At 38.7% G+C, this 61182-nt stretch overlaps 1 protein-coding gene across 1 annotated transcript; it reads right to left on the bottom strand.

Annotated features, from left to right (window-relative positions):
• Positions 1-24348: 24348 nt before the first annotated feature.
• Positions 24349-25242, bottom strand: LOC121452905 (stathmin-like). The gene has a single exon (XM_041659285.1). It carries the CDS (start codon positions 25227-25229, stop codon positions 24780-24782), a length of 450 nt encoding a protein of 149 aa, XP_041515219.1. The 5' UTR covers positions 25230-25242; the 3' UTR covers positions 24349-24779.
• Positions 25243-61182: the final 35940 nt, after the last annotated feature.

Raw genomic sequence — 61182 nt, 5'->3', positions numbered from 1 at the left:
TTAGCTAGCCGTTTTCTTCACAGATTTCTTGACAAGGCATGCCATACTGTATTTCTGAAGACTTTAACATTTCCACATTCACTTTCAGAAGGTTCATCTTCACTTTTCATTTGGTTTTGTCAGACTCCAAGAGAAAACATTCACATAGAAACTGTGTGGGTGAAAATGCTGACATGCCTATAAATCATAGTGTGCTAATTACATTCTGTGTTATTGGAATCTTTTAGTCTCTTTTTATACAGGAAGATATCTAAAGATAATTGAAGGAAATGCTACACTCAAAGAAACGTTCATGCCTGTATGCATTATCAAAGCCATCTGTGGCTCCAATACCTCGTCTGTAAGGGAGTAGTTATCACTGATCCTTGAGAGTTTAGCATGTTAAGCAAAAACATGTTGTTTCAATAAAACTGTTGATATCATGAACTGACATTGATGAACTTTCACATTATATGCAAGCTTATTTCAGATGCTAGTATTTTACAGGCTATTGAGTATTCAGAACAGTGGATGCCATCGTGTGTGGTGACAAGAAAACAAAGCGTCAGATTCACTGGATAACCCCGACTCTTGGACCTCTGTTTCATCATCTTTCAAATGGAAAATAAAATGACACTTACCTTACGTTATTTTTTATTTAGAAGCCAACAAACAACAACAATAACAAAAAACATGTAATCAGGTCATAGGTGGTGGCTCACTCCTTTGATCCTGAACTCTGAGTCAGAGGCAGTCAGATCTCTGAATTCCAGGCTAGCCTGGTCTACATAGGGGGTTCCAACTCAGCTAAGAATACAGAGTGCAGCCCTGTCTAACAACAACAACAGCAAACCAAGAAAGAACGGAAAAAAGAAAAGAAAGAAAGAAAAGTAAATAAATAAAAAAAGAAAAAACAGAAAGATGTAATTATCTACACTGAGTACCAGGAGTATAAGTGCTCAAAGTTAACTTTTATTCCATTATTATAATTTATAGTTCCATTGTCACAGGGAGTTTCTCTAATGCCAACCTATCGATTTTCTAAATGCTCCCTAATGGCATTTCTTTCCCAAATACTGATGATATTAAGGTGTGAAACTGAGCTCTGGCTGCCAGCCTCCATCCATGGCGTTTCAGTGGTTTGCTTCCAGCCTCGCAGTGGGGGAACTTGGGGAGTTGACATCCCCGTACAAGAAAATGGTTTAGAGGTTTTTCCCTTTTAAATACTACAACTCTAAACCTTCCCCCAAATAATCCATAAAAAGTATTTTTTAGGAAAAATCATAAATATGAACTACACAGCCTATATAACTTTACTTGTATGTGTTTGATTCCAGAGTTGCTGACTGCTCTCTCTCTCTCTCTCTCTCTCTCTCTCTCTCACACACACACACACACACACACACACACACACAAAACAACATACACCACACACTACCACACACATGACAGAAATGGGGACGTATGTGTGGTGTGTGTGTATGTGTGCCTGTAACAATAGTTAAAGAAATGGAGGGCATGAGATTAATGAGGGTAATTGAGAAGGGTTGGAGAGAGAAAAGGGAATAATTATACTTTTATTTCAATAGATAGATAGATAAATGATAACATTAACCATGAAACTTAAACAATGTGATATCATCATATCCTTTACATACAGGAAACCACATGCAAAAAAGTTTAACATTTGTCCCCTATTCTGTCAAACTTGCTGGTAAAACTGCGTGAGAATTACATTCAACTTGGAGGAAGCTCTTATCGTTTTCCTATGTTGAATGTTTGGAGCAGACTTTCCCTGCAGGGAAGGTCTTGGCCACCCAGCAAAGCTGAATATCCATCCTCAGGCATCACTCCTGGCCCTGCTTTCCAGCTTCCTCTGGTTTGTGCTCACTCTGCATTCCTAGTTCCAGCTCTCCCATTCTTCCGTCACGTCGCAGATGATGTTCACTGGTCATGTCCAACATGACTCTGGCTGTAGTTTAAGGACATTTCTCTTTCAGTTCTTTCTTCCTTAGTTTTATGTTCTATAGCCAACAGTGGCTCTGGGAATTCCTCTGAAACTCTTTTCTGTCCCAAGACGAGGAGTCACCTTGAGTGTTCAGAGTCTGTATGTTTCCCAAGTGAGTCAGCAGCTCATGTCCATTCTTAGCTGAAGGGAGACAAAGTTCTGTGAGTGAGTCCTGTGGGATTGAAATAGGTTCTTGTGTTACTCAGTTTTCTGTTACTTTAACCAGTATATGAGACAATAAATTTAATAAATGGAAATATTCATTTTGGCTCACACTTTGAAAGTTTTATTGATGATTAGTTTGACCACATGCTTGGGGTCTACACTGGCATATTGTGGAAGATGTGTAGTTGAGGAAAATCACTCACTCTACCTACAGTTAGGAAGTGAGAGAGTATCCAACTGAGATACTCCATTGAGAGCATGTTACCAGTGACCTAAAAACCCTCTCATTATACCACCATCTCCCACATGTTAATTCTTCAACTACATAGGCATAAGGCTAAGGACTAAGCCTGTATCAATAAACCTTTGAGGGAACACTTAAATTCCAGGCTAGAGTGACTTGAGCCAGAAGAAAATGGGAGCTGATCCTTGGATAATGGATATTATATTTAGTAGGTATTAATAAGAGCATGACAAATTTCACAAATGTACCTCGTATCTCTGGTTTTTATTTTGAAAGTGTATAATCTCTTTTGATGCATATTTATGAATATTGTAATTTCAGGTACTAGAGGATATATTCAAAGATGATGTCACAAACAATAGATGAGTTTTTTTCTGGACCATTAAGTTCGCTGGACCAGTCTTCTTACAGCCCAGAGAATCCATGGCTTAGAAAAATCTCTGTCTTAACATTAATTGGTTTCCATGGGACATGATTATGCCCTTTTAAGACAATATCAGTATCACATATTCGAGCTCTGTTGTCCCAGGCTGAATTGCTGAAGTCAGTGATAATGGGCAAATAATTTAGGAAGATGCTGTATACCTCAAATATTGCATTCTTAGGTTTTATGAGAAAAAAATTAACAAGTATCACTAGTTCATGTCCTTGACATGAGATGTCAGAGAAACTCATGACAGACATGTTTTTGTGTGTAATATCCCAGTGGTTCCTTTTTTCTGAACTTGCTGTTACGGACAGAAATTTAATTTCACAAAGCCTGAGAAACACACAGGTGCTTTACTGCATAATGCTACAGAGTATGCTTAAAATATCAGCTTTAGTGTGAAGTTGGAAAACATTTTATCCCATACTTTCAAAATATTGTGTTTCAATGCCCTTTATAAATACAGCTCACATAGTTGTGATGGCAAGTAGTTGAATGTATTAGTGTGGTTTTCTAAGACCCACAAGACAAAGAAATAATTTCTCATTTGGTAAAGGATGACAAGATTATTTCTTAAAATTTCTTCCCAGAAATAAGTCATTTTAAATGATAAAGGAACCCTCATTTAAATAGTCAATGTTTTTAAAATGTAAGGGAATAAAAGAAGCCTTGGAAAACATAACCTCTGTATTATTGGCCTTTAACAATTGAAAAAACAAAACAAAACAAAAACTTTGAATGGCGCCTGATATCAATGTCGGGTGACAGTTAAGTGTTGTGGTCACGCCTGTGAACCCAGCTACTCAGGAGGCTTAGATGGGGTCACCAAGCTTAGGAAGTCAAGGTCAACATAAACACATAGCAAGATCCCTATCTCAAAGAAAGAAAAGATAGAAGCAATTTCATCTCATCAGGTACATTTTCACTGTAGGTAATCCAAGATTTAGGAGCTGTCTATATTTATTTTAAAAATCCAAGCATATGGGAAATATATAAGCCTAAACTATAGTGGAAATTTCTATAGGCTATATTTCTTTTTTAAAAGTTTTTCCAGGGAAGGGGATATAGCTCAGTGTTAAACTGCTTCCTTAGCATATGTGAAGTTATAGATTTGATCCCAAACACACACACACACACACACACACACACTCACACACAGTGTGGGAGAACAATTCTATATCTGTCAATTATGTTTTAAATAAATGCTGATTGGTCAGTAGCAAGGCAGGAAGTATAGGCGGGACAACCAGTGGAGGCAGGGCATAAGAACAGGAGAATTCTGGAAAGAAAGAAACTCTTTCAGCAGTCCTGTCCAGACATCGAAGAAGCAGGATGTGACCTACTGCGCTGAAAAAGGTATTGAGCTATGTGGTTAACATAGATAAGAATAATAGGTTAATATAAGTTATAAGAGCTAATACAAAGCCTGAGATAATGGGCCAATCAGTTTATGGTTAATGTAACTTCTGTGTGATTCTTTGAGACCTAATGGCTGTGGGAATTGGGTAGGACAGAAACCCCAACAAGCAGGCCTTCCTGTTACACACACACACATATATACGTACACCACAAATGAAAACAAAACCAAATCCACAAAGGCTCAGCCCATTAAATCCTTTGATAGTCATTAAATATTTAAAGATTTACTATAATTATTTAAATTAGAAGGAAGTATAAATCAATAATTACTGTAAAAAAGCAATAAAGGTACATCTTCCCACAAAGGTGGTTCATACTAGGAATTTTAATTGAAAGAAAACACAAAACAAGAATAGTTAAAAACATAATTTAAAAATAAAAGGTGAATTAATTATCTTTAAGTAACCGAGATCTATTTTTTTCTTGTTTAAATCCTTTATGTGACATTGACGTTTCTTGACTTGAGAATATTAATTTTTTTTTGAAATCATAGTAACCAAAAGGTCAGTCAATATGGAATATCTGTCCAGGGATCCTATTCCTGCAAATCCTGTGTTTGGCCAGCCTTAAAATCTCCTTGACACCCAGTTTCTCTAATATCTCCTGTATGCTTTCCACAGCACTATTATGAAGGTATTATGAAGGTTTTAAAAAGTCAACCTTCATGAACTAGAAGTGAAAAAGCACAGGTCACAATGAAAATCTCGAGTTATTGTGGATCATAAATTATTTGTTTATTTTATTTTCTAAATTCCACATGTTGCAAGGCTGGTATCCTCTCATCATTTAGGTTTTAACTTACTGTGTCTCCTTCTTAGGAAGAGATTCTCTGACCAACGAACTGAATATGAAAGAGGCATACCTATTGCCATGGACTCTCTGTCTTGCTGTCATTTCTATACCACTCACAGCTATTGGAAACCAACCCTCACTGTGCTGCTTGAGCTGTCCTGTAATTTCAGCCCCTAGGAAGGACATGTTGTTATCATTCTGACTCCCTGTTCCAATGAATGCTTATGCTCTTAGGATCACTCCTGCCTTCCAACACGAATACTGGATGAACTTGGGTCCCAGTGCTGTGTCAAGATGAACATTTTCATGTAGTTTTCTTGTAAAGAGAAATCTCCATACTGCATCTTGTAAGACTTCAGAGCTCAGTGATAAATTAGAATGCCTGAGTTGTGCTACCAAGTCGGCCATCAATTAGCCTAGAGATGCTGAGAAGATTCTTTTTCTCTAAATCCCCGATAAAGTGAGGCATTTTGACAAAATGAACTGTGTATTACTTTTACCATGGTATGATAGAATTTATATAATTTGTTGATTTGTGTGCATAAGTGAATGACTAGGTCTGTCTCCATTTCTGAGTTGCAATGGTTCAACTTATAAAAGTTGACCCTTTTATTCTGAGTTCATCAAGACTCTAATGACAGAACCAACTCACTGGTTTGAACTCTGTTCCTGCCATTCCTGGCCATAGTACTTCGTGTAAGACTATAATAGAACTATCCTTCGAACTTTGTTGGATTAAATGAATTATTTCATGCAAATGTATCTCTAATCATTGGGAAGGAAATGGGTTGATGAATGTGTAAAATATGCTTAGCACATAGAAGACTCTATAAGTGAAGTTAAGATTTATTTTCATGTGAATATTTTTATCAGGGCTGCATTTTGTCTGCTTTATTGCATATTACTGTGCGCATAGGATTTATACTTAAAATTGGGGTTAGAATATGAGGTCACCAGAAATTCTTATGATAAATTACTGTTGTAATGAGTTTTTGAAATATTTTAGAAACACCATTATTCTTTTATGAGATGTGTCTAGAAACAAAGAGGTACATGACATTCTTTAGAAGACAAAATTAGGATATAGAAAGGTGTGAAAAGAATGACCAAAAACAAGTACAGTGAAAATTCAAGGGATGAGAATAATGTTCTATAGCTTGCAAATGTTTCTGCTGACATTTTTGAGCCAGGTCATTCCATTTTCTGGTACCTAGTCACCCCTGACTTTTAAGAAGATGATAGCATATAGCACTCTAACAAGAATAGTCTATTCTCGTGTTATAGAACATGGTGGCCCTCTAGGAGAAACCTCCTTTCCTCCACCTGAGTTGAAGATGTATAGTCACAGATTGAGCTTTGCCCTAGTTCCCCTTCCTCACAGGCCAGAAAAAGACACGTTTTATAGTCACAGACTTGCTTGATACAGTCACGATGATATTTTTAATATCAGTGAAGAAGATGACCCTTCTAAGGTCATGGACGATGCTATTGATGAAAATGCCACTGACAGACGAGATAAAGCAAGTGAGTGGGATAGATTGATGCATTAGGATGACAATGAGCCAGACAGCCTTGAAGATGAAAGGCAGGTCTGAGTGAGTGATCTGGTATACCTGTAAAAATCAGGACAACAAAGAATGTGAAGGAATTGATTCATCTTCAAGACATGACACTTTGAATGACAGGTCAGCGCATACCCCCAGGAAGGTTAGGAAGGAGAGGGCTTTTCAGAGGATGGGGACAATGATGCCTGTGATGAATGCAATGTAGCAAAGCTGTCAACGAAGCTGCATAAGGAAGATTCTCATTCCGATGGGGCTCTTCCTCTCCCTCACAGCAGCAGCTGGATTGTTACCGCAGTTGGTTTCTCCTTCCAAGATGCAAGTACCTCATCCTCACCCTGCCAGGACCACAGGGTGCTAAATTATTGTCTGTAGAACTTGTACAGCTTTCTGAACTGCCAAGGGAACTCTCTCCTTGATTACCATGCTTACATCCCAGAAACCATTGGGATGTCAGCAAACAGAGAAACCTTTTTCTTTTCTTTTTATTTATTAAAAAATCATTTTTTCATTATACATACCAATGCAAGTTCCTGCTCCTTCCCCCCTCTCATCCCCTTTACATACCCTCCCACCCCACCCTTATCCAATTCTCAGAGAGGGTAAGGCATATTACTTTGTGGAAGGGTCAAGGCTCTCCCTACTATACTTAGATGCAATTATTTCCTTTGCATTCTTAGACATTTTGCCTTAGGCATTAAGAACAGTATTCTTGAGAAGAATCATAGATCCACAGACTCCTGACACATAGGGTCAGAAATATGCACTGGATAGGAAAGAAGCAGAATCTGCAGGCACAGGAGGAGTTTGGCAGATCTGGTGTTTGAAGTTGGAAAGGGTTTTTGTGTGTGGGCTTCGCCACTCCCCATCCCATCTCTTTTTGCTCATGTTTCTCAGCGAAATGTGAGGTGAGGTAATTAGAACAAAGTGAGAAAGGGGCAAGGAGATAATGGAAATTTGAGCATAAGAGAGGAGGTGTGAATTAGTTTTCTACATGAGGGAGAAAGCTGATTTTGTAGGAGAATGCAGCAGGATTGCTGAACAGTGTGGTGACTGCCCACTTGTCCTTTCAGGTTTGAGAAGGCTGTAGTGTGTGCCTTTCGCCTGTTCTGTTCAGCTGATTGAAGACGTGAGTTAGGGGCTATTAGAAAAGAGGATGAAGGGAGAATGAAGCAAGCAACTCCGCGGCTTGACAAGGAGAATGGTGCTAGAGGGAGGTTTCCAAAGCTCAGTCAGATGAAGATGGAAGGAAAAACCTGAGGGGTGCTCTGCCTAGTGGTGGAGTAAGACCGTATGATTTCCAGAAGGTTCAGAGATAGCAAAGTATTACAAGAAACTAGATAGAGAGGGAATCAGAAAGAAAGAGTGAGAAAAAAAATCTTTTATGACAAATCACTTAAATTATGGTTTAAGGATGATAGGAGTGAAGGAGCATGGGAACAAACTAGTCCCTCTGAATGTGGTTGACAGCTGGGGTAGACTGAGGGGCCACTGACAGTGACACTGAGATTTGTCTCTACTGTATGTACTGGCTTTTGGGATCCTATTCTCTCTGGATGTATACCTTGCTCAACCTCGATGTAGTAGGGAGGGCCTTGGACTTTCCACAGGGTGGGGTGCCTTGCTCTTAGGATTGGAGGGATTGGAGTGGTTGGGTGTGTGGAGGGAGCGGAAGGAGGGAAGGGAGTGGGAATTTGGATTAGTATTTTTTTTAAGTAATAAAATAAAAAAAAACATGGTTTAAGGGAATGAGCATCATATGATCATTTTAGGAAGATTAATGATCTTAAATTTTGAAAATTTGTCATATGGTTTCTTCTCATGATCAGCATCTTAAAAGAATAGAATCAAGGAGCCATGGTCTACTGTGACAGAAATCAGCCTCCTCCTCTGCTATCACCTCCTCCACCACCATCACATCCTCCTCCACCATCACCTCCTCTTCCCTCTACTCTTTTATTTTCTATTTTCTTCTTTTTATATTTCCCAACTTAACAAACTGCAGGCTCTTGTTCCTCTGCCTCTGCTTCCTCCTAAAAGATAAAGTTTCCTTCTTCTCACATTTGGAAGACTAAATGCCCAAGTACTGGTTTGTAATACAAACCAAACTAATTAGGACAGTCGACAGGGAATAACATAGCCTTTGTTTGCTGTGGGGTCAACCCTAGGCACTAGCTGCATGCCTTTCATGCACAGAAAGTATACACAAATAAACTCATTTTGAAAGAAGAAATTAGTAAGATTAGTGAAATATAGGTGGTACTGGCTAAAGTCAGGAAAATTTAAAGGTCTGGTTGTAAATGATTGGTTTTTCTTGTGTTTCTATTTTGGCCATGTCTTATTTTTCCACCATAAAAAGGCTATGTTCATATACAAGCTACATTATTGTCATTATTGCTTGCTACTAGGAACAATCCTCTTCCGCTATTAAATAACATCAAATATAAATCTAATTTAATTGTTTTGTAACTTAGTAAATAAACTGACACCACATTTTTTTCTTCCCCTCTTTCTTTGTTGCTGTTTCTGAAGTAGAATCTTGGGAATTTTAGCGAATTTGAGAATGTTTAAACAAAATGTTCCTCAAATGCTCCTCATCTTAAAGTATTTTGGAAGTTATTTTCATTCCCTATTGCACATTGATCTTGGTGTTACAGTTTCTATATATCACAGTGTAATGTGTTCCTTCACAATTCCAAAACTGCCCATTTATTTTGAAATCCATGGAGGGAGAATCAAATTATTTCTTTCATGATATCGCTATTTCAATATTTAAGGTGGGGTTGATTTGTGTTGTATGAGTTTAACCTATGTATTATAAGGATAATTCAATTTAACAAAGCTTCTGGTTCATCTACATATAATCATCAATTCATTCATTGATTTATTCATTCATTCATTCACGCTGTGTCCACACATCAACTTATCATACTGACATTCCTTCGGAAAGATTTACTGAATCCATGCTATCATCTGTGTTTGACATTTTTTAGCATTGGGGCACAATGCAGGTGAAGACCCAATTTTGTCTTCCGGGAGTTCACTTCAGAAGAGACAGAAAAGGACAGCCAAAGTGGCAGGATCCTCAGAATAACAGTGGAGAGTGCTTGCAAGTAAATTATCTTGGATTATAAACATCCTTCACAGCCTAAATTAAAATTTCATGGGTTGATAAAATGCTAGACAAGAAATCGTGCAGTAGAGCAACCACAGGGAGATATTAGGAAATGCCAGGGACTTCATACAAAATGATGGATCACACTGGTATGTATTTTTATTCAATAGTTCTAGGGTGGGGTGAGGTAAGTCTATTTATGGTCTACTCAGGGCCTCTCTGAGATAGAAAGCAGATATTGTCTGATGGGTGCAGCCCTATGAAGGAGCCCTTAGGCTGCTAGCTGGCATGCTAGGGTAGGCTGTCCCATGCCAGGGTTTAGTTTTGGTAAACAGGGAGGATTTAATTCTCTCCTCCCTTCAGGGTCCAGTGTTCATAAGGTATATGTAGGCATCTGGAAACAGTTTCTTCTTGTTATGTCTGTCAGTGTTTTAAATGCTCTTCTTAGCAGACATTACTCCCAGCAACCCGTTTCCCTGATCATTGCCTGTATTTGTGTTGGCCGACCAGACCCTCTGATTTCCAACTGAATGTTGTCTTTGTCTGTTTTCCGTGGTAATTATCCAGTGCTAGGTTAGCTATGTTTTGAAGAAGAGAGGCTTATTTTATTTCATGGTTCTGTTCTGTAGTTGACTACCAACAACTAGTGATGAACTGTGGCAGGCAGAGACCCTAGGAAGCACAAGGTATCACATGGATACAGGAAGCGCGGGGACAGCGTCACCATCAGTTTTCATAGCAGATCCGCCATGGGATAATTTATTAACTCAGTATTCCTGGGAGTGATTAGTACATTTGTGATGAAAGTAAAAGCCATGGTTACCTCCTAGAGGCCCACCTCTTAATAATAGTATTATGTGGATTAAATTTCAACATGATTCTCAAAGGAGATGAACAATATCTAAATCATAACAGATGTTATTATCTACCTATGTAGAAAATTGGGTCACTTATCATCTTATGCCGTGATGCCATGTATTAAAATAAGTATATTTTTCATATGCATGTCGTTCTTGTACTTACAAACTTCACACATCTCTCAAGTTGTCGTCACAGGATAAATTAGGAGCTTCTAGGCTACTAAAGACAAATTTAATAAATGTGTTGCCTGTACCGAACAGATGCCTACTTATGGGGTTCTGTAGCACACTGTGGTATTAGACATCAGGGTAAAAAAAAAACCCACAATATTCCTGGCAAAATTAGCACTCAGGAATAGCAACAAATAGGATTATAAAATTCAAAATACATTTGTAGTTTTGAGATTTGCCAAGCTGTTTCTAGGGGGAAAAAAAAAGGTATATGTTTTACAGGTTTAGTAACACTCTGTACCCGAAGAGCAAATTGATCAGAGGGACATTACCTAGATTTATCCAGGGCAAGTAACAAAATGGTCTTGAATTCCCAGAAGAAAAAACTCAAGGCTAAGTAACTTTTAGACAGTTGGGTTACTCTGGAGTTCTTTGTGTAAGATAAAGATAATGGATTTAGAAAGTAAACAATGTAAGAGCCCAAAACAACCTTTCTTTAAAACAGATCCAAATGGAGTTTTGAACTTTGGGAAATGAAGCCTGAACAAAAGAGAGACAAAGATGCTGAAGACGGCTAATAACCTTAGAGGAAGTTACTGTATAGTTTTCAGATCATTATTAAAAATGAATCCATAACTAAAATTGGTCCTAAGACTTGAACATCTGATGAAGTAACCTTAGTATTACAGTATTTTCCAAAAAACCTTGATGTTGTTTGGTCCTACTTTACAGAATCCTTAAAGGTCTTTCCTTGTAATTATGACTGTTATAGCCCAGAACCTCAAGATCAGTTATCAACAGATGATTGGTGGGATTTCATGATGTGTTTCCTCATACTCCAGTGGTCTTTCCGTTTGAATGGTGGAGAATGAACAATTGTCTGCTTCAGAAGGGTAGTTTAAGATGCAAGACCAAATGAGGAGTCAGAAAAGCAGCCATGGCAAGTCTTGCTAACAGTCTCTGATTATCACGACGAAGCAGCTCTCACCACCAGAGCAAATCCGTCCTTCGCTGAAGTGCATGGATGTTAGAGAATGGATCACCTCAAAGCTAGAGTCAAGAAATGCCAAGCATCATACGTATCGTGGTTTCATTATAAAATTATTTACATAACCCTAATAAAATAATTTTATAACTTAGATTAATTAGGTTGTAGTGAAAAACTTTAAAGCATTTAAAAAAATTAAATTAAAAAAATTTAAAAACAAATATAGACATAGGAGACTTCACAAATAGATGGCTAGCTTTTGAAATATTAAAGGTGAACTCCTTTGCAATTACTAGCAGGTCAAAGTCAGCATTTTATCACCTTGCTGAAGTCCCTTGTTGTATCTAGTGTCTCCAGAGCCATCATTATCCCTGCATTATCCCGTTCTTCAAGTAATAATTGTGCTTTGTGTATAGTCCTATTTCCCTGCTGTAAATGCTTAGAAATTCAGGTTTGTCCTACTTAAGAAAGTGAAATTCTTTAAGATAAAAAACTTTTCCCTCCAGTTCATGGCATTCGTGAAAGAACATAGTTTGTTATTTTACAGACAAAATTTATCGTTATTTCATAATGATTTTATCATTCATGATACTGACCACAGTTTGCCCATATGACCTCATCTGTATTATTTCTATTTCTCAGTTCTCAAAGACACAGTGGACAATGAAGTCTGAGAATAATTTATGATACACGACCCTCCCCCACACGCGTTTTGTCCTAGAACAACAATACTATCATTGTCAGTATTACTAATGAAAACAGTCACACTGCTTCCTGCAGGGGCTCTCCCCACTTTACCCCCCTATAGTTATGTGACATTCACATTACCTGAACTTTGTACCACTATATTATATATTCTCTCTTCTGGCAGTCATAGCTAGCTTGTCTTTACCTGGTTGAGCTTCAAGGCTCATAAGCATGCTACATCATTTGACAAATTAAAGCTCATTCTAGGTTGGCATTATTATGTTTCATGTTGAGATCTACCTGTCTTTGCAGCATCTCCTACCCTAGATTCTGAAGTAGATTTTAACTCAACATACATTTCTAATAATAATACACAGAAGAAAATGGATATGGGGAAGATTAAATCTATTAGTCATTATTATTTTTCAAATGGAGAAAAGGAGATTTCAGGTGATTTCTGTGTGCACAGCAGAGTTTGATAGTACTCTCAGAAAGCCCACAGTGCTAGGACAGTAATACAGGAAAATGAGTTCAGGAGATTAGTAGTGCATTAGACCTGCCCATGGCAAACGATTTACCAATATTTAGAAAACAGACTTTATGACAATCTTGTCATGAACATAGCACAAGAATAAAATAATTTAGTTATCTGAAGAGGGCTTGCTTCTGAATGCTTATATGATTCCTTTTGAAATACATTTATGTTTCCAACTTGTGGAATATTTTGAAAGGAGAGATATGAGAGCTATTTCGAGGTTCTTTTAGAAATAGCAGTGTCAGTGAAGACAGCAAGCTCTAGGGGATTGAAATTACCCTGCTGGTTGTCAGAGCACCATTCAAGAAATCACTGACATTACTGTTAGATTACCTCTCCTAACAGGTAATGCGGCTTCTAGGAAAGAGGGGCAGAGAGCAAGAGAAAAGGTGTGAGAGACGTCCGCTGTGCCTCAGATCCCGGTGTCATCATTTGTTGTCATCTGTACTCTTTGGTGTATCTTTTAATTTCTTTGAGCCTTTAATTTTTCCCTACAAATAGTGTATGAAATTTGTGACAACAAAGGATGTCGAGATAATATAAATGCCATTATTATATGAATACTAATTCTACTTCCTGGGAGCAATTTATATATACAGACCCTATATCTCACATCTCAAATTCTACTTTTTTTGAGGAGGGGGCTGATGTATGGAAAGACCTTCTTGTGTGAACCAGCCTTGTATAGGGCACATAGTCTTTATGCTCATAGATAAACATAGATAAATACTAGGAAAACCAGGGTTTGTCTCGTCAAAGGAAAATATGTATAACTCTTAAGTTTATCCCAGACTCTTCCTCCCTAGACCTTTACCATGATCACTGTTTCTTAGTCAATAAAACCCATTCTTATGGGAGATGTCACATGTTTTTTACTCATGGAGCAGAGGTGGTAGCTAGCCTGGTCACTGTGCGCTGTCTATATGGCCAGGTCACCCCTGGCTCTCCCAGAATCTTATGTTTATCTCAGTCATTTTCCCTAGACCCTTGAGCATTGCTTCTCAGTCAATAGAACCCATCTTTATGGAAGAGATCATCAGTACTCTGTGTACTTCGAAACAAGTTTCAATGGAATTGTGTCTTAAGCTTTATTGTACACACAGCACTGAGCTAACTATCATCAAGAAACTTTTTTTCCCCCAAAATCGTGGCTGTACTTAAGTACACATAAAATCAACTCTCCATTGTCAGACTCTTGAATTTGAACTGAAACCAGCTACTGAGTCGTGTTGAATCGGATTTCCTTCTTGCCTCACATGGATCACCACTTTGCTGGCCCTGGTGTTTGCAGAGATCACCCCCTCACCCAACCCACGCCCAAGCCTGGTTATGGACACTTGATATTTCTGTCTGAGCTATTCAAACAGCTAGAGTTAAACATGTGTGCCATCAATCATTAGTAAATGGCATAACACTTGTCTGGTTTTCGAGGGGCTGGAGTCCTGGATATCTTTTCCTTCCTCCTGCTATCTAGTCAGTCACCAGGGATAGTAAGGTCTGCTTTGGGACTATTTCTCAAATATACCAGCATCCATAACGACTACACTATCGGCCCCCTATTTGTCTTTTATTTGAATTATTACCCAAATATTCATTTTTCATTTTTTACTTTTATTGAAAGTGTGATTTTTCTCATATAGTTTGTCCTGATTACAGTTTTCTCCCCTGCTCTCCTCTCAGTCCCTCCTCACTTCCCCTCCCATTCAGGTCCACCCTCTTCATATTGCTCACTAGAAACCAAATAGAATTCTGAGGTATAATTATAATATAATAAAACAAAAATAACCCATTAGGACTGGACAAAACAAACAAACAAACAAACAAACAAACGGAAAGGAGAATGACATACTCATTCATACACTAAGGAATGACATAAAAATACTAAAACAGAAGCCATAATATTACAAAGAACCTGTAGAGTAAAAAGAGAGGGATAGGGATAGAGGCATGTGTCTTTGTCTCTTTCAGTTCTAGAATCCCATCTGGGGCAGAGCCATTCAGGCCTTTGCGTGCTGCTTAAGTCTCTGTGATGTTATATATGGCTTGATCCTGCTGGTTTAGAGGTGTGTGTGTGTGTGTGTGTGTGTGTGTGTGTGTGTGTGTGTTCTCCAGCCCCTTTAGCCACCTTTTAAACATTGTGCCACCATTGCACTGGTATATCTTGCAGGCAAGGAACTATGGTAGATCAGAGATTTTTGTGGTGGGGTTAGTGATGAGTTAGGGGAAGGAAGGTTGCTGTGGAAGATGTGTGTGGTCCACTGGAGATGGGGGTAGGGCGGGAGGAGGTCACACAGCAGGAGGTTTGTAACAAAACTGAGGATGCAACTGGGGGATTGGATTCTGAGATTAGGAGAGAAACGTGAAGATCTGCAGTCAGCCTATTTCCCTGACTGTTGAAGTTGCCCTGGTCCTAAAGAATGCCTGCTGGTGTTGGTGGCTGGGATAATGGGAAGAGTTTGGGTAAGGAAGCTTGGAGAAGATCTATGTAATCTGTTGGAAATGGGCGGCGGGGGGGGGGGGGGGAGTCATAGAGGAAGGTGAAATGGCCGCAGGTATTCTGCTACAGAGTGAGGGATGAGACTGAGGATTGGATTTTTTTGGAATGGAGGGAAGGGTGAAGATTTGCAGTTAGCATACCTGCTTCCCTGCTCCAAGTGGCCTGTGGATTCCCAGTGAATGCCTGGTGGCGTTGGGGGCTGGGATAAAGCCACGAGTTGCTGGGGAGAGAGTGTGAAGGGGAAAATCCACTGGAGAAGGGGAGGAGGGTGAAGAGGCTCCAGCAGGGTGGACTGTGGCGTTGGATTTGGAGGAGAGGAGAAAGAAGGACGTTCTGGTTAGTCCACCTGCTTCTCTGGCAGGGGTCAGTGTTCAGATGTTCGTGTGGATTTTTCAAGCTTTACATTTTTCCAAGAATGGTTGCCAGAGTACAATCAGAGTGAACATATGAAAATGGCTTAAAATGTGCCGTTTTCTTCTCTAATTCCCGACAGTGAATTTAAAGATTGTCCTATTCTTAAACATGACCTACAAGGCATTTGCCTTGCTGGCCCCTTCTGTTGTAACTGTTTGTACTCCTTGTTTACCATGCCATAATCACCAGTGCCATTTCCAATAACCTTAAGGTTATTCTTATTTCCTCTTTCCCTAGTGCCTTTGACTAGAATATACTTTTGCCTCCTTCACATCTCAGGGATAACGTTTAGCCTTCCCAGCATCACAACTGTGAGGTATGTTCACTATCAGGACTCAGAGTAGAAAATGGCACATTCTGACTCACCTGAAAGGAGTCTCATGAAGACTCAGGAAGCAAACTTACAAAGCATTGGAAGTTGGTAATTTATTGAAATTTAGAAAATTTGTGAGACCTGTCCTTAAAGTTATGTGAACAATACGAGGGAGAGGAGACTTCCTGAATGGGTGGACCTGAAAGTCATGCAGTGAATTCCAATAGCAGAATTTTTATGAATTGTCATCCATGATCACACGAATTTTGGAGCGATACAGCTGCCTTTGAGGCATCCATTCTTCTGTGAGTATTCCCTTACCCTGTGCTGATGCCTGTAAGAAACTCCAATAAATAATTGGTTTACTAAGTTGGACTTTGATGGAAACTTTAAGTGCCCTGTGAGAGGTGAATAGGCATTTGTTCACATTACCCCAGGAAAGATAACATACAACATAGAGGGACCAGGAAAACCACATCCAACAACTATATAGATGCAGCTGGAAGACCTATAAGTCAGGAAGTGTTCCCTAATTGAAGACCCGACACTGCCGCCTTTATCCTAGACTCGCTAGCTTCTAGGACTGGTAGGGACAATTTGACACTCTTTAAACCTTTCTTTGAGATGATTACATTCTGTAATGGTAGTTAACATTGATAATACACCTAACAAGCCGGGCGGTGGTGGCGCACGCCTTTAATCCCAGCACTCGGGAGGCAGAGGCAGGCAGATCTCTGTGAGTTCGAGACCAGCCTGGTCTACAAGAGCTAGTTCCAGGACAGGCTCCAAAGCCACAGAGAAACCCTGTCTCGAAAAACCACAAAAAAAAAAATACACCTAACAAATAACTGCCAATTTTTAGTGAATTAGTCAAAATGGGGTATAAAAGCAAACAGAATACCTATGAATAGAATGTGAACTTGTTACCTTTAAGAAGCATTTTTTTTAACAAAAAGTCAAATAATAAAAGCATTTTGACATCAGAAAGGTCAACAATCAAAGTAACCATTCATCCAAAATCAATTTGTCAGCTCTGTATAAAGAACAAAGTAGTCCAACTTCCTGGTGAGATTTCTATTGACTCACAGAATCCTGTGCTGAGACTTCACTCCATTGTTCATTTAACCCGACCCCCCTGCAATAAACACCACGTCTTCTTAGGTAAAAATCTATCTTGTATGTATTGTGTAGCTTGAACCATACATTTTGGAGTATCTACAAAGAAAGGAAGTAAAAACTTTCTTTTTTAGGTCAAAGACTCCTCTCAAATTAACTCTGAAAATGCACCGTCTTGTATCTTTTGGGAATACATATTTTGAGTAAATCTAGGAAATTGCACTAGCTGCCAATCCTTCGAAAATTCATGAATACATGATTCAATTTCCACTCTTTAAAATGTCCTTCCATGTGTAGAGATTGTCAAGTGAGAGATGTTAGAAGACACCAAGAAATTGAAAGCTTTAGTTTGATACAATCAAGCTACTTCCCAGATATAGGAGATTTAAAGTTCCCCATTCCAAACTAGGAGTATCTTTATTGGAAGCATCTGGTGAGGTAATGATGTTGCTACACTATTTATTGAATTTTATGTGATTGATAAGGGTATTGAGAGTGTAACAGTAAACCTCCACCTCAATATACAGAAGACTCAAAGAATCCCCTTGAAAGAGTTTGGAAGGCCATCAAGACCTAGAGTTTCTGAACCTGGAGAGAAAACAGAACTGTATCTTCCATCAGCTATATTTGAAAATTGCCAAAGTAAGTCACAACAGAAAGACTGCCGAACTCCTATCCAGTTTCTGAAATGGATCTCTGCGATAAGGCCTTCCAAGGTGATTATTGAGAAGCAAAGTTAGAATTTAGAAGTGTTAGAAAGTTAGGGAATATAAGAGATGAAGAGAATTTAGCCAAATACCTGAAGTAGTACACCTGGACTGCTACAACTTGGGGCTGTCATGTTTTGGGAAACGATGTGTTATCTTGAGGACTCTAAATGAGGAGATTCCTCTGTTGTTCCTATCAAACTTTTATCTGGGGTTTACTTTAGAAAAGCATATCTCACAGTACTAAGAAAGTGCTGACCTACATGATTCCAAATCAATCTCTTCCCTGAAGGAGTCGTCGAGCTGCCAAGACCCCCTTGCTCCTTCAGTGATGAATTTTACTTGAGCTCCTCATTTCAGAGCATCTGATGCTGTGGGATAGAGTTGTGTGGCTGATTACTGAGGAGAGACACCTGTCACACCATCTTCACAGGCCTATGGTATTGAGTTTTCCCATTTATGCTAGAATGCTTGGGACACTAAGTCTGTAGGTGAGGTGCAGAACATTCCCTCTTCCATAGCCTGCTTTGTGCTTGGTCATGGCTGGGATAAAGTGTGCTTTGAAAATTCCATGAACAGAGGTAATATTACCTGTGCCCATGATGTTGAGAAAGAATGGCAAACAAGCAGGAATAGACACTTTTGTGATAAAGAATGTTCAGTATAGAATTTGCCTGCATCCTATATGATTTTGGAAGCAGACGAACCATAGTCTATTCCAAATAAGTGTGAGAAGAAGTATATGCTTTCCTGATGATAAACGCCAGCTTGCCATAAATGTTAATTAGGTGGAAAGTTACATTCAGGCTACAAATGTGAGGAGCTCAAAGTAGCACAAATTAGCAGGCATAGTTGTTAGTGGGTTTTTTGTTGCTGTTTTGTTTGGCTTTGCTTTTCAATTTGACATAAGCTAGAGTCATCTGTGAACAGAGAATCTTAACTGAGGGATTGCCTCCATCAGACTACCCATAGGCAAGTCTGTGGGACATTTTATTGATTAATGATTGATGTAAGAATGTGCACTCCCAGAATAAGTGGTCCTGGGTTGCATAAGAAAGCAGGATGAAGAAGCTATAGGAACCAAGTCAATAAGCAGCATCCATCTCCTTCAGGTTCTTACTACATGTTCCATCTCCAGTTTCTGTCCTGAATTTTCTCAGTGATAGACTGTGACCTGGGAGTATGTCACATTCTATACTAATATAGATATTTAGTATTATAATAATACTAAAGACGAAGTATTAAACACCCGCCTCTCTAAGCTGCTTTTGATCTTGGTGTTTGTTGTTTACCACAGGAGCAGAAAGCAAACCAGGAAAGTGGGCTGTAGCCAAAATCCAGGTAACTGGGTAATTCAGTGAGCAAAGACCTTCTTCACAAAGGGGTAGTGACTAGCTAGTGAGAGTGCATGGTGATCCTGGCGATGGGTCTGAGGGCTTTAACCTATAGAAGCCTGATTTTATGTTTAAACAAAGGGAGACTTTATGATAGAATTGGTTATCAGCACTGGATTTTTTTCTGGCTTCAATTACTCTCACAACTTTCTATGAATTCACTAGCATCTCCATAGCCAAGTTCAGTTGCTCAGTTGCTGTTTTCCCTCTTAAGTTTTCTTAATTTTTTTTCAATATGTTACACTTTTGAATTCACTCTCCTTTACACTCTCTTCTGCATTTAATTCTCTACTCAGATGTATTATACATTAACAAAACAGTGATAACTATTGTTGATACCTGCTGATTCTATGTATTTATCAGTAGGATAAATATCTTCTATCATTCACAACGGGTAAAAGAATAGCATTGTCCCACTTTCACAGATGGAGAAGCTAGGCACAGCTAATGTCTTATTGGTAATGGTTTCTTGGGAAGTAGTGAAGAAGTATAAAATATAATGTTGACTAAAGAATGGTGTAGAAGCTGGGAGACGGTAGTGCATGCCTTTAATCTCAGCACTTGGGAGGCAGAGACAGGTGGATCTCCTTGAGTTTGGGGACAGCCTGGTCTACCAAGTGAGTTCCAGGTCAGACTTCAAAGCTACAGAGAAAGTCTGACTTAAAACAAACAAACAAACAATAAATAAATAAATAAATAAATAAGAGTATAAATGGCACAGTAGAGGTCTGCTTGACTTGGGAGAGCTGCAGAACCCTTAACTCTGTGATAACTGCTTCATATACAGGGCAAAATAAAAATGAATCAACATAAAGATTTTTCCATCAATCTCCATAAGTTCCATTATATTTTGCTCAGGTCTATTTATCTAACCTTTTCTGTCATGTCACTTTTTAAAATATGAAGGGATAAAAATCATATTTTGTCTTTAAAAATTCTTTCTTCCCTTAGCTATTTGAGCAGTACTAGGTCCCATTAGCAAAGAGAAATGGGTTAGTTAAGATTTTACTACAAACTGATAAGTAACAGAGAATTTCATCCTTTGGCAATAATGACAAACAGTGGTTATGATAGACAATGTTGTTGGAGGACACAGATCTCTATAAAATTATGAAAATAATTAATGATTATTTCATCTTCTGTTTACATGGAAGAGTTTGCAGTCCATTATTTCTGGCCTTTTCAATAGCAGGTATATTTAACTAGATCCATTTAATTTCTAAAATGGCACTGGTGGTATTTGCATTTATTTCTTGACAAGTATCTATTGCTTCTTGTATACCAAATGGTATAATAAGTTCTATATATATATAAAGGTCAAATAAAATGACACAGTCCTCTCTACCATAGGTGAATGTAATTCGGTAGATGCAAATATAAAACAGATCATTTTGCAAATAAATAATTGCATAATTATAGTGGCGACATACTGTCAAGTGGAACGTGCAGGGTTTATGAGATGTCGGGGAGACTAATTTTCCCTTGAAAGTTACAGAAGAGACATGGGGGCTAGATCATTCAAAGACTTGCAAGCCTTTAACGAATCCCATTTAGAGAGATTCAGAGTGTAATCAAGCAGGAAGATTAATGAGATAAATATCCCAACTAGAGGCTGTAAGAGCCTATTGAAATAATGAAGGTATTAGAATATAGGATCTTTCCTCTGTGCAGCGGTCCTGAAAAATGAAGATATGTAAAAATGTTAGATAGGATGCAGGTATATGGTGCATGCCTGTAACCACAGTACTTGTGAAATGAAGGCAAGAAGACCAACAACTCAATTTGAGGCTGGCTTGGGCTATATAAGACCCTCTTTTAAAAACAAAGCAAAATAAGATAGACATTTAAATATACATAAGAAAGGTCTGTGTTTGATAAACTGATGAGCTATTGACATAAGAAAAATCATGAAATTTGGATAAGGAGAATTAACTTTGATTTTCTTTTTAACCCATCAATTTTACATGACCTCAGAATTTAAAGCCTCAGCCTTAAACACGGTGGTTTTCAACCTTTCTAATGCTGTGACCCTTTAATACAGTTGTGCTGATCTCCAACCATAAAATTGTTTCATTGCCACTTTATAACTGTAATTTTGCTATGGTTATGAATTGTAATATAAATGTCTGATATGCAGAATATCTCATATATGATCTCCCCAAAGTTCATGACCCACAGATTGAGAAACACTTCCTTAGCAAATTCACAGAAAAATCTTTCTAGTAGTGAAAGACTGGTGTCCTGGCTAGAAACATAGGTTGCAATCATTTCCAGAACTTCTAGAAAAACTTTATACGCCCGAGTAAGCTCTAGAAAGAAACAAATACTTGAAATTTTTGCAAAAGCAGCTTCTATTCTGTTCTGTGTTCAGTCAAAAGATCTGTCTTTTGTGTATTAACATGGTTGCAGGAGGTCTTGTTCCCAGGAGAATCTGAACCTGGAAATTGAATGAGAAAATGGAGAAGAAAGCATTGAGAGGTCACTGTAAGCAATATGGAGAACCTTAGGAAGAAGACAGCTTGATAGGAATGCATTAATGTGACTAAAGAGACGGGTTAAAGGGCCCCCAGTATATCAAGGAGGAGAAGCCAACAGTGTCATGGACTGCCAAAAAGAGATTTTCAGATATAAAACTACTAGTGAATATGGAGAAAGTTGTGAGAATAGAAGACAAATTTATTTCATTCATAAAATACTCATTCATCCATTTAAGATCTTTACCCAGGTCCTAGGACATCTAGATTTCATCATCTGCTATTGCAGTACATCTGTGAAATAGCATGTGACAAAGACTTTCACAGGGTGGAGTCAGGAAAAGGAATGTAGAGAAAGAACTGACCAAAATAAGCAGAATCCTTGAAATAGGTGTAGGAACATAGTCTAAGAGAAAAATCTCAGGAAAGATAAAAATAATGGTGAAAGAGAATTGAATAGGATTCCAGTGAATAGAAAGATAAAGGATCACATTGTAGGATCAGAAAGATGCTGATGTGGGAATCTACAGCAGAGATGGTGAATTTAGTCATCATTTTAGAGGCTTTACAAATGTTTCCTAGAAAAATTATTGTTGTTTAATCTTAGATTGATTGCTTGTTCAAAATTTGGTAGTTATACCTAGGTAGCAAGCCAAGAAATTGAGTTTTTTTAAATTCCTTAAGAGTGTCCAGTCTCAAGAGTTTCTAGTGTTATTCCTTATATTACTGTAAATAGTTTTGTGATAAATGAAAACCAACTATCTTATGAAGATGTAAATGGGAAATAAACTCTTGAAAGTTGATTTTTATGTGAAAACAAACAATACTGATCCTTTTTCATCTCATTGTTATGCTTATTTATCTAAATATTATTTTATTTGTGGTAAATAGAAAAATACTTTATCAGATGGAAAATATGAATTCTAATGTTTCCATCCACTAGCAACAGATACTTAAATAAAACCATGTTTAGGGCTGATAGAATGGCTTAACGGGTGAAGGTTCTTGTTACCATGCCTGACAAGGTTGTCATGCCTGACAACCTGAGTTCAGTCCCCTGAACCCAGATATTAGAGAGAATATATGCTCACAAAATGTCTTCTCATCTCCAGTGTGCTTTCTCCTCCAAGAATGTGATGTGGTATACACACATGTGCAAGCACACAGACACATATGAAAATGCAACATATTTTATAATACATATATATATATAGATGAATAACCTTAATAAAAGTATATACAACTTTATACAGTAGACTAAAATTAATTTCTCAGCGACAGTTCAGGAAATCTTTAAAAACTGTCATCATTGTGTCTGGCTGTTTATGATGTATGTGTCAGTGTGGGTACAAAAATGGTCAATAGATGCTAAAATATAAAACACCAATGATAGCCTTTGCTGGAGAGGTTGTGGAGAAAGGGGTACACTCATCCATTGCTGGTGGGAATGCAAACTTATGCAACCACTCTGGAAAGCAGTGTGGCGGTTTCTCAGGAAATTCGGGATCAACCTACCCCTGGACCCAGCAATACCACTCTTGGGAATATACCCAAGAGAGGCCCTATCATACAACAAAAGTATATGCTCAACTATGTTCATAGCAGCATTGTTTGTAATAGCCAGAACCTGGAAACAACCTAGATGCCCTTCAATGGAAGAATGGATGAAGAAAGTATGGAATATATACATATTAGATTACTACTCAGCAGTAAAAAGCAATGACTTCTTGAATTTTGCATACAAATGGATGGAAATAGAAAACACTATCCTGAGTGAGGAAGGCCAGACCCAAAAAGAGGAATATGGGATGTACTCACTCATATTTGGTTTCTAGCCATAAATAAAGGACATTGAGCCTATAATTAGAGATCCTAGAGAAGCTAAATAAGAAGGTGAATCCAAAGACAAACATATAGGCATCCTCCTGAATATTAACCTTCATCAGATGATGAAAGGAGACAGAGACAGAGACCCACATTGGAGCACCGGACTGAAATCTCAAGGTCCAAATCAGGAGCAGAAGGAGAGAGAGCACGAGCAAGGAACTCAGGACCGTGAGGGGTGCACCCACACACTAAGACAATGGGATGTTCTATCGGGAACTCACCAAGGCCAGCTGGCCTGGGTCTGAAAAAGCCTGGGATAAAACCGGACTTGCTGAACATAGCGGACAATGAGGACTACTGAGAACTCAAGAACAATGGCAATGGGTTTTTGATCCTACTGCACGTACTGGCTTTGGGGAAGCCTAGGCAGTTTGGATGCTCACCTTACTAGACCTGGATGGAGGTGGGTGGTCCTTGGACTTCCCACAGGTCAGGGAACCCTGATTGCTCTTCGAGCTGATGAGGGAGGGGGACTCGTTCGGGGGAGGGGGAGGGAAATGGGAGGCGGTGGCGGGGAGGAGGCAGAAATCTTTAATAAATAAATAAATTAATTAAAAAAATGGTCAATAGAAATTTTATTTCTTTTTTTTTTCCAACAGCACTGTGCAGTTTATTAACCATTCAAGTACAGTAGCATCTGATAAGATTGGGACAGAATTGGGATCGCAGGTGTGAACAGATATCAGCATCTAACAGGTCGGAAGAAGCCACTACACTCCTCCCAAACGTCTTCCACAGAGGCAATACAGTACTAGCCATTAACCCAGCACACCGAGTGTGCTCAAGTGGAAAAGATGCCACGGGAAAAATAGCTACGTTAGAAAGACCAACACTTTCAAAAAGAGTAAAACACTTTCAGTTTCTCCCCTTGAGCCCCTAAAACATCTCACGGTCTGGATCTACCTATACGGTCCTACATCAGCTTCTAGAATATTTGTCAGGAGGGAAAAGAAAAATGACACTGGCCAGTACAGTCTTTGGAAATTTAGGAAGGGGTCGGGGAGAAAGTCAGTTCTCAAAACAAATTAGTCAGCCTCGGTCTCATCCGCAGGGTCTTTGGATTCTTTGTTCTTCGGCAACTCTTCAACGTGCTTGTCCTTCTCTCGCAAACGCTCCAGCTTGGCAGCCATCTGCACCTCCCAGTTCTCTTTGTTAGCTTCCATCTTGTGGGTCAGCTTCTCCTCTGCCATCTTGCTGAAGTTGTTGTTCTCCTCGATGGCTTTCTGCAGCACCTCCTTCTCGTGCTCCCGCTTCTCGGCGAGCTGCTTCAGGACTTCCGCCTCATGAGACTTGCGCCGTTCTTCTGCAGCTTCTAATTTCTTCTGGATTTCCTCCAGGGAAAGATCCTTCTTCTTTTGGGGGAAAAGGGGGAAATCGGGGACGGATTCTTTTGACCGAGGGCTGAGAATCAGCTCAAAAGCCTGGCCAGAAGCACGCTTCTCCAGTTCTTTCACCTGAATATCAGACGATGCCATGTCGAACAGAAGACAAGAGACTGGCCGTGCACCCTCTACAATCCACTGGTAAAGAGAGCCCTGCTCGCTCCGAGCCGCCTGGCCACACTCTCTCAATAGAAATTTTCTATGAAGGCATAAGGAAATTCAGTGAGAAAGTCAGGTTTCATTTTTGTATTTTTTTTACATATAATTTTTTTTAAAGATTATGATTACAGCATTTCTCCCTTTCCTTTCTGCCTTTCAAACCTTCTCGTATACCCACTCCTCCTAACTCTCCTTCAAATCCCTGGCCTCTTTTTTCTCTAATTGGTATGGCAAACATATATATATATATATATATATTTGCATTCCCAAATATAACCTGTTGAGAGCCACATAATGTTTCTTGTATGTTTGTTTCTAGGGCTTCCATTTGACACTGAGTAACCAATTATTAGTGTACTCTTCCTTGGGGAAGACGGCCTTGACTGGTGAACCTTCCCTATAGTTCTTTGTGTAGGGTTAAGGCCTTGTGGGCTTTTCCTCATCCAGTTTGTCATATCCATTAGTGCCATCCTTGTTCAGCTCATGTTTGGACACTCATGTTGCCAAGACTGTAGGAATATCGTTTCTGATTTTATTAGGAGACCCAGTCTCACAGCAAATTCCCTGATCCTCTTGCTCTTAAAATCTCCCTGGCCACTCTTCTGTAGTGTTCCCTGAGCCTTTGGTGCAGAGGTTTTTTTGTAGATGTATCCACTGGGTCTGGGCTCCACCACTTTGTATTTCGATTGGTTGTGGTTTTCTATAGTGGTATCCATCTGTTACAAAAAGAAGTTTTCTTGATGAGGGGCGAAAACTATGCTGAGTTATGGGTATAAGTACAAATGTTTATAGATTGTTGTTAGGGATTATGCTGGTTTAACAAATTAGTGGTTGTAGAATTCCCCTTCAATAATCATAACTTAGGTTTCCATTACCAGCCATGATGTCTCACTTGTTGAATGGGTCTTAAGTCTAATTAGAGAGAAGTTGGTTACTACCAAGGTATTTGCACCATTGCTTCACCCTTAGAGTTACCTTATTGTATTGGTTGTTGCTGAGGTTCATACACATCATAGCCAAGTGGACTGTTGGTTGCTTCCCTTCTTTGAAAGCTCTTTGACACTTCCAGCTTCTGCTGCAATGCATGGGGATCAGCAGCACTCAGTCAAAGCAGATCTCTCAGTGATTTTGCTGCAATTGTCTCTGAAGAGGTATTTTCCTATTAGCAACATGCCTAGAAAAGAGCAAGGTTCTGTGGAACCGGGACCACCATATCAACTCTGCTGTTTAGTGGCCATGCCTTTCTCAGAAACAGGGTTTTAAGAACAGTATCTCCTTCTTTGGAGATCCATTTCAGTCTTATAAAGGCAGCGAACATTTGTTATATCTGGGATTCCTGTATTCCTATAGTTTTTATGCTCTCTCTTCTGACCTGAACTACCAGGACATTGTTCAGTGACAGGGTCCGAAGAGAGCAGGCTTGATGATTAGAAAATAAGAAGATAGTTGTAAACTACCCAACTTGTGAGCTGGGAAAAGAACTTGGGTCTTAGGAGAGAGCAGCAAGCACTCTTAACTAATGAGCTATCAACCAGGTTAGCGGTTGCTATGTAACTCCTCTCTCCAGATGAGCTCAAGACTGATGCAGTAAAAACAAATATGCCATGCTCACTACTAGACATTTTTAGGATTAGTTGTGGCATCTGGTACTGCCGTAACTGATTTGTTTTTCATAAAATTGAACAAAAGTAGCTTTAAAAGAATTTATCCTAAAGCATTTTAGAGCCTCTTTAGAACAAATCAAATTTTGCTGTGGAGCATATCTATACATTGATAAACCATTATGCATACAAGGAAATCCAACACACTTTTTCTTTGTCAGGAAAATGACTATTAATGCACCTTTCCATTGACAGAGGGTCTATCATCACTATCATCTATTTCAGTATCTGCCAATATATCTTAATAAGTGCAGAAGTGTTTTCAGTCAAAGTCATGGAACTGCTAGCCCAAGTGAGAGTTATATTTGGTAGGATATATTTAATATTCAGGTAAATTTATTTTGCTGGATACTCCATTTTTATTCATATAGCAGAATTTTAAAAAATGTTTTCTAATATATAAAGACCTCAGTGGTAAGGTTTACTTTACTTATTTTATTCCTATGAAACTGTTATTACATACTTTGTCTTTAAGGGAATATTTTACATTTTATTTCCTCTACATATCAAATAGCAGTGATCACTAGCAAGTTATTACAGATATGAATACCTCTAATTTTTCTCACACTAATATTAGTGCCACATTATAAAGTTCCAAAGGCTTATCAAATGTTTTGTTTTGGCAAACTGTCAGAGTGAACGTGAAGATATTAAGTCAGGAATGTAAGATATATATTCTGTACCAGCTTATTTCCAATCCTCAAAGTCACATAAATACAAATGATGGTCAACAAACATGGTACATTATTCATATCTTCTTTAAGTGATTGTTCTACAGGGAAACATGGTCATTGATGTTTCAGAATAAATATTTTGTAGGTACATTATATATGACCAAACCAGTGGTTTAAATCTAGGATTTGAACAAGTGACTTGGGTTTAGTTTATATTCTCAAATCATCAATAAGTTCCTGATATTTTATGGAACAATTATTTAACTTTATTATAATTAGAGCAAAAATTTTAATGTTATATGAATGCAAAATGTTATTAAAAATAACTCAGGTTGTTTCCCTTGGCCAGCACCTTTACTGGCAGTCCTGGCTCTGTTCTTTCTGTTCTGTCAGTTTCCCTACTTAGTGCTCTCTGGCCAGCAGGTGGCCATGGCGAATATTTCTGGTACACAACTGTAAGGCATTTTGCATGTTCTTTCTTGTGACAGCGTCATATAGAAAGTTAATCAAGGAATACTGTCTTGATAAGAATCCAAATGCTAGAGATAAATGTAGAGAAGTGAGTTTTGCTTATCACATTCAGAGATGAGGGGAATTTAAGGCTAAGATGGAGAGCAAGGTCTTTAGGAAGAAAGTGAGAGAGGTGGTGGCATAGATGGTATTTTCCCTCACTTTTATGGTTGTGGATTGCTCGACTTCATGGATAATTAGAATAAAAGTGAAATGACAGAAGAAGAGATGACATGATACTTCCATTGAAATAATCTTTGAAGATGCTTACAATGGCAAGACAATCAAACTATAGCTTTTAATTTGCACCAGTATGCAAAGAAATCCTAAGCAGAAGTAGAAACATATATATATATAGAATTACAAAAATAATTTTACAATTGTATCAACATAAAAAAGTTTTAAAGAGAAGTAGGAACATATATGCAATATAACAAAAATAATTTTAAATTTGTATCAATATGCAAAATATTTTAGACAGCAACAGAAGCATATTTACAGCATAATGAAAATAACTTTGAATTTGAATCAATATAAAATAATCCATATTAATGCAAATTATCTAAAACTGATAGTTGCCTTTTTTAGTTTACAAGTAGATTTAATAATCAATCTTATTATTGTATCTATTCCCTTCTTTCTATTCCCAATAAGATCCTTGAATCTAATCTCTATTTTTCTGCTCCCAACTCTGTAACAACTTCTTACCAACTCTCTACAGATGACAATTATCCATAACCCTGAGATAAAACAAAAAACATTCACCCCACCTACTGGGAAAGAAGGCATCACTTTCTTAGTATTATTTCCTGCTGTCTGGGGATTGGAGGCCACAGTATCTCTATAGGACCATGTATAACGAAAACAATGGCTAAGTCTTAGGAGGATTAGTTGAAACATTTGTAACCAGTAACCAAGAAATGGGTAAAGTTTATCTGAAGTTCTGCCTAGAATGACGCAAAAGGGTGAACCATCTTAGCTAGACACCTTGAAATTGTCCTAAGCAGTTTGTAGTCCAAAGCCAATCTTTGTGTGGTGTTTATTGGCTCAATGACATTATTATGATCCAGGTAAAATTGTTCTTGTGGGGCCCCAAATATCTTCTTGGAGATTTCAGAAATCACTGTTAGGAAAATGTATTGTTCTTTTTGGAAAACTTAAACATTATTAATATCAAAATGGAATGTTTAAATTTTTAGATAGTGTTATACCTAAAGAAAGAGTCCAAAGAGTAAAAATAAGTGTGATGGGAAAAATATTTGTGACAAGAATAGTCCCTAGATTTTGGTTTACTTCTGTCCCATACCATGTGACTATTCTGATATGAGACAGAGACTGAATTTTTCTTTAACAACATGCTTGGGTTTAGAGAAGGAGAGAGCCATACTCCAACTCAAAGCTAGCTTTAGTTTTTAATTGAGTCAAGACTACAAATATTTTGAGAAGTAAAGAGAATTTTCCCTGTGGAAAGCAACTATACCATTAGGCCAAACAACTTTTTTCTTTGTGTTTTTTTTCTGGGCATTTCTCCCTTCTTCTTGGATGTTCAATGGTTCATGATGTCTTTCATATGGATATTTTTATTTTTCTGTAAAGACAAAAAGTTATTTTCTGTATTTAATATTCTGTTAACAGGATATTCCTCCTATTTCAATCCGTCCGTCTTTCAATTAGGCTCTCCCCTACAATGTGAGGAGGCCAAGTAAAAGCTTTAACTTAGTGCACTGTATTGGCTACATTTTTACAATGGCAGACATTGAATGTTCTGTAAGATTATTTGGGGTTACCAAATCCTGTTTTCAGATTTTTTAAGGCTTCATTGCCTGAAGAGAACTCACAAAGCAATTTCTAAAAGGCTACAAGTGAATTTGATGTGAAGAAACTGCCTGTTGCTTTACAAGAATGTTGGTTCCTGTTAAAAAAATCTTGAGTAATATTATATATAATTTTAAAAACTAGAGGTAAAAATCTTTTTTTTCAGTCCATGTAAAGAACTGGGCTTTATTCCAGCTAGTGGCCATAGGCTCATATGTGCACAGTCAGAACGTTGGGTCCTGCTCCTCAGCTTGTGCACAGAACTGGGCTTTGGTGACTCTGATGGAGGAAAAAGTCTTGTGAGTGCCCAAAGTCTATTTTCAAATTCAGGCACCTCTCTGTCTATATTACTATAGCCATGTCTCTCAGTATAAGATTCTCTCTGTGAATAAAGCTGGGATTTGTCTTGGATTTGGATATCCCATCCACTTAGGGAATTGAGCCATCCCTTAGTGCAGTTATACATAGTATAATTAATGCCAGCATCTCTATATACAAACTTCTTACATTACCTTAATAAAAAAAACCCAGCAATCAAGTTAATTGCTTTCTATTGGGCTGGGCTTGACTTACAGAGAAACATGGAAAAGACTGCCTAGCAGATGTGATCTTTAGAGCCTGGGGAGAACCAGGTTCCCAGGAAAGTGACATCGTAATTACATAGATTCAACCTCCTGCTCTGTGATATTTATAGTATTTGAATGTACATCTGGACATAGATTCAATAACTGGCTAATTAGATATATCTGAGGGCAGCAAACTGCTGTGATTGACACTAGATACCAATGGTAGGTATTAGATGGTTTGGAAATCCAGTGTAAGAAAGAGCTGAGGTTGACATGTTGTCATGTTTGTTGCAGAGCTGTGAGACATTGTAAAGATTTGTCAGTTGTATTAGTTTAATAAAATGCTGATTGGCCAGGCAGGAAGTACAGGTGGGGCAATCAGAACAGGGGAATTCTGGGAAGAGAAAGGCTCAATCTGCAGTCATCACCCAGGCACAGAGGAAGCAAGATATTAATGCCTCAATGATAAAAGGTACCAAGCCACATGGCTAACACAGACATGAATAATGGGTTAATGTACTAGTTAATGTACGTAAGAGTTAGTTAATAATTCTGAGCCAATAGGCCAACCAGTTTTTATAGTATGCCCATGGACACTTAGATTACCTTGAAAGCTTCATTATTTTGGGAAGAATGCTACCATGCACAGACACAGTTCCTGTCCCTTGTGGGAAATCTCACTAAAGAACTATGCATTGAAGTCCCAACCACATTCCCATATGTCTGTGATATCTATCAGCTGTGTTGTTGATGCTGACACTCTTTGTGGAAGTTGTAAATGTTTTCCTGAGGGATGCCAACTCAGACATACGAAAGTATAATAATTCTGGATTTATTTTTATTAAATTAATGCTTACAACTAGATTCACGTGAATCATCTTTTCTCCTGGATAGCAGATTTTTCATCGGTGTCTTTCTCAGCCCTTTTCTGGTTACTTTCAGTGTTCATACCTTACTTTATTCCAGTTGAACTTTAATCTCTATGGGAAAGCTTCCCAATTTCTGGGAGAACACAGAGAAACAGCTATAGATGCCAAGAAGGAAGTCAGCAGCAATCCTGCCCTTTCCCTCTAAAATCTATGAGGATGTAGGTTTTTTTTTTAAGTTGGAAGATTTGTTTGTTATTGTTAATGGCAGTTCAATGACATCGCTTGTTATAGATTTGTTTGTCTACCTCATTTTGTTTTAATCTTGGCCCATCATTTGCCTCTAGAATAAACTCTTCCACATAGACACACACTTACATGATACATAGACAGGCATATATACCAATATACCAATATTCTAAACCCTCCTGAATTTTGAAGTTTCTATTAAGAAATATGTTGTTACTTTGATAGGCCTGACTGTATGCGTTACTTGCTGTTTCTCTGTTATCATTTTTAGTATAATTTATTTGTTTTGCCCACCTGTTTTTTAAATAATGTTCTGCCTTGAAGAGGTCCTTCTCTGATTTCATCTGATTGGTGATCTAAACTTCTCCTGAATCTGGATGACATCTTGTCTGTTTCATTTGTAAAATTTTCTTCTATGTATTTATTAAAAATATTTTTCTATTCCTTTAGTATCGAAGTCATCTCCTTCTTTTATGTCTGGTTTATATGTTTGGTCTTTTTTTCAGTTTTCATAGATCTCAGATGTTCTATTCATATCATTATTGATTTATCTTTTTCATTGTCTGAATGTTATAATTGCTTTACCTTGCCTTTCAGCCCACATACACTGTCCTTCCCTGATCAATTCTGTTAGTTATTTTCCATAGAGCTTTTTTTTGACTTCTTGGACTTTTCATTTCCAGTTTTCAATGTGATATTTTTAAGTATTTCTATTTCATGGATGTATTCCATTTTTAAATCTGTGTTGATATTTCTTTGTGCTCTCTTGGAGTTCATTCGGGAATTTATTTCTGTCCTCTTTGATTTCATTGACCATACTTACAATTGCTCTTTTGAATTCCTTTTCTAAGATCTCATCTAGTTCATTCTTATTGGAGGACATTTTTGTAGGATTAGTAATTTTTGGATAAGTAATTTTGTCTTAGTTTTAACGTTTCCTGTGTTTTTTGCATTGGGACCAGAGTATCTGGTTTAGGTCATTGTTTGGATTATTTTTTTCAAAATTACCCTTTTATCTTCTAGTTCAAGAGAGACTCTGTTGTAGACTGTGTGGTGATACATTTTTTTTTCTGAAAATGTCTCTTGCCAATAGAAGGTATGAACTTTTGTTAAAGATGACAGCCACTTTAATTATGTCCTGAGATCATTTAAGACTATGTACTCAGTCTGCTTAAGCTAACTGCTTTTAAGGAAACAAATAATTAATTTTACTATTCCTTCAACCAGCTTTTACACCCTAAATTAAAAGTGTAATTTTGTGTGTTTGTTTTGTTTTTGGAGACAGGGTTTCCCTGTGTAGCTTTCGAGACTGTCCTGGCACTTGCTCTGTAGAGCAGACTGGTCTTGAACTCAGAGCAATCCACCTACCTTTGCCTCCTGAGTGTTAGAATTAAAGACATGCTCAGTTTAATGTTTTATTATTCATTTTTATTTTATGTGCATTGATTTTTGTCTGCATATATGCATGTATGAGGGTGTTGAATCCTCTGGAACTGCAAACAACAAACAGTTGTGAGTTGTCACATGGGTACTGGGAATTTAACCTGGCTTCTCTAGAAGAACAGCCAGTATCCTTAATCTCTGAACAATCTCTTCATCCTCTAAATGTATAGTTTTAATCTTAAACCAGATGCCCTCCCATGCTTCAGGTCTTGAATCATGTATGTATGTGTATGTTGTGGTAAACATTTGTTGATAAAACTCAACAGGTTAAAAGCAATCTTAGCCAACAAATATCCCTAAATGTTGGAAACACCGTGCAGATGTAGGATGTTAGTACCTGTGCGTGGTTTGAGCGCTGTGCTGAGCCAGCTGGGTTAGCAAATAAGTACCTCCCCTAGAAACCTCAGCTACAGATTTCTGTAAAGAAACCTTCAAGCCTTTCCCCTACCAGGTGTTCTATGCTGTCCAAAAAGATACAGAGCCAGGCTATTTAGGGACAGGCACTGGTTTAGAACAGATAAGAACAGAGATTCAGAACAGAGACAGGCAACAGGAACAGACAGGTGAGTCGTATGTAAAAGATAAACTACACATAGGCCAATAACAAATTGCAGTTAGATGTTAGAGGCAGGAGGAGAAGTAAAGAATTCAAATTCGAAATCGCTCAGATCAACTAACCCAAGAAGTTGCTTTATTTTTGTTGCTTAATTGAATACCAACGTGGGACCAAAATATTGTTTGTCTTTACTACAGTCTCTAGCCAAGTATTTTGTTCATTTGGGCATAGCACTAGGTTCAATCCCCAGAACTCCCCTGGGAATTGAATCTGTATGCAGAAATAATTATTACAAAAGGGTAGGATCACCATGCAAATATGGTACTCAGTTTAAAAGTTTGAATCTGAATCAGCTGGGAAAGTAAAGATTGATAGTACTGTGTGCAGTAAGATATCAGCTACTGTAGTGGGAAGGAAAAGCAGCGTGAGGCTAGTCTTCAGTACTGAGAATGGAGAAAAATAGATGTGAGAAAAGCACTCAGAGTGGGGGAACAATTAGGGTAAAGTGGGGAGAACAGAGAGTAAAGGCTAAAAGTGGAATGGAAAAAGAGGTTAAAAATGCTGCATTCCGCCATCTGAAGCGCCTGCTCTCAGGAAGTTGACAAGCAGAGACCATCACATCGCAGGTTAGCCCACATTCTTTGGGAACGACTATCAAAAGGAAAACAAAAATAGAAAGAGTAGAGGAAAAAAAGGAAGAGAAGAAAAGGGGAAAGAAGTGGTTAGGAGAGAAAAGTGAGGGACAATGAGAACAGAGCAAGACACCCAGCCTGCTAGGCTGAGACGGAATGTTAAATAAAGGGCTATGTGTGATGGATGGATGGAGGAGCCGTCTGAACGTGGTCTTTTACTTCCTTGCTGCCTGGAGGCTTAATTCTTAGGCATTTGTTACTGTACACCCAGTCACACCACTTTGTGGTAGGAGTCACAGATAGATGCTGGTTCTATCAGAGGGAGGCCATTCATGGGTAAGGTCACTTCTTCAGGTCACACCTTTGACTCCTCTTTCAGGAGTCAGGTTCTGTATGGCCAGGCCCTTGGTTGACCTTTCTGATGCCTGGCTCACTGATTAAATCTTGTGGTAGCATTCCCTCCAATTTTGACTCCAATCAGATTTCACCTCACATCGTTGTGTAGTTCTAAGTCAAGGTTCCTTTCCTCCAGCCTAGAGGTATTCTTAATTGCTGGATTTCATTGTGTGCGTACATCATACTTTTTGACTCTGTGTCCCCAGAGGCACAGATTTAGTAGGGATCTTTTTAAAGAATGGCTTCATACTTCTGCTCTGGCTAAATGCTGATAAGACACGGTTATCCCAGAGTCTTTCTTTAGCTGCCACCATTTTTGTCCCCTCCCCTTTTCTTTCTCTTTTAAATATTCATTACCGACCATAGAGTGTTGATATTCTAAGGCTCTCTCTTAGTTGTGGCTATGGTTATCCCCTCTCGCTGGAAGGGGGAGCTTACAGATGATGCCTAATCCTCTGAGAAAGACTTTGGATTTTTCTGTTTTGTAAAGATTTCTAGTTTATTTTCACGTTAAAACTAGAGACTTTCAGTTGTCAGTGTCTCCTTTGACAACTGTCAGGTAACCCCCCTAATTTTATTCCCTGGAGATCAGCAGACTGTGTCTGCATGTTGTATGCCGCCTTCTTCTGCTCTGTCCCATCCCCTCTTTTTAATTTTTCTTTTTTATCTTTTAACCTTTCCTTTTATTTTTATCTTGCAGGACCACACAAACCATCCCAGAGCCCACTTTTGACCACAGGATCAAAGTTTCCTGATCTTAACAAAGCTTAGTAGATAATCTACATTGGTTTAAAATACCAAATATAATAAAGCATCCCTTCATTTATGCAATGATTAGAATGTGGCATCATATGTTTCTCTTCTCCGGTATAATGAACTTTAAAAAAAATCCCGGGACCTTTTCAATGTACAGGCTACTGTGAGCTATGCCTTCAGTGGAGGATTTATTTGAAAAATGTCATTCATTCATACTTGTTTATAAGATCCAGGTTTCTCCAGCATCTTTATAATGTAGTTCCCTAGTCTCTTCTCACTTTGAATTGAAAGAGCTTCTACTATGGTTCACAGATTAATCTGTTGGACTTTAAAGATGGGATTGGTCTGTGATTTTAGAATTCTCACTATCAGAGCCCACAGAAGCCTATCCGTGTCTTCTCCCAGTAGTAGGCTGACTCCGCAGATCCCGATGGTCTTCGAGCGTGTCCTTATATTTTGAAATGTGTCGGGCATCCTGTCACTGCTGTTGCTGTTGGAGCTCCCTGAGAGCTTTTGTTTTGATTCTCTTCTTTACGCTCCCCTGCTCATATGAGGGTTTGGGGATTCACAGGCTAAATGTCAAGTGCCCAAATCTTTCACAAACCATCTACTATTTTCCAGTAGATAAGCCTGGCTTGTGTAATGGAGAAGAGACAGGAGGGAAAACAATAGCAGGCAGATGAAACGCCAGAAGCAACAGAGAAGGTTTGGCTTGGTTCTGCTGCTGTGGGAGAAGTACTAAGAAGAGATCCTCTTTGAAATGTGTTAGTGTTGTTGTTGTTGTTGTTATTATTACTATTATTACCTTTAATCTGTGTGTAGGCACACATGTGATGTGAAATGTCCTTCTGTATATGTGTTGTTTTTGTTGGTTAATGAATAAAACTATTTTGGCCAATGGTTTAGCAGTGTAATGCCAGGCAGGTAATCCCAACAGAGACATATATAGAGAGAGTAGGTAGAGTCAGGGAGATGCCATGTAGCTGACAAAGGAGAAAGATGCCTGGATCCTTACTGCTAAGGCACAGCCTCATGATGATATATAGATTAATAGAAATGGGTTGATTTAAGAGCTAGCTGTAGCTAGGAATATGCCTAAGTTATTAGCCAAACACTGTTGTAATTAATATAGTTTTTGTGTGATTACTTGGTTCTGGGTGACCAAGAATGAAAAAACTATCTCCATTTACATTCATGCACGCGCACTCTCATGCATGCGTGTGTGTGTGTGTGTGTGTGTGTGTGTGTGTGTGTGTGTATGTGTGTGTGATATGTTTTCACAGACTCTTTTCCTCCAGGAACTGTTTCATTGGAAATTTGTCCAGTTTCTTTTGGCAATGGTCCCACTTAAATGAGCTGTGAGTTTTCCTTGTTGAGTTATTGTATCACAGTTAAAGTTTCTATTGTGTAGACTCTGCTGTAGAGGCAGGAGGCTGCCATCCACCTGCTGAGGTACTGTGCGTTGCCACCTCCTCCAGCCCTATGCATTCCATTCTAGCAAAGGCTTGTGTTTATTATTCTCAGATGCCCTCCAAGCCTCTGGTACCAGGGGTTTTGGTTCTCTTATTCACTCTTCCTGGCTTTCTTAGGATGAGGAAGAGCTACCACTTCACAAAGGGCCAGGTGTAAATGGTAAAGCCACCCCAGTTCCTCTTATAACCCATGACTGACTTTGGGATTGAGACTTGGATAAAGCTCCTCTCTGATTCTTTATGTCAGGGTCAGTTCAAAGTCTCTTCATAATTGTAAATTTCAAGAGGCATTATTCAAGTAGGATAAATAACTTGGAGTTGAAATTGGAGGGGGAAGGAATATCAGGTTACTATCTCAGAATTCTCTCTTTAAAATCTTTCTACCTTAAATAGTTTTTAAATTCCCAGAATCTGATTAATTTCTCTTTTTCATTCTTTATGGCATATTCATGGATTTCACAAATTTTACTAATGTATTGCTACTTTGATATTCACTGATAGAATTATAAAAATTAAAGGGTGCTGTTTTTTCCTTTGTCACAATGGCTGGGCTTTAGACTGCTAGCGGTGTGGCTACTAAGACCCGGGAGAGTTCTGTTCCCCCAGACAATGACTCTGTTGCTGCTAAAGGTAGCTTTAACTAAACCTTTATCCTTCTAATAAAACTCTGATTCACAGGCAAGGGTGCAAACCTTCAATCTCAGAGAGTTAGAGTAGCAACTGGCCAACTTTCTCCCTTTGCTGGTATCCTCAAAAGCCTTTTTTACCTTCCACACTGCCCCAAGTAAAAAACCTACTCTACCCTCCTCCCTGCTTGCCGACTAGTTGCTAACCTCTCTGAGCCCTGGTTAATTTTATTAGTTAATGGAAATACAACACATCTTTATATAGTGAAACAAATATTCCACAATAAAGGGGCTGGAAAGATTTTGCAAGAGCAAGAGCTCTTCCTCTGCAAACTTGAGGACCTGAGTTCAAATCCCTAATACCCATGTGAAAAATCATGCATTGTCAGTATTGATGATTTACAGTGTGTCTCTTCTGTTTTTTTTAAAAAAGCGTTTTGTAGTTAGTTCTCAACTGACAGCGTACCTCTGAGTAATAGTGATGAGTTTTAGAATATAATGACCAGTCAGTTACATGTTTTACTAACCATTTGAACAACCCGAGTGTTATTTATGGCAGGCAAGTCCAAGGAAACTAGCAGATGCAGGCTCTGGATTTGGAAGTAAATATTGTAGGAGAATTGGAGTGTTGCTATAGGCATGGCAATATTGAAATGCGAATTTCTCGGTATGTGGCAGTGCGAAGTGTGGAGGCAGCAACTTCCTTTCATTCTTCCCTAGAGTGATCTTGTTGACAGAGTGTTTGTGGATGATCTACAGCACTTAAATTTGACTTGAAGATTGTCATGACTCATGGTGCTTCGAAGTTCTGTTGAAATTCAACTCCAATCATCCTTCAACTGAATCTTTTTCTAAACTTATTTTAAGCAATTGATTTTTACAGCAACAATACATTAATTTTTGTGATGTCAAAACCATTATTAATAATAAAGTCTTTGCACAGAGTGCTCTGAGTAACCTACGATTCCATCACAGGATGAATGGCTCACACAGTTTCACTGTCGGCAAGACAATTCATGAGAAAAATATGTGCTTTTCTATTTAGCTTTTCTAAAAAAAGAATATTCTTTCTGTGTTTTTAATAAATTCTGTTTCAGTACCCAACTGCCCTTCCTTCAAATGTGAAAAAATATGACAAGAAAGGTCTTTTAACTATTGAACAGCAAATTAAAAAATCCCAGAGAAGGACTATACAAAATACGAATTGATCTAACCTTTCGATTTCTGTCATAAAAAAATAATTCCTGTTTCTAAACAATATAATTAATCCTTAACAATCAGTTTTGTAATTTGGGGCTTTTCTGAAACTTTTGGCTATGGCCTGTCCAAAGAAGTGGTTGAAAAATCCAGGTTCTTTTCTAATGGGGGAATGTATCTATGAATATGATGATTTATGTTATTCATGGCTCATATTAAGAAACAAAATAAAATCTAGAAAGACTCACATCTCTCTGTGCCTCAATTGTTGGTAGTGTTTAGCAACGAGCAGGTAATAAACCAATCAGTGATTCATTGACGAAGGGACCACTTCAGGTTGGTGATACCTTGCCACTCTCAATGTCCTTCTCAGCATAACGGATTTTATGAGTTCTTCATGTACAAGCACAGAATAGTGAAATATATATATTTTATTTTTTATATTTATTTATTTTATTTATTTATTATATTTATATTTATATATATTTATAAATATATATATATATATTTCACTATTCTGTGTCAAAATATTCTGCTTCTGCAATTGTTTCATGTTGCCATGGCTTTAAAAGGACTTGAGCACTGACGGTCCCTGTTCTGAGTGGTCCATTGCTTTCAGAGCCTTAAGTCTGACTGTGGTGGTTGGCCAGGGCCTTTCAGTGTTCACCAGAGCTTTCCTGCTGTCGTGTCCGGGATTTATTCACAGAGCTTTAGCTGCCACAGAGAGGCTGCTGAATATTTATACAAAGAAAGCCCTGGAAACCCAGAACAATTTTCTCTGAGGCGGATTTCAGAATTCCTGTTTCAACTAGCTTGTCAATTTTAAGATTAATCCCCAACCACAAAGCATGCATCTGTGCTTTGGGAAGGCTGCTCTGATTGGTCTTCCTTGGTCCTCGCTGCATCATTCCTATGCCATTTGGATGCCATTAGGATGCATCCATCATCACTGACTCCTTCCCTGAGGCATGCAGCTAGATCTTATTCACCCATGTGTTTTCACTACCTAATCAGGACCCGCACCACCGTGCGGGAAAATGCCTGTGTGTTCAGTTAATCACCAGTTTACATCCAGGAAAGAGAAAATTTCCAAGAGAAAAGGTTAAAATCTGAGCATCTGTATATACAGTATCAACTTTCTTTTTTTTTTTTATTGAGAAAAGGAAGAAAAAAAAAAAACAAGTTTCCACCTCCTCCCAGCCTCCCATTTCCCTCCCCCTCCTCCCACCCTTCTCCCCCTCCTCCCACCCTTCTCCCCCTCCCCCCACTCCTCTCCCTCTCCAGTCCAAAGAGCAGTCAGGGTTCCCTGCCCTGTGGTAAGTCCTAGGTCCTCCCCCCTCTGTCCATATCTAGGAAGGTGAACATCCAAACTGGCTAGGCTCCCACAAAGCCAACACATTGCGTAGGATCAAAACCCCATGCCATTGTCCTTGGCTTCTCATCAGCCCTCATTGTTTGCCATGTTCAGAGAGTCCGGTTTTATCCCATGCTTTTTCAGTCACAGTCCAGCTGGCCTTGGTGAGCTCCCAGTAGATCAGCTCCACTGTCTCAATGGGAACAGTATCAACTTTCTTAGACATTCCAGTCATTGTCATCTGTTTGCTCTTACAGCTGTTTTCATTCTTCTTTTCAGACCTGTGGTTGTCTACTAAACTCTTTCTCAAGACAGAGAATGGACGATCAGCCCCAGGTATTGTAAAAACGATTGTTATAACCGCAATATTTCTCTTTATTTTGCATTTATGTGTCAGTGTATACTCACACATGGGTGGATGTCATTGGGGAATAGAAGAGAGTGTCAGATTCACTGGAACTGGTGGTTTTGAATATATTTAATCTTAAAATGTGTAAGACTTAGCTGAAAGCAACCAGGATCTAAGAGATATCTATTGGAACAATACACAAAGCTTTATAAATAGTTTTGAAATAAGTTAGACTCCCATTCTCATCTAGTAGATATCAGTTCTCACTGAGATTGTAATTCTGCCTAACATTAGAGACATAACCATCCAATGTTCTAATCTTTCTTCTGATGATCATGGTATTGCTACTAGTATAGCAGTAAAATGTAAAAAATTAAAACATGATAACACATTTAAAATAACTTTTGGAGATTCAAGAGTTTTTGTATGTCTGGATCCATGGGTGTTATTTTAATTTTTAATTGAGAAATAGATCACGAACCTGTCTGGTTAGTGGGCATCTATACCACCCAATCACTAGACAATATAGGACATATATAAATCAGTCCTGTTTCCTGAATGTTTCCTTCATTATAATCTTTCCTGATAAAGTTACAATCAGGGATGCTGCTGTTGAGAAGCAGTTTGTATCCTGGGTTGATCTGAATGTTGTTTCTCATTCTTGACTCTTGCCTTCTTCCCTCTCTCTCTCCCCCTCCATCCTTTTGTTCTGAACAACATCCTGTATGCCAAGCTGGATGTGGATTTGCTCTACAGACAAAGTCGACCGTGAACTTCTGATCCTCTAGGTTTATGCTTAATTTCTGGCTTTTTCTAAAAAATGCAAAACAATGCGTTATAATTGTAGTACCACAATTGCTGAGCAATTTTTTTCAATTAATTTTTCAGGACTTGTTTTGGCAGGCTTTTATAGACAGTAACTTCAAGGACAACGACTCCAAGGCCAGCTGCCAGCTGCAGTCTGAATGAATTTAGCACACACAGGCTTAACCAGGCACTGGGAATCTCAAGGGCTCACTCCGCCAATCTCACAGCTGACATGACAACCTGTTGAAGGAAACAGAAGATTTTTGAAAAAAGACATATTCAGATAGGTTGTATGGAAACTTCTTCACTCTTATCTGCAGAAAGCTGTGGATACTTATCCTTCTGTCTCCCCTTGCTTTTCTTGGGTACCTGGGCCCCAGGTGTATTTAATCTATTATCATCAAATAACTCATAGTTAGTAATTTTAAAGTAATTGGTATTAAAATGGTGACAATGCTATTCATTTGTAGTTAACATTTCTATTTAAGATATTTATGAAATTATATTGTAGGAAAAAATAGATGTAGCCATATAGTCAATTGTGTATAGAATTATGAATGAGACACCCATCAGTAAAACCAACTTATATTTTTGCATCGTCCCTGAACAATTTCTTTGATAACTACTTCAGTCCATGGCCGAAAACATGGTAGTTTCACAGTGGTGTAAGGGTGAGCCATGGGCCTTTTGGTTCCAGCTCTGTGTTTGCTCTCTCTCCTGAATCTACTCAAGGACTAAACAGAACTTGGATAATGGAGTACCAGGCTTGAAAGCTTCTTCAGAAATGAAACCATTGTGCTGGCAAATGTGTCTGTCCATTTCTAAATCACTAAATCCAATTTGGGGGCCTCTAAATGAAAACGCTTTATTTCTGGTACTGAGATTGTCTCTGATGAAAGCCAGCTCCACAGGGGCATTGGACCAAATGCTGGCAACAATGTTCTTTACCACCGAAAGCTATGCCCCCAATTCATGCATACAGAGTTTATTTTTAAAAATTGGGTTTCCTAGGCCAAGGTCACAAAACCTTGTGGTGTCTTAGGGTAATTCATATAGTGCCTTCAAAAGGCTCTTTCTTCCTATAAGGTTGATTTTGGGGAAAAAAGCAACGTTGGTCAAGTCATTTGTTTTTCTCTTATGTTGACCTTAGAAAGGGGGAAGGATTGGTTAACCTGAAAGAAAAAGCAAGCTTGGCTAGGAATGTGGTATCTCACCAACAAAGAGTTTTGTGGGTTTTTTTTTTGTTGTTGTTTTGTTTTGTTGTTGTTTTTTAAATAGGTCTTTGGACTTTTTAAGAGTAGATGCTTTCACCAAGAATCCTAAATAGTGTTATAGTTCAATGTGAAAGTCAATGATCATGCAAGAAAAGAGAGTCTCTGTATATTCCTGAGAAAAGTGAAAACAGATGTCCCAGAGAACCCATGACTGATTTTTATTAATGTATCTACTTAGAGAAAAAGGCATTTCTTCTAAAGGCTTTGCCACTCTGATTAGTGGCTCTAGAAAGAGAAGCTAACCTGGGAAACAAACCTACCATTTTTCAAGATTCTGAAGCTCATGCCTAAATTATATGCAAATAAGACACCTGATGTGTATAAGGATGTGTATAAGATGGAAGAATGCAGACTTCCAGAAAAGGGGGTGTGTTTAGCTGTGAGAGGTTGGATCTAGAAAGCTGGTGTCATGGTAACACAGGGAGGAGGAAGAGAGTCAAGTAAACTCTCTCAGGTGAGCAGGGAAATGACTCCAGCGGTTAGGGAAGCGGCATGGCCTCTGTCCTCTCTGCACATCCCTCCCCTTTTCTTCTGCACTATCTGTCCCATTTCAGAAGAGGGGATTTTTGACGATATTCATGAAACTGAGGCTCTCTAATTAAAAATGTAGTTGACGTTCTTTTTTTTTTTTTTTTTTAAAAATATTTTCAAGGATTCTGTCAGCTGTGGTCCTAGGAAGAAAGGGACAGCTTCCTCAGAAGGGCAATTGACCAGACACTGTTGGCTCGGCAGTTCAAAGCACTGGCTGCTGGCTGCTCTTCCAGAGGACCCCGGTTCCATTCTCAGTACCCATATAGTGTACCACAACCATCAGCAACTCCAGTCTCGGGTGATTCAATGCCCTTCTTTTGTCTGAACAGACAGGCTGTAGGCACATCTCGTACACATCAAATAGAAATAAAGGCTGAAAGAGAAAGAAGCTTTTGAAAGCAAAGGGCCTGTTCTTCTCAGCTCCTTCTTCAACGCTGTGTGTGCTGCCATGCTCCCCACCATGACCATAATAGACTAAGCTTCTAAAACTGAAAGCAAGCCCCCAGTGCAGTTATTTCTTTTATAGGAGCTGCCTTCGTCGTGGTGTTTCTTCACAGCACTAGGGCAGTGACTAAGGCAGAATGTACTGGAGCTTGCTGAAGTCCCTTTCTAATTTACTGTGCAGGGCACACAGTAGGACAGAAGTGGCTGAATTAAAGGGTTCTGGAGAGAACAGACTATCTAGGCATGTGTATCTACTGTGTTCACAAAAGCATTAGACTATATATCTATATCTATATCTATCTATCTAACTATCATCTATCATGTATCATCTATATCTTGTTAGTGTTACTATTTAAAGTGTTAGGAAAGGAAAAGGACATAGCACATAGTTTAAATTGTGTGGTGACAGAACTCCAGCCTGACATCCAAGTTGCTCACTAAATCCCTTCACATAAGTCTCTCGAGGAAGAGGTTTTGATAAATTTAACAAAATTATGAAGTTTGGACCTTTTCAGCTGGAATAAGAGTAGTATGTGAAAAACAGGGTCAGCTGAGCTAGTGGATTCACATAAGAGAGCATGCGTTTGAAAAGCATTTGAACCACGGAAATTCAAACTCATAGTAACTTGGTTCCAGCTACTTGACTGAGTTCTCTTAGCATGTGTTATTCCCATACATCAACATTCTCTTCCTTTCGGAATCCCTCAGTCTCTCCTCTTTTCCCAAAAGAATCACGTCATTCCCAGTGCTTTATCTCTGCATTATGGTCACGGAGCAAGATAGAGGTTCTCAGCTTTTGTGTCACTGTCTTCCTGCCTGCTGCCATGACGGTCATAGAGTCACCCTGAAACCATAAGCCCCTGAACTAAATACTTTCTTCTACAAGTTGCTTTGGTCATGGTGTCTCTTCCAACAATAAAAGTAACTAAGACAATATGGGTTTGCAGAATGTAACAAAAGAATCTCCAATAGCTTGGCAGTGGCCCAGCCTGACAAAGGGGAATGACAATGCAATATGTCTCATTTCAATAGCAAATAAATCAGCATTTCTCTTCCCCACACATCAACAAATAGAAAGGCTTGAAGCGGTGACTCTCATCTTCCTCATGCATTCGTATTTCAGTGCCCTGAAGGCAATCTCAAGAAAAGCACCATAAAATAAAAGACACATAGCAGGACATGAAAAGGACTTACCTGTTTGATTTCATTTTAAATTATTGTTATCATTTTTAAGAGGTTTGAATCTGAAAACTTAAAACGTATGTGTACTTATTCATATATTTGGTGAGAAATAGATACTACTTTAAGTTATTGGATACACAGGATAACTAAAGATGTTATTATAAGAAAATTATATAACACTAAATACATTAGAAAATTTTAAACATACTTTTTTAGATAAAAAGATGTATTTATATATGAGTGCTTTATATATGAGTGCTCTATCTTCATGCATACCTTTATGCTGGAAGAGGGCATAAGATCCCACTATAGATGGTTGTGAGCCACCATGAGGTTGCTGGGAATTAAACTCAGGACTTCTGGTACTCAAGTAGTTAAAGAAGACAGTATCTTACCCCTTATTTGCCAACAGACTGGAATGTTAGATCAAAAGGAAACTCCCTGGCATAGGGAACAAAATGGCTACCTATAGTATCTATTGGCATATCAGGGAAAGAGTCTGTTAAAACAAAGTAGACTAAGATCTAGTAACAGGTAGATCCATTGGTTGAAGTAGTCCTACAATATGATAGGGCACTCGGCCTGCTCTATGAAAAACAGAGATTATTGTATAGCTTTAAAAGAAAATTGTTTCAGCCGGGCGGTGGTGGCGTACGCCTTTAATCCCAGAACTCAGGAGGCAGAGGCAGGTGGATCTCTGGGAGTTCGAGGCCAGCCGGGTCTACAAGAGCTAGTTCCGGGATGGGCACCAAAGCTACAGAGAAACCCTGTCTCGAAAAACAAAAAAAAAAAACAAAAAAAAAAAAAGAAAATTGTTTCTATGTAAACTACTTGGGAATCATTAGAAATAATATGGATGTACTAAAACAAAGTCATTGTAAAAAAGGGGGAGACCTGAGATAAAGTAAATAACTGGTCCTCATTCTCATTTCCAGGCTCAGGCTCCTTCTAGACAGTAACTGTGATGTCAGCCATCACAGGGGTTTTGGTTCTTTTGCTAATTGCTGTTGAGCCTTGCATCATTGCTGCCATAACTAAATGGATAATTCTTGTCTGGGTGCCATTAAGCTGTTGGTTATTAGATCCCAATATATGCAGGTATCCATCACAGAATCAAGGATTTGACTCAGGGTATAACTCAAGTTACATTTTGAATCTTAAGAGATTACTATACCTAAGTAATCTACAAAACAAAAATGCCTTTCATCTATAAGCCCCTTGCTCAAGGACAGATACTTTTGGAAATTCTAAAGGCTGTTTATGGGAGATAATAAGCCACATGTCTTCACTTCCCTAAACACGCACACCCTATGTGCTTGTTCACATGTGAGTAGAAGGTACATCGGCAGGATGTATGCTTTGCCCATGATTGAACCTGATGGAAAATTTGAATTGTGGGTTTTATGTCCCTACATACCATGACTGAGGGCCATTTTCTGGAAACGCAGAGATAGACCTGGCCAGAAAGTCTATCCACCTGGCCAGTTTTTGGTTAAATCTTACTTTCAATTTGACAAACAAAATAAAGCAAACAACAGTGACATCAGAGATCTAGTCCCAGGCCAGTCATGGTACTGTATGCTTTTAATAGAAGAACTAGGGAGACTGGGGGCAGGTGGGTCTCTGTAAATTCAAGGACAATCTCGTTTCCATAGAGAGTTTTAGGCTAGCCAAGGCTATCTACTGAGACTTGTTCTTAACAAATCATATAAAAACAAAAATAGTCTTTATTTTATCAGTTTAGAAAAAAGGAGGCATGATTGACTGTTTTCCAAGGAACAGGAGTTTGGCACAAATATTCCCTCCAAGATGATAGTCTGCAAGGAAGTTAAAGACATCGATGGTGCAGATGCTAAATAAAACAGAAAACGGCAACTTAATGGGAGGGAGAAAAGAAGTCCTTCTGAGTTACAGTATGAAAGGATGAAATCACGCTATTTCAGTTCCAGACCTAGCTCTCAGAAAGAGAAGCTGCTCTTTAATTGCATATTAAAAGCCATCATTAAATGCACAGAGCCCCAGAAGATAATGAGTAAGAGCACTTGATATGACAAGGACAGTAATACAGTCGACAGGCATAAAAGATCCGTGGAGTCTTGTTGAACGGTGAAAACGTATTCTTCTCTTCCTTCTCTCCACATTCTATATTTTATCCGGAGAAGCAGATCCACTCAGAATGCAACTTGAGCGCTTTCTGTCTTATTGCTAAAGAGGAAGCCTCATCTGTTAAAATGCAAATGTCACAACAAACATGTCAAGCATGCTCAGGGTACATAAAGAGGAGGCACCATCTATAAGTTCCAATGCTCTGGGGCTTCTGTCACACAGGTTCAAGATGCAGCAACAGGGTCGGTTTTTAACTTTTTGTTATTTCATTATGAAAGGAAGAAGAAAATATCCATGAAATAAATAATTAACCAAATTATATGTCCAGACTTATAAAAATGCTGATAGAAGCTTGGAGAACACCAAAATTGTGGGGTGGATTATATAAATAACTGGAAGGGGCAGGCAGAGGAACACAGGCATGGCTACTTTGATAGAGATGAACCGAATGGATAGAAATATTTTCCTGCTTAAAGAAGCCAGATGTAGTCAAATTTGACTTTGAAATTAGAATGTTTATTTTTTTCTCAGTGTTATTCATTTTCAGCAAGAATAAAAACCATAACGGCCTTTTAAAATTCAGTGTTCTTTGTTCTAAGCTTCATTGTAGCTTGTTAAAGAAACTTCAAGACAAAGAGACAGTTCATTAGTCATAAATATTGTATTATATGAAATCATTACATGTATGACTGACTATGCAAAGTAAGAGTAGACTGCACAGAAAATTGAGCGCCACCAAACTAAAAACTGTCATAATCATTTGATGTCCCATTTTGGTTCCATAAAGGTGACGGACTACGTATAACTTTTCTTTTTAAAGGCTATATATCAGGGAAAAGGGGCTACTTGAAAATGACTGAGAAGAGGCAGAGTGATTAGAAACACACCTGTAAGTGTCTAGGCTGTTTGCTTCACATTTATTTTATGCTTAAAACATGCATAGACATTATAATTATACGGCAGAATCTTATGCCTAAATGTTGACAAGAATCTTTTAAATAAAATTGTCAGTAATAAATGTTTACGCCGGTTTAACCAGCAGGTCTGTCACCTTACTGCCAAGTACAGAAGTCTTGCTGTCAGCAGCATCTTATGTTCAAAAAAATTTGGGATTTAAGGTGGGCAAGATGGTTCACCCTTGTAGTCGCAGCGTTCAGGAGACTTAGGCAAAAGAATCACTATAAGTTTGAGTCAGCTTAGGCTACAGAGGTAGGTCCTGTCTCATACAAACAACAAACAAACAAACAACAAGGTATTTTTCTCTTTCAATAAGGTTTATTTTTTAATTGACATGCAAAATGTATATATACATATATACCCATATATATGTATATATATATATATATACATATATATATGGATTACAGTACAACTTGACACACACACAATGCATAAGGATCAAATAGGATAATTACCATTTTGCAATAATAACTTGTACAAAAAGGTATTTTAAAGAGTTGAAGCGATTACAAGAAAGACAAATGTGATTTAAAGGAAGTGAGAATAGTAAAAGGATTTCAGATTGTTAAAATGTGGTTGAGAAAAAAAAAGACAAATATCTATACTGAAGCTCTCAAAGACACAGTTTTCACCCTGGCTTCCATTTGCACCATCGTGCGCCTTCTCTTTTTCTGCTCCCACGGTTAGTGGTGGAGTAAGTGTGTGCTTACTGAGTGCAAGCTTAGTTTGCATCTCCAGCCCTTAAAAAAAAGGCTGCTGACTGACACAGAAAAGGAGCAATTGAGCAGTGCCGCTGTGTGTATTTCTGCACCGGGCAGACAGCTTTAGTGAAGTTGTCTTCACAATTTCCACGTGAAATGTAAATGACTGTTGGTATTTTAAGTGTCTTTAAAACACATTTGAATACTAATATTTACTTATTTTTTTCAATTTAGTTCAGTTTAAAAGTAATTTAACAATCAGTTATACTTTGTTGAAAGCAAATGCTATCCGTGGTGCATCTAATAAAAAACATGTAGCATTTATATCTTAAAATACTCACAAGTGTTTAATCTCACAAAATTTTCTTCAAGTCTAACCCTCACTTATCATTGTCACATTATATATTTTCTTTCTCGGTCCACTTTAAAAAAGTTTAATTGAAGCGTTATTATACAGAACTTTTGTGTTGTGAATTCAAATTTCCAGAGTTTGTCTGCATCACCTGTGCTGTTTACTTTCACTTCCTGTTTTTGTCAGAGTTTAAGTTCTTTGTTGTTAAACTGTCAAATTGTCTTAACTTAAAAGTTCTAACTCTATATTGTTCCTTTTCTGTCATATGGAGGCTGCTTGTTCATTTCCTGGCTACCCAGACTCCCAAAATAACCACACAGAAACTGTATTTAAATCACTGCTTGGCCCATTCGCTCTAACTTCTTATTAGCTAGCTTTTACATCTTAATTTAACTCATCTCCATTAATCTGTGTATCCCCACGTGGCAGTGGCTTACCCGGAAAATTTCAGCATCTGTCCCTGACAGCGTCTCTATGGCTTCTCTCCTGACTCCACCTTTCTTTCTCCCAGCATTCAGATTAGTTTTTCCCACCTAGCTCTGTTCTACCCTATCACCGGCTCAAGACAATTTCTTTATTAACTAATTGTATTCACAGCATACAGAGGGGAATCCCACATCACTTCTACATTTAAAGACCAGGGAAACGCTAAATAGTTTACTTTGAGGAACACTTAATGCCAAGTCTTTCAACTATGTCTTGCAGTAGGGAATGGCTTTATTTAGATAGAATGCTTCAGTACTTTCATTTCTATGTATTCTGAGATGGACTTCTCCCACAATGGTGATACGTAGCTCTGCAAATGATAGGTTAAAACAACACAAGTTTTAGCTTTATAGCGTTAGAATAGTTAATATATTTGTTAATATGTAGTTATATATTATTCTGCATAGTTAACATAGGATGGTTAATATATAGTTAATACCGAGAAAATCAACCCTGAGAGAAAATTCTTTCGGAATATTTGGTGGAATCAAGTTTGGAAAGAATATTAAAGATCATACCATCTAAATTCTCAGTTCAGGAAATGAAATTGACAGCCCTAGTACACTGCTAGGATATCTATAGTAAATGTCAGACTCACAAAAGGAAAGGATGCTGACTTAGCTAATGTACCTTTCATGTGATACGAGAAGACAGTCCTCACAGGAAATAAGGAGTCAGCTAGCCAGGAACCTTGTACTTTTTGATGCTAAATTGTTGGATAAGTGGGTATCCTGGGGGTGTATGATGGACAGGATGCTTCTGACCTCATTTCTATTTTTGGTTGTGAGCCCAGCCTTTAACGGCTGACCTCATTTAAAAAACCTTCTACTTTAACTTACTAGACCCTGTTCCTTCAGATTCTTCTCTGTCACCCTGCAGTGTCCTCTGAAGAAATGGTATCTCCCCCTTCCTTAAAGAGAGGCTGTCTCTTGAATGAGGGACTTCTGAGCTACTATGAGAACACAAAGTACTTTCATGGCATTTTAAAAGGATAAAGGCTGGAGACAGCCAGTGAACCCTTTCTGCTTTTGCTGCCTACAAATTGCCATGGTGTTGTATTGAGAGGACTATGAGCTGAATGCCACAATGTAGTTTTCAGTTTAAAAAATCTTTTCATATTCTGTTATTTTGTTACCTGAAGTCTTATCATATTGCTTTGTTCATGTATTCATCACTGGGAATGCAGCTTGGCATATGGTAGGTGCTCTGTAAAGTACAATGATGAACAAGCACCCTAATGGGGTTTACATCCAAGTAGTTAAAGTTCCCACATATAACACACATAGCTCTTTTTTTTTTATCACCTTGTTAAAAAATGGTCCATCTTGGTGACTGTTTATGTTAACATAATGTGATAGAGATACAGGCTACCAGGTTAACTGGTGACAGGCGCCATGTTGTTTATTTGACCTAGAAGTAATATCCATGGGAATCAATCACATTTCCCTGAGTAAGCTCACTTCAAATACCATGACAAAACAGGCTTGAAATTGTAGATAGTGGCATAAAAGGACCACCTAATTATACTTCAGATGGTATTAGAAGTTTGATTATGAAAAGAATCTGAGGCCAGAATTCATAATACCAAGGGAGGTTGTCAAATTGCAAAAAAAAAAAAAAAAGTTTAGGTTACAATTTAGTAAGCCAGTATGTAGCATAATTCGCCTCTAAATCTTTAAGTATTTGCACAGTTGTTAGGGCTATTCTTGGAGGGGACTTATCAGTCAGATGCCTTGGAGGTCATCTTACTTTATAGTTGTTGTTTTAAAAAGATCTCTCTTCTATATCTCTTCACAAGCAGCAGGTAGAGCATGGGAGCACATATTTTAGCTACTCAAAATTAAAGTGAATACAGCTGAGAAATTATGAAATGTGATCCGTGTCTTCAGCGATAGGCAGATAATTAACGGACTAGTTATGTTGGGAATGGAATTTGCCGTTCTATTCCTATCAGGGTTGCAATCACATGATCAGCTTTCCTTGTGCTTTCTTTTTCCACTACCCAAGATCCAGAGCAAAATTTGCAAGTCATTAGGTTAGAGTGAATCAAAATAAGAGGGCCATGGGATGAGAATTTGGAGGCCTGCTGTCTCTGAAGAGGGAAAGAGAGGGCAGTTAAGTGTAACTGGCAGTTCTTTGATTTAGACTGCAGCTTATTGTAACAGGGAAACTTCCTGGGAAATAAAGGAAAGATCTCACAGTTTCCGACAGGTACATGAGATACTTGTGTGATCTGCTCCCGTTTCTGTGGCAATGCTGTGAAAGAGAGAAGTCCTTGCTTAGTTTTCCTGTAAGGGACATGTTTCATCTCAGAGCAAATAATGTCTTTAACTTTCTGAAGAAGCAGGTCCGTTTTCCCTCTGCAATGCTGAATATGCAAACTGTTTGTCTGTGCTCTACAGTTTATGTGTCAAGTGTCAAAGCAGGTTGGCTTATCCTAACATCATTAAGTTCATTTTGTGGCAAATGACATTGTGCATTCCTTAAGAATTCATAATAATATTTTTCAACATAGTTCTAAACTTAAAATATGATAGCAGGATGGTCCCTCTAAGGTTAATTGTGTTCTTGTAGTAAGTTGGTAGTGGCTAATGACTGATACCTTTTATATCCTTGTAAGATATAGCTATGTTTACTGATCCATAAGTCATTTGATTAGTCAATAAGAATTAGCACACAGAGAACAGTGATAGACTCTGTGGATGCAATAGAAAATTCTAATTAGAAATGTATAGGTCAGGACAGAAAAATATGCAAGGATGGGGGATGGGGGATGCCTGGGTAGCAAAGGGGGTTGGGTTAAGATCTGGGCTGGGGAGCAAAAGGAATGCCACAAGGTGAAGATGGGAAACTTGGCCTTAATACATTATCACTATGAAAGTAGGGGATCTTAAGGAAAGCAGGGACTTTCTGTGATTAGGTTTGGATTTTAGGGATGTTACTTTTGGCTGTCATGCAGGAAATGAATCACAGAGAAGCTGGAAATCTAAGGTTAGGAAGCTGCTATAATTCAAGCAAAATGACTATGTGGAGTGGGGACTTGTAGACATTCCTCATGACAGAAGGGGAGAAAGAATCTAAAATTCTTAGGAAAATAACCTAAAATAGACAGAGTAAGAAATGAGAACTCATAAGAAACAAGCCGCCAAGAGGCAGTCAAGGAGTTAGAGGTAATATCTGGGCGTGGTTTTGGGGAGCAGATGCTAACAACAAAATGAGTCTGTTTTACTTGTGTCTCTGGGAAGAAAAATGCTTTGATGTTTGTGTCACATAAAAACTAAAGCAATGCTTCACTTAAAGCAGAAGATATAGTGTTACAGTTACAGTAACGTCCCATTAAGGGAACATTCTTTCATTCACATCAACGGACTCTCTAGCCCTAGTGGAGACCTAAAACTCCAACTGGGCAAGCCAGTCACCTGACTAAGAACTCTGGAAGGCAGTCCCATTCACGCCCCAGGAAGTTGTATCCACCTAAAGGCACACACTAAAGATACTGGAGGAATAATTCTCCTTTTAACAAGATCACATGCTTTTCCTTCCCATAATACCCGGACCCTAGCACAGTTTCGCTAGAGCTACCATAAGATTCTTTTGGATCTGTTTACCTCTCTGAGTCCCTACTCTAAAGGGTGCTTCATTTAACTTTTCTTCTCTCCTCATTTGTTATCCTTTTGCTTGCAGGCCAGAGTCGAAGTGTGCTTCTTGGGGACATCGGGCTCTTTCATCCCTTTTCTGTAGCGCCCCTCCCCATCAGTGGCTGGTTTTCTACCACGCTGCTCACCAGCGCCAATCCAACAGTATTGCCTTTTCTTTCTCTTCTCCTCCTCTCCATCTCTCTCCTTTTGGTAACTGTTGGGAATTACAACCTATCTGCCCTGTCAATAAAATTGTTCTCAAGCTTTCTTCTGAGCCTGTTCTTAAATTCTTTTGTTAATGAGACTAAAAACCCCAAGAGGGTCCTCCAGATACCACTAACGTGACAGTTTTGATGAGACTCACCCAGATTTCTAGTAGCAACAGAGATTAACATGTTATCACTATTATTTGGTTGACTGTCAATAGTTTGATAGTTCTTTGGGAAGGGATATTGGAAAAAATCTTCCTAGGAGACTAGAAGAAATTTTGTTAAGTTTCTTCCATCTTCTGCCAGGCTTCAGGGATTGAACTACTTAGGCTGTGAACAAATGAAGAAAGGACAGACATGCAGACACACTGAAAATCTCGATCAGATTGTCTGGGCTCATCGATGAAGAAGCTCAGTGTGTTTATTATATACGGTTCAATAGGGAGGTGACATTATTGCATACTGCTGAGGAAAGAGGCAGAATTATTACATACAGCTGACTATGAAGGCAGATAATACAAGCTAGAGTTATCTAAAAGGAGGGAAGATCAATTGAGAAAGTGACTCCATACGATCTGGATATAGGGTATTTTCTTAATGAGTGATTAATGGGGAAGAGCTTAGCCCACTGTGGGCGGTGCCATCCCTGGACTGGTGGTCCTGGGTTCTATAAGAAAACAGGTTGAGCCATCCATGGGGAGCAAGCCAGTAAGCAGCACCCTTCCATAGCCTCTGCGTTAGCTCTTGCCTCCAGATTCCTATTGCTTGAGTTTCTGTCCTGTCTTTCTTTGAACTGTGATATGAAAACATAAGCTGAATAAATCCTTTCCTTTGCAACTCTTGTTTTGGTCATAGTGTTTCATCACAGTAATAGAAACCCTAACTAAGGCAGCAGGGTTATTATATACACCTGGCGAGAAGCAATCTTCAAGCCATAAACATGAGGGGAGAAGGCCAGGGGCTATGTCTTCTGCACACACTGTCAACTTTTTTACTTGAACCACGAGGCATTTTTCCATCTTTCTGAGCTGCACTCTCTTAGTGAGTATTCTATCGCCGTGGAGAGATTCCATGGCAGCAGCAAGACTTAAAAAAGAAAGCATTTAATTGGGGCTTGATTACACTTAGAGATTTGGGATATTATCCTCATAATGGGAAGCATGGTGGCACATAGGCAGATACAATGCTGGAGAAATAGCTGAGAGTTTTACATTGGATGGCAGGCGTCAAACAGGAAGAGAGACAAGCTCTGGGCCTGACCTGGGCTTCTGAAACCCCAGAGTCCACCCCCAATGGCACACTTCCTCCAACAAGGCCACACCACTCCAAGAAGGTCACTCTTCCTGGTACCACTCTCTAATGACCAAGCAATTAAATCTATGAGCCTATGGGAGTCATTTTTATTTAAACCACCACACGTACCCAGAAAAGCCTTTGCCAACTCTCTCATGGGGCCCAGGCAGTGCAGTCCTTGACATAGCTTGCTTATATTAGCAATGCATACTCACTGGGACTTCCCTCAATACCGACAGGTTTACTGACCCAGAGTCGTTAAGGCTTATTAACAATTCAACCCCAAGACTTGGCTTTAACAACCTAGCACAGTCTATCTGTTTGTGGCTACAAAATCCCAGCAGTTGTTCCCACCAGATGCCAAACAGAAATAACACTGCACTTAATGCAAGTCAGAAAAGCAAGCCACGCTGCCGCTTTCCCAAATGCTCACTAAAGACAACAGCAGTAGAATACAGAAAGGGCTATGTCTCACGCAAACCTGTCTTCAAAGAACGTTTTAAAAATCATCATTATATCTTTGCTTACAGCATCTAAATATTGTGAAAAAGTCTATTTTTTTTTTTTTGTTCAACCTGCTATAATAGAATACCATAGCCTGAGTAGCCGACACCAGACTGAGATAAGGTTCTTAGTAGGTCAGGTTCTTGGAGATGCCTGTCATTCTTGTTTGCAGATAATCTCTTATGTGTCTTCAAATGACAGAGATAAAGAAAAGCTTTTGTCTCTTCCTTCTCTAAGGACCCTGAACCTTTCATAATGGTTCCTTTATTATAGTCTTACCTAAACCTAATCACCCACCACAGACCCCGCCTCTTAATGCCATCCCCTTGGGTTGTTGGGAAGAACAGAAATCCACAGCTCACAATGATCACTATACCATGAATGTCTTGCCACAATCCAATGAAGTCAGTAATTCCTATAAAGATTAACCAATAAGGGACCGGAACCCTTAACATTATTCTATAAAAGCAAAACTGGTCACTTAGAAAAAAAATCGTAAAATGAGCTGCACTTCCGGCACAAAGAAATCCAAACAGGTTCAATTAAACCAAATTAAAATGCCCATGTTTTATTAAATGCAGCACTCTTGGGGGGCTGAGAGCATGGCAGGGGAGACAAAATCCTGAAAGCACATGCAAAACTTGGAACCACGTGTTCTTCCTGTAGTGCCCACTTAAATACCCTGTGGGAGTGGATGCCAGACCAAGGCAACTCCCAGGTCAGGGAGCTGGGATGGATGCCAGGGGCTGGGGTGATGCTCCCAACTTAACATTAGTCACAAGCATGGGCCTTTGAATATCCTGGTGATTGGGCATTTCACTTTTCCAGTAGCTTCAGAGTGTGTCTGTCTATCTTTTCAGTCAATAATTCTGTCAACAAATCCTTAATGTTCTGCCCCTGTCCCTTTTCCTCGGCGTTGAAGTGACTTCTCAGAATCCTCACAACTACACAAAGTTTGTTTTAAAACAGAAGAAAAATTAACTTGCTATATCAATGAATATCTCAAAAACGATTTATACTTATTGGTCAAAGTTGCATGAAAAAGTTTTGAAGTATAGTTATACCGTCACTTTTAATTTAGAAATCATTTTAGAGTATTGCAGGGAGGAAGGGCCTGCTTGCAAGGAGGGGCTGCTTGTTTGTCCTAGCTGCCTGGCTAGCTTAGCCCTGAAATAACCACACAGAAACTGTATTAATGAAATCACTGCTTGGCCATTAGTTCTAATCTCTTATTGGTTAATTCTTCTCTCAGGTGTTTAAGTGAATTTAGCCCCATGTTGGGCACCAATTGTTGCAGGGAGGAAGGGCTGGCTTGTCCGTCCCAGCTGCCCAGATGAAAGTAGCAGGGATATTGTAAAAAAACAAATCAGAAAGTTCCTGTGTTTCCTTCATCCAGGTTTCCATGGTGTTAACATTTTATATAACAAGATTAAGTACATAATCTTGGTATATACTTGCAAAGAACACTTATCCAACCCAGAGAACTGACATTGCTGTATTACCTTGAAGTGAATTATACTTCATTTATCTCTCCATACATGTCTTCCACAAATATTTTTGAACTACTCAGAATCCCAGTGCAGCTCCTGGGTCCTTAGTCTATGTCACTTTCCCAGTCTTCCCTTTGTGTGACATTGTTACAGAGTACAGTAGTTGTGAGTTGTTCTACAAAGCATTTCTCAATTTCTTTCTTCTCCTAATTATGCTGACATTATAGATCCTTGGCAAGAACACCGCAGAAGTGGGATGATGCCCTTTTTCGTAAATCACATCAAGGGGTTCAAGAGGTCACTGTTATATTCCTTGTTACCTTGACCTTTATTTCTAAGTTCAGGTGATGTCTGCAAGGTTTTCCCACTGTGAAGTCACTGTTTTCTCACTTCATGATTAATTTAGAAACATCTTAGAGGAAATGAACTTGAGACTATGCAAACAAACTATTCTTCTCTTGAAATGTTCATTTATTAATTTTTGCCCCTATTTCTGGAAACAATTACTCCTGTGGTTTTGAGCTCACAGTAATTTTTGTATTCCCCTCATTCCTTCTGCATCTATTATTAAAATTCTGTGTGGAACATGTGGCCTTTTCCTTGTTGATACATTCAGTGATTCATATTTGTCAGTGAGGGCTCAGGGATGCTCATCGTGCTCTGTAATTTACAATGCAAACTATTGCCATTCATGGTTCAAACAATGCCACCCCTGCTCATGTGGAGTCCTTCCAGATTAGCTCCTCTGATCTTCTGATATCCTTTATATATCTTCTAAAGCACTTTCTACATCAGTATAGGATAGTTGATGCTATAGCATCTTTCCTGGCTCACTACTTGAAGTCAGTCATGTTTATAAAAAGACTGGGTCTTTTTCTTCAGAGCACTTAGAAATAAAAATCTGCATGTGAGGGACACGCGATGCTTTTTGGTCTGTGTCCAAATCTTGGACCTATATGGATGCATGCTACCCTCATAAGTATAAAGACATTGTATGATCACCTAGTCATATTACCTGTGTTTGTTTCTTTCTGTATCTGAATGGCAAATGAGTAAAAATGCACAGTGCTGTCTCAGTTCACTGTTTGTAGCTGAACTGGTTATAGAAGTGCCTCTAACTGGGATAATTGGAAAATGAGACACTTTAAATCCTCCAACCCCAGTTCCACTAAGCTGTAGTGAAGAATCTGTTCTTCTCCCAAACTTAACAGTGATCTCTCTTCTTTGCTGCCATCTGAAATAGAAAGGTGGGATAGCAATGTAGTTAACCTAGCAGTTAGGATGCTCATTGTTCTATATCCGAGGGCGGATCCCACCAATGTGATCTCGACAAAATTGTCATTTCAATGTATATCTGTCCCAACTTGCTGTTTCTCAGACCCTTTATTTTAAACGTCTGAGTCCTTTGATAAACCTGTGGGAATGTGGTCATCCTGGATTGCATCAGGCATTTTCTGTGGGACAGGCAGGGGACACAGGCTCTGGAGGCCCAGGCAAAACACCTACACTTTTCTCTGATCAGCAGGAATCGCTGGGGTTGGCGACGCCTCTAAGAACAAGAGCAATAGGAAATATGATGTGTATATGGCTAGATTGTTGCTTTAAATATTATTAGCCACAATATTAACATCTTGCTACGAGTTTATGAACAGTAGAACTCCTTAATAGAATCGACAGAATGTTTAGTTCCTCTAAGAGAATCCAGCTAGTTACATTTCAGAATAATTCAAAAGGGAACTTCGTTTAAAAGCAGATTCAAGAAGACAAAGGATTGCTACAATTGAAAGATTAACATATAAAAACATACAGTGTGAAAAACGTTATAGACCTTAGGAAGCTTATGGATGAAGAGCAGTTAATTTTCCAAGAGAGCCTCGTGCCATTTTGGAGTGGATTCTTACTTTTCCCTTCATTCTGTTTTTATTTTGTAGCAGTTAGGCAAGTTGCTATCATAGTTATAGTAATTATGTTCTGTTGATTGCTTTCATAGTCTACCAGCATTTTAAAGCTATGACATTAAATCTGCTGCCACGCACCAGGTCTCTGAGCCTGGAACAATGTCTGACACATAACCACCACAAAATGAGTGCTAACTGAATTAAGGGAAGCATGGCATTCAATATATTTTGTTGTTAGGATGACATAAAAAAATGGCATATGGAGATTTAGAGCTAAAAGTGACCTTAGGAATTTTTTTTTAAATTACAACTAAAGTAAGTGAGGTCCTTGTAAATGTACCGTTGGCTTAAGAGTGTACTGGAAAAGATGTAGGAACAAACAGAAAGCCACCTCCAAATGATTTCTTTTCAGAATTTGAATGTCCTATGCTAAGGTTAAGTAAGTCACACAGCTATTCATTTGCAAAAAAATTTATATAACCACTATTTCTTTTGCTTCAATTCCCTACCATACACAGCCTAGCTCTCAAAGCCCTTGAAGTACGGGATGCACACATGAATATACATATAAAATGCAAGCATTAAAATGCTTATTCAAACTCTGGAGATTTGAATTTGGAGTGTTTGAAATATATTCTGCAGAGGCTATTGATATGATGGAACATACAGTATGTGCATTTTATGTTTCAAGGTTTTGTTTAACAATCTGTGAAAGTTTCAGAGGGTCAACACATGTTGTCATGGACTCTGCATTTAAATGGGTCTACCTGGACCATGAAAGATGGCCCTAAAATTCTTACATGAGCCTCTTCTTCAAAATCCTTTTTACCATGTTGGGCAAAAATACATACACAGGGAGGGACATGTTTTGGGAGCAGAGCCTAGCAGATCATCATCAAAGAGACCAGAGAAACTTCAGCCAGCAACTGATGGGAGCAGATGCAGAATCTCACTGCCAAAGATTAGATGGAGCTCAGGGAGTCCTGAAGAAGAGAGGGAGGAAGGATTGGAGAAACCAGAGCAGACAGGAATCCCATGTGAGCATGGCCCATAGAATACTGACTGGGATTCATTGGGGCTCGCAGAGATCAGGGAGCCTGTAGGGGTCTGATCTAGATTCTTTACATACGGGTATGTATGTTATGGCTAAGTAGCTTGGTGTTCTTGTGGGATCCCTAACAGAGGGAGTGGAGGTCTGTCTCTGACTCTTTTGCCTGCTTGTGGGACCTTTTTCCTTCTACTAGGTTGCCTCGTTCTGCCTTCATGTGATGGTATATGTCAGGTCTTATAGAAGCATATTATTCCATGTTTGGTTGATGTCCTTGGGAGGCCTGCTCCTTTCTAGGGGAGACCAAGGGGAGTAGTGGACGTGAGGGAGAAGGAAGGTGGGGGAAGAAAGAAGAGGAAGGAAGGGAGGGGAAACTGTGGTCAGGATATAATACATGACAGAAGAATAAAAAGAAAAAATAGCAATACATACACAGAGTTAGGCCTTGTTAGATTGTGGACAACATTAAAGGAGAAGGCCACTATACTATCTACCAACCATCTCTACAGGAAAAATCAAGTTAATCTCCTCTGCAGATTTGATGATCCTGTCACTGAAAACTTAAAGGTGTTGTTGAATTTAAAGAACGGGCAAGGTCAGCATGTTGGTATGCACCCACGATCTCAGCACTCAGGAGACAGAGGAGAGATTTGCAAGTTTGAGGTTAATTTGGGCGATGTAGTGATAAACGACTCAACCCTTCCCTCCTCCACAAACAAACAAGCAAAATACAAAGCAAAACACACCCAGTAATGCCCTCCCATGATTTACAAGGTTGAGACAATGTTAACCACCTACCAACCAGCTCAGATGTATGTGGTGACCATCAGTGGGAACTACAGAAAAGAGTATAGACCAGCGGTTCTCCACCTTCCTAATGCTATGACCTTTTAATACAGTTCCTTATGTTGTAAAGAACCCCAACCATAAAATCATTTCATTTCTACTTCATAACTATGAGTTTGCTACTGTTATGAATCATAATGTAAGGATCTGATATGCAGAATATCTGATATGCGATCCCCCATTAAGGCTGTGACCCACAGGTTGAGATCCAGTGTTTTAGGGGGTTAGATTACCTTTTGGAAAAGGAGCTCTAACTTCAGTTGACCAAATCATGTTCTGTCTAAAGACCTGCTTTTGTGGTTCTGCTGCCAAGGCTAGCCTGGGTAGGGCAGACTGAGTAGGGCCCAGACACCCCCAGGCTCACGCTATCTGGAAACTTTCAGAATGACATGGGTATGCTCACAAAGTATTTCCAGGTCATGAAGGGACAATGGCAGATATTTAAAGGTCTTCTGCTTTGGAAAGACTTCTCTCAAGAAAAGGTTTTTTCCACAGTTAAACAATGCATCACATTCAAAAGAGCTAACACAGCGTTGGAGGTGGGGAACTGGTACTTACACTGGAAATAACTATTTCAATATTCTTTATGATGAGTGGCTTGGTTTGTGACCTGGCTTAGGGCACGGCTTTCATTCTGGTCACTAATTGTTATAGCTTGACCATTTTCTTTGGATTAAGATGAATCGGTATTTGCACACACAAATATTTTTTAGATTACAAATTAAGTGAATATATAATCAGCATTTTATAACGAGGGTTTATGGATGACAGCAACAAAAAAACCAAAAGAACCCCACAGGGCAGCAGAGCATCCTATTGCACTTTATCCCTGTTGTCAGTTTGCACATTCACATTCAGAGTGGATGCCTTGGGCTGCATCCATTTACTTCTTATTGAGCTTCAGAGATGCTGCTTCTTGTGGCCCCAGTGAAAGTCTTGCTGCCTTCTTTGATGCTCTTGGAATTAAGTGATTGATGGTGCATACAGCCAAGGACA

This window comes from Microtus oregoni, unplaced genomic scaffold (genome assembly GCF_018167655.1).
Source record: "Microtus oregoni isolate MIOR12 unplaced genomic scaffold, Mior012 000010F_ref0000083, whole genome shotgun sequence".
In the NCBI taxonomy this organism is placed as follows: Eukaryota; Metazoa; Chordata; class Mammalia; order Rodentia; family Cricetidae; genus Microtus; species Microtus oregoni.
Note: the sequence above shows the minus strand (reverse complement) of the source record. Positions and strands in the feature narration are given on the sequence as shown.

What these genes read in the sequence shown, in the direction of transcription:
- LOC121452905 (XM_041659285.1), bottom strand. Translation starts at nt 25,229, where the DNA reads ATGGCATCGTCTGATATTCAGGTGAAAGAACTGGAGAAGCGTGCTTCT.